General features: G+C 40.7%; 2 protein-coding genes across 2 annotated transcripts; one reads left to right on the top strand and one right to left on the bottom strand.

The window, feature by feature from the left end:
- Positions 1 to 16204: 16204 nt before the first annotated feature.
- On the bottom strand, positions 16205 to 34252 carry LOC110694031 (histone-lysine N-methyltransferase ATXR3-like). The gene is made up of 20 exons (XM_021871194.1): positions 34041 to 34252; positions 31547 to 33849; positions 30324 to 30380; positions 28452 to 29642; positions 26746 to 27143; positions 26096 to 26647; positions 25887 to 25987; positions 24170 to 25193; positions 23999 to 24070; positions 22566 to 22676; positions 22360 to 22460; positions 21169 to 21268; positions 20957 to 21052; positions 19399 to 19566; positions 19181 to 19306; positions 18897 to 18950; positions 18212 to 18462; positions 18031 to 18139; positions 17630 to 17929; positions 16205 to 16908 (listed from the first exon to the last, which is right to left on the bottom strand). The coding sequence occupies exons 2-20, from the start codon at positions 33729 to 33731 to the stop codon at positions 16732 to 16734; spliced, it is 7173 nt and encodes a 2390-aa protein (XP_021726886.1). The 5' UTR covers positions 33732 to 33849; positions 34041 to 34252; the 3' UTR covers positions 16205 to 16731.
- Positions 34253 to 35536: 1284 nt separating this feature from the next.
- LOC110693516 (uncharacterized protein At4g04775-like) lies at positions 35537 to 35962 on the top strand. The gene has a single exon (XM_021870637.1). It carries the CDS (start codon positions 35537 to 35539, stop codon positions 35960 to 35962), a length of 426 nt encoding a protein of 141 aa, XP_021726329.1.
- The last annotated feature ends 36127 nt before the right edge of the window (positions 35963 to 72089 follow it).

Here is a 72089-nt window from a genome sequence, read left to right as displayed (position 1 = left end):
ACAGTTGTTTGAGTCAGCTTCTACAGCAAGCTTTCCAGACAGCTTTAAGAATACATCTGCAGGGAATGTGCAATCCTTGCATGAGAGCCATACAGGCGGTAATATTGTCCATTCTAGCCCTCAGATGATTGGGAATGCACCGTTTGTACCACCTTTTGTCTACGGTCCGTATTCTCCTCATTACATGCAGCCGACCCTCTTCGGAGATCAGGTGGCATTCAGCAATGTCTAGCCACTGGACTGGCAGCTTCGTTTGCTCCGCCTTGGTGAACAACCTTCTGCGCTCACCCGGGAAATAACCGAGGCGGCACAGCCGGCGAAGGTTAAAAATGTGTTGGTAGGTACTTATGACGGTACCTCCAACCCGGAAGATTACCTCATGGCTTATGATTAGGGGATTTTGCTCCCACCAATCGGAATGCGCCACGTGGACCAATCAGGAACTGTCAGGGCTTCCCACGTGGCACGCGCTTATTCGTCCACCTTGGACCTGTTATGTCACGACATGTGGCATACTCCATGCCTAATGGAGAAACCGGCCACCCAGGCCCAATTTCCGAGGGAAGCCCAATCGGCCCTAGGTTTACCTAAACCTAGGATGGGCACGTTTCCCAAGGTTATAAATACCTCCCTTAATCCTCATTAAGGGGGATTACAAGAAGATTATAGAAACATTACGGGAAAAACACATTAATTACACACAGTAATAACCGGCTGATCTCGCTAACAAAGCAGATTACCTACGTTAATCACTCTCACCTAGAGAGACCTAATCACTTTAATTTCCGTATTAATTACTCCTTAATCAGTTACTAACTTGATCGTTGGAGGCGGAGCTCACAGGAGTCTCCGTTATTTTGCAGGTACAGGCGTCCGGTTCCAGTCTCGGAATTGTAACTCTCCCGCAGGACATCAGAAAACCCCGAAACATTTGGCGCCGTCTGTGGGGAGAGTACTTCAGAGATGGCATCCAAGTCTGTACCGACTCTTGAAGAGAGGCATCCCCTAGACGACCCTCAAGTTCAGTCGGACCATGATACCGAAAGTGAATTTGAAGTTGAAGCTCATACAGCTTCAGACGGGACCCTAAGGGCCTGACGTACCCGTCATACCGAAAGGAGGGAACGGGAGCATCTTCAAACAGGAAGCGAGCAAGCAGGCGCACCGCCTGTTCGGCAACAGCCGACTGATGGGTCTGCTCCCATCACAAGGAACGAACTCATGACCTTCATGAGGGACTTCAAGGGAGAGATTCAAGAGTTGATCAACAAGAAGTCGACTGCTCCAGTCAAGGAGCAGTCGGCCAAGAAACCCTCCACTTCACTGAAGAGGAAGCCAGTTCAAGGGCGAGAGGCGACTCCTCATCCTAAATCTAGGAAGCGGGAGCCACCTGCCCTTGATTTCACAAAATTCCGTTATCCTACAGGAAATAGGAAACCGGTTCGTCATATTCAGGCGGACGGGTCGAAGCAAACATTCACAAATGCTCGGCTACTGCTAGAGCAGAAGAAGAGTGACCGATTGTCAGAGTCGGCCTCTACTTCAAACTTTCAAGATAGTTTGCGAAATGCCTCGATGAGGCATACTCAGTCGTACCATGAGAGTCAGTCAGGCGGCACCTCCCGTCAGTCCGGCTTTCATAGTGCCCAGGCGGTACCAAACTTACCATTTGTGCCGCAATAACAGTATTTTTTGCAGCCACCTCCATTTGGTGGACCTGCAGCAAAAAACGTCCAACCTATGGACTGGCAGCTACGGTTGCTTAGACTTGGTGAACAGCCGTCGGCCTTCTCCAAGGAAATTACTGAAGCCGCTCAGCCGGCCAAGGTGAAAAATGTACTAGTAGGCGCCTATGACGGCACTACTAACCCAGAAGACCATCTGATGGCATTCACCAACCTGATGTACCTTCAAGGGTTGGATGATCCCACTTGGTGCAAGTGTTTCCCAGCGACTCTCAAAGGAATCGCACAGCAATGGTTCGGCAACCTGCCGACTGGTTGTGTAAATAGCTTCAGGACGCTTGCTTACTTATTTGCTTCCAACTTCGCCATGAACATCCCTGCGAAGAAAACGACCCTTGATTTGGGAACAATTCAGCAGGGCGAGAAGGAGGGGCTTCTTTCTTACATCAGGCGGTTTAACCTGATGAGAATACAGATTCAAGGGTTACCGGATGAGGTAGCTTATACTGACTTTTTCAGAGGTCTCAAAGACGGGTCTACCTTCAAATTTGATTTGGTTCGAAAAAGGGTGGCGACTCTTCAAGAGGCCTTGATTGAAGCAGAAGCCTATATACAGGTGACTGATCTCTGTACGATAAAACAGTCGGACGGGAAAAGGTTCGACAAAAGAGAAGGACGACAGAAGCAGTCGTCTAACAAAGATGAGAAAAGAAAAGAGGTCTGGGCGGCTGATTTCTCTAAACAGCCGGCCCAGAAAAAGAAAAAAGAATTCAAACCATACTCCCCAAAGTATGCGTTTAACAAGGATAACCAGTTTATCCTAAATGAAATCAAGGGACGGATCTCAATTGAGAAGCCGGTCCCCATGAAGGGTTCTGCAAACAACCGGAACCAAGATAAAATCTGTGCTTATCATGATGACGTTGGTCATCACACCAATGACTGCATCAGTCTTATGCGGTACCTAGACCGCCTGGCTGAACAAGGTGATCAAGGCCGACAGCTCTGATACAGATGATGCAGTCGTCTACACCATTGCAGGCGGCTTCTCAGGAGGCGGCCCCACTATTAGGGGCAACAAAGATAATATAAGGCGGTTAGATGTAAATTCCGTTCACCAAGAACGGCCGTCCAAATATACATTTCCTGAGATTGTCATCACTGAAGAAGATCTAGGAGGGGTAAGGGGGCCTGACGACCCTCTCGTTATTGAATGTAAAGTGGCCAACCAGAGAGTTGGCCGAATCCTCATAGATACCGGAAGCTCCTCAGATCTCATCAGTAGCAAATGTCTGTCGAAACTGAAATATCAGACTGATTGCATACATCCGGCCACCCACCCTTTAATAGGGTTTGGAGGAGGAGTCGTCCACCCACTGGGACGAGTAGATTTACCCATTCGCCTGGGCGAAAAAGGGGAAGGACGACACATGGTAGTCCGGTTCCTGGTAGTAGAGGAACTCTCGGCCTACAACATGATTCTGGGTCGACCTACCCTGAATAATTCCAAGGCTGTTATAATCCCGTCTCTTATGTTGCTCAAGTTTGAGAGGGATAATGGAACAGTCGGCTTCCTAAGGGGAGATCAGAGGATGGCCCGAGAGTGCTATCTCTCGGATGTCAAGCCCACTGTTATGGCCACTGGGTCAAGCGGTGAAAAAACAGACCTTGACAATGTCAAGGAGAGTGCGCCTGTTCAAGAAGCAGGCGACAAAAAGAGAAAGGCATCCCAGACAGGGGCCGCAAGAAAAGAAAGAAAATAGCAATCATTGGCAGAGGAGCGGCCGGATGAGTTCCGCCCTCAGCCGGCTGGTGAGCATGCGGACCTGATCTTAGACGACTCACGTCCTGAGCGAACAATCAAAGTTGGGACGACTGCTCTGAGAAACCTTGGTGACGACTTTCACAACCTATTGAAAGAATACAAGGACATCTTTGCATTCGAAGTCCATGAAATGCCAGGCATTAGTCCTGATCTGGCGGTACATAAACTGGCCGTGGATCCGAAAAAGAAGCCGGTACGGCAAAAGAAGCGGAACAATGGCGAAGAAAGAAGTCAGGCGGCAGCCGCCGAAGTTAAAAAATTACTTGATGCAGGGTTCATTCGGCAATGTTACTTCCCAGACTGAGTTGCAAATGTGGTGCTTGTTAAAAAGCCGAATGGCACCTGGCGAATGTGTGTAGACTACACAGACTTAAACAAGGCGTGCCCCAAAGACAGTTACCCTCTGCCTAAAATCGATAACCTGGTCGACTCAACAGCCGGCCATGCCTTGATGAGTTTTATGGACGCCTATTCTGGTTTCCATCAAATTCCTTTATGGAAGAAAGATCAGGAGAAGACGGCCTTCGTCACTGATCAGGGATTATACTGTTACACGGTCATGCCGTTTGGTCTTAAGAATGCCCCGGCTACCTTCCAACGAATGATAAACACCGTGTTCTTTGATCAGATTGGGAGAAACGTCGAGGCATACATTGATGATATGATTGTCAAGACTAAACTTCAGAAAGATCATTTGTCGGACCTCCGAGAAACTTTCGCCACACTCAGGCGGCACCATGTCATGCTCAATCCCAAGAAATGTGTATTTGGAGTTGAGTCTGGGAAATTTCTCGGATTCCTTATCAATCAGAGAGGAATAGAGGAGAACCCTGAGAAGGTGCAGGCGGTCATTGACATGCAGTCGCCTCGTACCATCCGAGAGGTTCAGAAGTTAACAGGTTGTCTGGCGGCCTTGGGAAGATTTCTAAGCCGATCAGGCGACAAATGCCTATACTTTTTCCAGGCAATTAAGAAAAAGGCAAGGTTTGAATGGGGGCCGGATGCTGAGGCCGCCTTCCAGAAATTAAAACTTCACTTGCATTCCTTGCCGAGGCTTGTCAGCCCTTTGCCCAAAGAGGTTCTCTACATGTACCTGGCCGTCTCTGATCATGCGTTAAGCGTTATTCTCCTTGCTGAAAGAGACGGCTGTCAGCTCCCGGTCTACTTAGTCAGTCACGTACTGAAAAATGCCGAGTTGAGGTATCCCCTAGCGGAGAAATTTGGTCTTGCACTCTTCATGGCTGTTAAAAAATTGAAGCCCTACTTTTTGGCACATGCAGTCGTCGTGTATACAGACCAACCTATCAAGCGGCCACTTACCATCATGGAGTCGTCAGGCCGAATAATCAGATGGGCCATAGAAATACAGAGCCTCGAAGTTACTTTCGAGCCTAGAAAAGCAATGAAGGGGCAAGCCTTTGCTGACTTTATTGTAGAGATGACTCGTCCTCCTGACTCTCAAGTTCCAGACCAAGTATGGAAGGTATATGTGGACGGAAGCTCTACTTCAAATGGTTGTGGAGCAGGCGTCATATGTCAGTCGCCAGAGGGCGACAGGTACAAGTATGCTCTACGCTTCAGTTTTCAGGCTTCAAACAATGAGGCAGAATATGAAGCTTTACTAGCCGGGATCCGCATGTGCAAGGCGGCAGGGGCAAGAAAAATAGACGCCTGTTCCGATTCACAATTGATAGTGAGTCAGTACAATGGCGAATACGAAGCAACCCATCCGGCCATGATCAAGTATTTACAGGCGGTCCGACAAGCAGTCGGCTCCCTTGAGGATTTCCATCTGATCCAAGTGCCGAGATCAGAAAACAACCAGGCGGATGCACTGTCAAAATTAGCATCATCCGCCTCCTCTGATACTCCTCGAACTGTTTTTTGGGAAGTAATGGAGAAGAGAAGTATCGAGGAAAACCCTATTGGAATCCTAGACAGAAGCTCAACCTGGATGGATTCAATCAGGGCATATCTGACAAACGGTACACTGCCGGATGATCCTCAACAGGCGGCAGCACTGAAAAAACGAGCCACCTGTTTTGAAATGATAAAGGGAGAACTTCACAAAAGGGGGTACCTTCAACCCTTCTTAAAGTGTGTTACTCCAGAAAAGGGACGAGAGATACTAGACGATCTTCACTCTAGTTACTGTGCTTCTCATATAGGCGGTAGGACGCTTGCTCAAAGGGCAAGGCGGCAGGGCTACTTTTGGCCTACTTTGGAAGCAGATGCAATGGAGATGGTGAAAAAATGTGACAAGTGCCAAAGGTTTGGCAAACTAATTCACCGTCCGGCTACTGACCTCACTACCATTCATAGCCCACTACCGTTTGCTAAGTGGGGCATGGACATTCTGGGTCCATATACGCCTGCTACAGGCGGAAGGAGGTACATACTTGTTGCCGTTGACTACTTCACTAAATGGGTAGAGGCGGAGGCTGTAAAGGGAATCAAGACGAAAGATGTAATTTCATTCATTTGGAAAAATGTCATCACTCGGTTCGGGGTTCCCATGTCTATGGTTTTTGATAATGGTCCCCAATTTGAGACGCCTCTTCTCAAAAGATGGTTGGGTGACCAAGGAATTGCAAACTACTTTGCATCTGTCGGTCGTCCACAAGCAAACGGCCAGGTAGAAGCCTTTAATAAAATCATCTCGGACGGTCTCAAGAAAAAGATTGAACGAGCAGGCGGCCTATGGGCGGATGAACTACCACATGTTCTCTGGGCCATTAGGACGACTGAAAAAGGGGCGACTGGAGAAACCCCATTCCTCCTAACTTACGGTGCGGAAGCTGTTCTTCCAATAGAACACTACGAGCCGACTCTTTGAGTAATGCTAATGACGAAGAGGCAAACTGGGAAGCCATGCGCCTGGCATTAGGCTCACTTCCTGAAAAGAGGGGCAATGATGTCTTGCGCCATGAAATCTATCGCCTGAGAATGACTAGATCATACAACAAAAAAGTACACAGGCGTCCACTCAAAGTAGGGGACTTTGTACTTAGAAAAATGGAAGCAGTTGGTAGGGCTAATGAGTCTGGCAAACTAACTCCCAACTGGGAAGGACCCTACCGAATCTGTGAGGAAGTCAGGGACGGTACCTACCGTCTGGAAACACCAGACGGACAACCGTTGCCTCGAACTTGGAATGTAGATAATCTTAAGAAATATTTCTTTTGAATGATGTAAATAGTCAAGAGCTACTTAATAAAAGTTTGCATACTTACTATTCAATTTTGTACTAAGAGGGGCACGCCTACTAACAAATAGTCGGCTACTCTCCATGTTTAATTTTTATTCTTACTTAAGAGGGGCATGCCGTCTGTACCTTTACAGTCGGCTACTCTCCATTGAGTATTTTACTCTATTTTCAGAGGGGCATGTCGTCTGTACCTTTACAGTCGGCTACTCTCCATTGAGTATTTTTACTCTCTTCGGAGGGGCATGCCGTCTGTACCTTTACAGTCGGCTACTCTCCATTGAGTTTTTCACTCTATCTTCAGAGGGGCATGCCGTCTGTACCTTTACAAACGGCTACTCTCCATTTTCTCACCATATGGGCATGCCGTCTGGACATATAGTCGGCTACTCTCCATAGAAGAGGGCCGACTGGTTCCAAACACACGGTCACCCCCCTTATACTTAGCTAAAAAAGATTAGGGCCTGGCCGACCCTGTTCCTAACAGGCGGCTACCCTCCTCTTACTTAGCACCTACGTTCACCAAGAACTAACCAAGGCCACAGGCCGAATGATCAGACCAGGCGCCAAGCCAACTGATCAAATCTTCAAGACTAATACGACCTGTCCCAACATCATAGCAGGCGTCCGGCGGCATCCCTCCGGATGAAATTCGTCGCAGAGAGCAGCTCCCTTTTGGGTGGAACATTTCTCTATAAACTAATTACACGGCACCTATACGACTGTCCCCAAGGGCAACCACGTAGCCGTTTTTGAGACAAGGATAACTCTATCACTAACCAAACCAGTGGTAGCAGTTCACATCTGAGTCAGATGACCGCCTGTATTACTTGGGATAAATGCAGGGGGTACCTCTTGATTTAATAGCCAACAAACATTGGCGAATCAAGGGGTCTAGCCGGCCTCTGCCGCCTGGTACCTCTACTTCTCAAGCAAGAGTGACGGCGACTGAGTAACTCCAACGTTAACTCATAGTCACTCCCTCAAATTTGGTATGGAACCTAAAAGGTTTGACTAGACCGCCTGTTTTTTGGCAAACAGGGGCACTCAAACCCCTATTCCTACTAGGTAACCTATTGAGTTAATAGCCAACAAACATTGGCGAATCAAGGGGATCAGCCGGCCTCCGCCGCCTAGTACCTCTACTACTCAATCTAGAGTGTGACGGAGACTAAGTAACTTCTATGTTAACTTATAGTCACTCCCTCAAACTTAGTATGGAGCCTAAAAGGTATGAGTCGTCCGCCTGTTTTTAGCAAACAGGGGCTCTCAACCACTACTCCTCAGTTCCTTGGCGAATAAAGGGAAACAACCGGTACCCGCCGCTTGTTATCTCTACTACTCAGTTCCTTGGCGACTAGGTAACACTCATGTTTACTTGGTCAGACCACTTTCCTACTTGGTTAAATTTACAAATGACAGGACCGCCTGCCTAAAAAGGATCCAGACCTTAAAATAGTTCGAATACCGATTGGATAAATGGCCGACTGATCGTCTATCCTGGAAACAGACAACCAGTCGTCCAGGGGCATAGGCGGCGTGACTAACTATCCGTACCTGTCTGCAATTATCGGCCATGTAAAACAGTTGGTCTAGTGAACAATTGGATATTAGAATATGGAATACTTAGACAAATTTGAGGCAAAACAAAAATTCATTAAAAAGAAGCCGGTCATTAAAGAACGGCAAAATATTCAAAGCCCCGGCCCCCTGGCCGGGTAAATACAAAACAAACGGCACGCAGGCCGTGGAAAGAATACATAAAGCTTAAGAAGGGGGCAGATCTTCAATATTAGCAGCTGCCGCCTGGTCAGCACTCTTCTTGCTGGACTCGGCTTCAGCTGCATCCTTTTTTGATGCATTACCCCCAAGCGGCACAAGCGCCACTACCGGCTCCTCCTCCTCCAACGCTTCCTCCAACGCCTCTTCCTCAGCAGCCGCCAGGATCTCTTGATTATATGTATCAGAACACTGGCGGTACGTTTTTTCCCATGAGGCAAAGTCGGCATTAGGGAAGAGGCGGCCCCAAGTCATGCGCTTGATTTGAGCGGAGTCTTCCATCATCTCCCGGACCAGCTCTTTCTTCTCTTGCTCGGCCTTTTCCGAGAGCTCCTGGGTAAGACTCTTCTCTTGGGTCACCAGGCGTTCCTTTACGTTGGCCAAGGATTTCTCCAAGGCTTCGTATGAGTACATCTTTAGGCGAAGAGGTTTCAGCTCGGCCTTGAGATTGGTGATGGTCGCCTCCAGCTCGTCATTCCTCTTCTGGGCTGCCTCTAACTGAGCCCAAACAGCGGCGGTAGCCTGCGCTTGATAATAAAGAATATCAATGGTCAGAACTTCATTTTGGGCAATTTGAAACATTGTCTTATCACAGTTGGAGGCGGCCATAGCTTTTGCTGCCTTTACCTCTTTGTTCTTCCGGTCAAGCGGCTTGCGAAGGCCGTTCACTCGGAGCAGGGCCTAAGTAAAAAGAAACAGGCGTCAGTTTCCAAACAAAAAAGAAAACAGGCGTCCAGAAATTCAAATACTCAAAAATATGCTAAGTATACCTCAGCAAGGACCCCTGCAATCCCGTCTAGGTCAAGGGTGCCGACACCCCTGACCGCCTCCCTTTCAGCTGGAGGAACTGCCCTGATCATACACTTGGCCATCTCTACCAAGTCAGGTTCCTGAGGGTCGGCTGCATCAAGCATAAACAAACGGATTAGACCTAGTAAAAAAGGGAGCGAGTCTAAAATTTACAAGGACAACTTCATACTTCTAGGCGGCCCAGTTGGAGTTTTAGAAGAAGTGGCCGGCTGTTTCTCAGCCGCCACATGTTTCCTGGCAGAGCCAGGAGAGCTCGCAACAGTCGTCCTCCGGGCCTTGGGGTCCGGCTGTTGGGAAGATGAAGCTCTTGGAGCACCCGTCTAAAAAAGAAAAAAAAAAAAAAAGTCAGTATATGCATAAACACAACTCCAAAAAGAGGGTGAAAGGTTCGGAGCTCACCAAGGGTGCCCCCTTCTTGGGGGAGTCGGTTGAAGCTTGTTGCATGATGGAGGCCTGCAACATGGCCGCCGCAGTCTTGGAGGCGGTGATTTTGCTCATGGCGTCAGCTGCAAAAACAAACAGCAAAGTTAATAAAAGTCATAACAAGAAATGTATGGAACAACAGAGTATTCGACAGGCCGACTACCTCTTGAGCACCGACTGCTGAGGCCACAGGCGGCCAAAAAGTACTCGTCGTAGAGCCATTTGAAGCTCGGGACGCAGTGCAGGGGTACTTGCTCTCGTACCCCTGAAGTAGAGTCGACCCTCGACTCTACTTTAAAGAGTCCTTTATCAAGGATCTCTTTCTTAGCCTTGGGGGGAACAGGCGGCATGCTACGGCCGCCTGCAAGAAGGGGCGGATTCCTGTTCCACCTATTGAAGCGCTTGTTCAGCTCAGTGTCTGAACTCTCAATGATGAGGAAGGTGCTCCGCCAGTCCTTCCACTAGTTTGCTTTACCTCTCGTCATGAGGTAGCCCCTGTGGCTTGTCAATTGATACCAGCCTGTACCGCCTGCCTTAGGGGTCCGGCTGAGATAGTTCATATGGGCGAAAGCCTCGAAGCTTAGCTCCACCCCGTGCAGTTCGCACCCGGCCACATAGCCGAGTACGTTGACCCAGGAGTTTGGGGCTAATTGCCGTAACCCCAACTCATACCCATCCAAGATCCGCTGAACAGCCGGATGTAATGGGAAGCGCAGCCCTGCCTTGATGGCCGCCTCGTAGCAGCCAAAGCAGGCGCTATCATAACTGGTACCAGCCGGCCAGACGACTGTGTCTTCTGGATCCGGCACAAACACTAGAAAGTCGAGGCCCATGGTGTGGTTTGCAATAAATCTCTCCACTTTCTCTTGCATGGCTGTGATCCGGCCCCGAGGTACCGTGCAGTAGTAGGGGGTATTTTGCTCTCGGTAAGAGGCGGATGGCTCCGCCCAATTGTCCCCCTTCTCAACTGCGTGAGAAAGTCTCGCCTCTTGCAGGCGGCTGTTTTTCTCTTCTGTGTCCAAAGAAGCATGGCCAGAAGAGCTTGACTCGGAATCGTCCTCTGACGAGTCCGAAGAGGACGACTCCTCCCCTCTCCCGGAGGGGCCCGCCTCCTCTCTTTGAAAAGGAGCAGAATTGTTAACTGTTAAATGGGAAGGGGTCACGATGACTCCTCCCTCAGAATTGCCGGCTTTCAGGCCGCCTTGTTTCACTTCTACATCTGGCGCCTGGTCAGATGTTTCACTAAGCGGCACCCTGTGGGAGGAGCCGTCTGAATTTGAGATCCTAGCAGTCTTTTTCGTTCTGGCCATCCTGCTCTGAATAGACACAGATACAGTCGGACTTTGTATAAAGGGAAAAGATGGGTCCGGAAAAGGGCAGGCGGCACTCCTAGTCCTAGATTCAGCCGTCCCCGGTGACCGGCTGATCACTAACCTAGGTCGTGTCGTGTGCTTCCGTGGTGCCATTTCAAAAAATAAAAAGAAAATTAAGAGTAAGAGAACCGACAGTTACCTGAACGAGTGACGATTGATGAAGTGCTGAAAATCCTGTGCAGTCGGCTTGTCAGAACAGGCGGTAGGCAGAAAAGGTCCAAAATGTCAGAGCAAGTTCAGGGGTCCGAATGTTCTCTCTCAAAGTTCTCAAGTGTGAAAATGACTCAAGACAATCCTCCCTTATATAGGCGAAGTGAGAAGGCGAAGGGTCACTTTCAGAATTCAAAATTTGGGCGGGAAAATCTCTCGGCCTTTCGCCGACTGACACCTGTAGAAGGTCGTCGCCTGTTACAGTGCGACACCTGTCACATGTAACACGTGACCAGTCACGTGCCACCTGTGAGGGGCAAATGATTAGGGAATTTTGCTTCCACCAATCGGAATGCGCCACGTGGGCCAATCAGGTCCTGCCAAGTGTCCCCCAGTTGGAACTGTCAGGTCTTGCCACGTGGCACGCGCTTATTCGTCCACCTTGGACCTATTATGTCATGACATGTTGCATACTCCATGCCTAATGGAGAAAACGGCCACCCAGGCCCAACTTCCGAGGGAAGCCCAATCAGCCCTAGGTTAACCTAAACCTAGGATGGGCACGTTTCCCAAGGTTATAAATACCTCTTTTAATCCTCATTAAGGGGGAGGACGAAAAAACACATTAATTACACACAGTAATAACCGGCTGATCTCGCTAACAAAGCAGATTACCTACATTAAACACTCTCACCTAGAGAGACCCAATCACTTTAATTTCCGCATTAATTACTCCTTAATCAAGTACTAACTTGACCGTTGGAGGCGGAGCTCCCACCACCAGGAGTCTCCGTTATTTTGCAGGTACAGGCGTCCGGTTCCAGTCTCGGAATTGTAACTCTCCCGCAGGACATCAGAAAACCCCGAAACAGTATGTATAGCCTTGTAAATATGATATTACTCTTCCAAAGCTTTGTCATAAATAAATATGAAAAATAACAAATGGGAAGAGTATGCTACTTGAGAATGAATAACTAGGCGCTTGGCTTATTTCATTAAGCTGCCGCCTCTATTTATCAAGCAACCAAGCAGCCGGCTTTGAGGTTGAACAAGGCAACCATGGCAGCCGGTTTGATCAGAGCAGCCACATATTTGGTGAATATAACAGCCATTTGCCACCCCTTTGAAGATGAACCAAGCAACCCTTACGACTGGTAGGTGCGGCTGCTCTCCCACGGTGAGCTACCTCACTAAAGACATGGTCATCCGGGCACCGTTGCTGGCTGACATTATTGATGATGGTGACCGGCTGCCACCATTGATGAAGCTAATACATTTGATGATTGTTATCGGCTGCCGTTTGATTGATCGGTGCAAAGGCCGGTAATGAATGAGCGGCTCTCGCTCTTTCCCACAAATTCCATATGCCTGCGGCTCTTCATATATCAATATGAATTTTGTTGCAAATGGAAGAGGAATAATAAAAAATAATACTTGCACATGCGGCTTTCCCATCATTCATGGAGAGTGGATGCTTAAGTTTGGCCGCATGTCCCCCACTAATTCCAAGAGTTTATTCTTGAAAAAACAATTTGTATAATACAATTATTAACATATATATATATATATATATGATATTGATAGTATCAAATTATCAATCACAATGATTGGCCGCATGCCGCCTACTTTATTGCATACGGATGCCGCATGTCCTATCTTCAAGCAAATAGCTTGGATAGGCTTGAATTAATTTTGCTAGATGTCTTGGTCTCATGGTGGAGTACGAATGTTGCATCTAGCTGGCTCAGTAAATGAGCAATGATTAAAATAGCATGCAGCTACCGCTTGTATGCATCTGGCTGGATGAGGAGGCCTGAGCATGCGGCCGACTCATAAAATGAGTCAGATTAAAATAGTGGAGTTGGCCAATTTAGCCGCCTTACCCCTAATGTACCATCCTCCAACTTAGATCAAATGGCATTGCCTTTTAACCATCCATTAAGAGAATAAAAAATGCATGATTTAGTCTGACAAGCCTTCTTAACCGTCTGACTCTTGGCATTCGGCCTCATGACACCAGATGTACTCAGCATCCGGCCTTAGGACGCCTGCCGCCTCCTAAAGGAGGCTCCCCCTATTGAGTCGGTGATCCACCGTTGTGCCATTACAGATGTGCCTCCCCACAAACGGCGCCAAATGTTTTGGGGTTTTTTGTACGTACCCGAATGGAGGGTGTGTACGTCCCTCGGGAGACAGATCTGCGATGCAACACTCGAACGGCCCGATCACCTGAAAAACAACGGACCCCGGGGGGCCCGGAGGTCCGCCTTCGACGATCAAGTCAGTGACCGAAATTATGTATTTTAGAGAGAGAAAGTAGAGAGAAGGGAGAGTAAATGTGGGGGGCATTGCCCTTTCAAAGAGAATTGGATCCCCTGAAACTGATGTAATGATCAGTATTTATAGAGCATTGGGATATGTGCCTTTTAGGTCATTTAACCTAAAAGGCTCTAGGTTTATGGGCTTAGAGCCCATTATCACTCCTCTATCATTGAGTGACACGTGTCATGCTCTAATTGGCTCATAGAGAGCTGAGCTTGCGGACACGTGTCGCGGTGGCATTGGTCCACATATAGAGGGTAATTTTACCCCAAACACTACGTACTAAAAAAAACACACACACACATAAAGTGAAATGTTAGTAGTACGTAGTCCCATAAAAAAACAAAAAGAAAAACAAAAAAGAAATAGTGAATGGGTAGTTATTGATTTTTTTTAAAAAAAAATATAAAAATTAAAAATAAAATAGTGGGATTGGTAGTTATTTTTTCCTTAAAAATAATTATAATAATAAACTTAAATGCATGAGAGTTGAGCATTGGGGTTTTGGAGGGCTCTCGTTAAAACGACTCTACAATTATAATATAGACTAGGTTAGTCCCAGTTTTAGCAATAAAATATTTGATCATATATATTACTCCATAGAAGACATGACGTTATATATTCTAATTAAATTCATAATTAAAATAAAATTTAAAAAATGATAGCAATAGTGTTAAGTGGTTAATATATGAGGAAAGAAGGAAAAATGAAAGAGTTACCACCAATTACGTAGTATATATTTTTTTTTCAATAAGAAAATTGTGTTGCTAGTCAATTTAGTTAAAAAAAAATAAGTTTTTATGAAAATGTGTAATTAATTCAAACATTATCTTTAAAAAAAATTAAAAAGGATGATGTCACTTATAGTTTTGGCGGGAATTTTTTTAATAAAAAGTTGACACATAGGCAGCGGTGATATCAGCGGTTTCTACTTTGGTTATATCTATAGATTTATAGATTGTTACATACCCCTTTTAATTGCAAATCAAACTAAAATTGTCACCATCAGGTAAATTTACAAATAAATGGCCAAAAAAAAAAAATTCAAACAAGAAGAAAATTTGTATTATAAATATGAGACTTTCCTTCATTTTTCCAATCACTAATACGAGTTCGTAACAGATACAAAACTTGTAAGACTTTAAAGTATACTAAATCATGGAGTAAAGACTAAATACGGTCCCTAAACTATCGTATTTGTGCTGTTTTAGTCCCTCTAAACTTTTTTGTGCCCTTTTAGTCCCTCAACCACCTTCTCTGGTGTTTGTCAGCCAAAAGTTGAGGATTTTGATGACTAAGCAAGAGTTTAGGAACTATGAATTTTTTTTTTCTTAAGAATTTATTAAAAAAATAATCTTTTAATTATTTTTTTAAAACCCAACCTCTTGTTCTCATTCTCTCTCCTCTTTATCTCCTCAGTTTCTTTCTCTCTGATCTCCGCCTCCCTCCTCCCTTCGGTCTCTCTCATCTCCGCCTCCTTCCTCCCTCCTCCCTCTTTCTCTCTCATCTCCGCCTCCCTCCTCCCTTCTCATTCTCTCTCCTTGGTTTTTGAAGTCCAGCGCCACCCACCCCCAGGGCTTTTGATCGGATTCGACCACTATCAATTAATGGTTTTTTAGGTCGAATTCGACCATGAAAACTCCAAATCTGGGGTTTTTATGGTCGAATTTAACCATATAAACCAAACGTTGAAGATTTCATAAGGTACGTTGAGGAATTTTTTTTTTAAGTTTTTGGGTAGTGATGGTGCTAATGGTGCGTGTGGTGGGTGTGGTTGTGCGTGTGTGATGGTGCTGGTGGTGGTGCGTGTGATGCTAGTGGTGGTGCGTGGCTTAGGCTGGGTTTGTGGTGGCTTTAGAGTGTAGGCTTAGGCGGGTTTAGGGTTAGGGTGGGGATTTGATTTTAATTATTTGGGTAGTGTTGCTGGTGGTATGATTTTGGCGAAAAATGATTTTTTAATTATGATTTGTGGTGGCTTGCAGAATTGGCGAAAAATGGTATGATTTTGCCCAATTTGTTGAATAGTTTGGGTTGAATTCATGATTTTGTGATAAATTAGGGGTTTTGATTTGTATGATCGATTGATTAGTAGAGTTTGTTGAATTTATATTGTGCTGGTGGTGCGTGTGGTGGGTGTGGCTGGTAGGTGGGGGGAAAGGGAGTAGGTATGGTCGCCATCGCCGACTTCCGACAGGAGAAGGGAAGGTGGCTGGGCTTTTTTAAGGGTGGTTGGTTTTTTATTATTAATTTTTAAACAAATAATTAAAAGATTCATTTTTTAATAAATTCAAAAAAAAAATTAAAAAAAAAAAAGTCATGGTCCCTCAACTTTTGCTGACTAGGCTAGGTCCCTAAATTTTTGGCTGACAAACACCAAAGAAGGTGGTTGAGGGACTAAAAGGGCACAAAATAGTTTAGAGGGACTAAAACGGCGCAAATACAATAGTTTAGGGACCGTATTTAGTCTTTACTCCTAAATCATGCGTCTTTACATGTACAGTTATCAGTGTATTTATCTTAATTTTCTAATATGCGAATCCGCAATTTTTTTTGGCTCATCCACTTTTTTTATCATCAAATTTTTGCTTTCTACATTCGAAATTTCACGTTCACAAGATTTGCCAGGCTCAAATGAATAATCGTTGCGCACCTCCAGTGTTTTTCTTTTTCCTGAATCAACAAAAAGAATATATATGTACATCCTATAAAATTACATAACACTTACAAAAATGATTACACCTTCCAAACCTTGAGCATGTGGAAAGAAATTTATATAGAAAAATCAACGCTTAACATAATCAACGCGATGCTACTACCACACTAGACCACTAGTATTACTAATAAAAAGGAAAGAACTACAACATGAGCTGCTATAGAAAAATTGGCTTACTAATTTCATTTTCTATTAACTAAAATTAATCGTTTGAATTTAACTAAGCTTAGAACATTAAGAACAAGAGGGGAAAATTTTTCTATGACCTAATGTAACTTACAAATTACACAAGCAAAATGGAGGAAAAAGACTCTGTACACAAGAATGAAGATGATGAGGCAGGTAGCTACCATTGCCCACTTGAGGGAGAGGAATCCCCGAACTAATAATTGGACCCCTTTCAAGCAAATAAGTGTGTTAAATTAGTACCGTCAACTAATCGAAGGTCATCGATCCCACATGGCTTGGAATATGGCAGGTCTATTCTTCAACCAAATCACCATTTCCCGCTCCAGTGGAGAATTATTCAATACGGCATCTAACATAGGACTACCAAAAAATTTCGAGGAACTCTCAAATGACCATATTCTATCCAAAGGCCATGGCTTCTGAGGCTGTTTTTCCTGATTAACAAAGATATAAGATGAGTTAAGACAGGTCACAAGACAAAAACCTTTCCCACAAAAAGATATAATCCAAGAACGTCTTTCAGGAATACAGCAGCAAAATCACAAGACACTAGGCCTCACTATACAAAGGATGCAGCAACTAGCAGGCTTCTGCAGACATTTAATCAGCTCAGACAATAAATGCATAAAATTAGTGAGTTGCCAGAGAGCACAAAACAAGTATGATAAAAATGGAGAACATACGCAAACTATACTTGACCCACACAAACCAAAACAAGTATGATAAGTATGACATCCAATTCTATCTCAATATTTACCAAGCTAAGCTTGGTAGCTTTGTATCTTCCAACCTTGAGGTTGGGGGTTCAATCCCCATTAGGGGCACTTTGAGGCTGGGGATCCCTTACCCTTCCCCCCTCACTCTCAAAGTGTCTTGACCCGCAAAAACTGGACCAAAAAAACCCGTGATGATTGAGGTTCAGTCAAGATCCTCCTAACCTTAAAAATAAAAATATAAAAAAAAAAAGTCTCACTATTCATTTAATGATAAAAATGGATAACATACGCAAACTACACTTGACCCACACACAAACCAAAACACCATCACCACTCAAATACTTGAACAAGGAAATTTAAATACCATTTTGAGTATTTGAAAACATTTATTTGCATGGACACCAACGAATTTTGTAGTTTAAAGAACAAACATACTCACCATTCGACGAAGCATAAATCTTACAGTCCTTGGACCATAAATACGCTGCCTTGATGGCTTTTGAGCCTTGGCATAAAAAGAACCAATATCAGGCAATGACAAGCAGCCCCTGCTTGCTCGTACTAACGCACGATCTGGGTCAGTGTTAGCCTGATTGTGCCAATAAATCAACTGTCCTAAACAGTAGTTTTCACCGTAAGTCTTGCAATATTCAACTACCCCAGACAGTTTTGTAGCACACTTAGGTCCAAGATCAAGAGGGCTGATGGAAACAGGAGGTGAAGTTACAGACTTGTATTCCTGCAGGAGTAATATGATAATGAATTAAAGAGGAAAATTCAAGAAATTGATGCTCCTGAAGGTTTGAAACAGCTTTTGTAGTAGGAAAAAAGTAAACTCACCCTAATTTTGTAGAAACATTTTGTGTAAGCATATATGTGGATCAAATCAGCAGCTGCATCATGTCGACTTTTATATGTACAAGGAAGATTGCGAACCTCATCCCTCAACCTTAGGAAGGATATAATTATGAGCAAACATAATAGAATAAAATTCAGAAGCATATATAGTTGTGATTCTTACCATAATAAAGATTTCCTTAGGTCTTTTTCAAGATTCCCAGAGCTTGATGGATTATGAGCACGGATATTTGATTTAAGGTCCTGTAGTATGCGATCATCAATTATATGTGGAGCGATGCACTCAAGAAGTTGATTAACAAGTGAACCTTCTCCAATCCATAAGGCAGACACCATCTCTTCAGGACTAAGCTTCTGCAAAGGAGGAGGAGCTTCCTTTGGGTTTCCAAATACACACCTTAGGACATACCTAACCTGGAAGAATATAAGCTAGCAGATTAGTATATACACAACAAAATACAAAGAAATCCAACCCTAAACAAATTATAATGTGCTTCAGACACCTTCTTAAAACTTTTAGACTAGGATGACTATGAGTCAAGTGTCTTGTTGTACAAGACACTTAAAGTAACCCCATACTCCAAGGCAATCAACTATTATACTATAAATAATCATCACCATTAAAATGTATCAACTAAAGCCTAAATTGTCTTGAACTATAAGCACAAAACTAATGGTGCGTAATTAGGGTTTTATGACTTTTGTAATAAAATAACAGGTAACTTTACTGGCTATAAAGTAAGCCATAATCACCTACCCTCTAATCCGACTGATTGCCACAACATATGAAATAATGAAAGAAATTTTTATTATGACAAAAACACAATTGAGAAGACTATGGTGCATACCTTATCCAATGTCAGAGCCAAATTTTGAAGTCTCTGGTTGTAAACTCCTTCTGCCTATCCATTCAAATATAAAAATAAAAAAGCAACCAAGATTAATCTGTAGCTGCAAACAATTAATTTCTTTGATGCTATCACGTAATTTAGACACATGAATTTCAAACAGGCTAATCATTGACTAGGAAGCGAAAAAAGAAAGGCCGATGCTTGGAGGAACTGTTAAATCTTCTTCCTTTAAAAAAAATAATCAGTTAAATCTTCAGTGTATTGTGCAAAAAAGGGCTAACCTGGACTTCAGCATCACTCTTCTCCATCTCTAGAGATATTTCTTGACAATATTTCTTCTTTTCTTCCAAATTATGCCTCAAGATCTCTGCAGGTAGCTTGGTTCTTTCAAAATTTATGAAACGTACCTACAACCAAACCAGATCATTAGAGGATTGTGGACACAGACAGCCAATAAACATCTGGCAACAAAAAAAATAACGAATAAGAAAATACATACCAGCCGAGCTGAATAAGCAATCAGCCAATCAGGCAAACCGCCCAACAAACAACTTCCGAGACCAGCCCTTCCTAAGTCAATATAATCCTCCTCAGATACCCAATTTAATTCGCATGCCTCCAGGAGCAAACGGTGCTTATCCAATAGTCCATGCCACTCCTTCAGCACCTGATGAACATCATAAAAAAAATAAAAAAAAATATTAAAAAAAAAAATCGACAACAGGTCCTGGAATGAGGTCGTGCGATAAGGTAAGAGCTACTCGTGCTTGACCTCGTTGACTTTTGATGTCAGATTTTGGAATACTGACTATTAAACAACAAAAGGATTATTGATTTCTAATTATTATTACTAAAAGCTAAAAAACAAAACATAAAAGTTATGTCATTAAATTTCCTAATCACGTAAGGCTGTTTTTAGGGAACAATATTTGGTTTTGTTATTATCATTTATTTAATTTGCCAACTAAAATTGCATGTAACGTACGTATTTAAATGCTGGCCAACCCAGAACTTAGACCATTAAAATATTTAATCATTAAAGCAAAACTATAAAAAGTTGACATTTGAAAAATAAGGCATTGAGATGATTCTAACCATATCCCATCTAACTATGTTTTTTCTTATTTATAATCAGTTAATCACTAAACTTAATGAAGTAAAGTCAGGGAACAGTGCAAAAGGTCAAAATTTGGTAAGATAAAAAACAAAAACGTAGGGAGTATATATAATGGTATAAGTTAAAATATGTTCAGTTAGAATTGACACTAATTTTTTTTTATTTAAAATGACTCATTTCAGTTTATTTAAAAAGTTGAAAAGTACATGCGTAGCACGGGATCAAAAACTAGTAATCTTTTTGCTCCAAATTAGTGTGTTCACTTATCATGGTGCATAGTTTTAGTAAAATAGTTGGTGTTTAAAAATAAATAGGTGGATGTGAATATGTGATAGGGGATAGTGAATATATATTTTAAATTGAATTAGAGATGGTGAGACACTAGCTTCTGTTAGAGGGAAAGAGAGGTAATTAAAAAAAAAAAGTCAGTCATTCCAATTCAAGAAACGGGAAAACTAGATTGGAAAGGATGGAAAATGAAATTAAGCAAACAAAACAAGGGGGTATACTTAATTGGAATAAGTATATGACACATGAATTTTAAAGCCTTAATCAACTTGAGCTGATTAGATTGTAAAAAAATTACAAATCTAAAATGTGAACTCTAAAAATATAGTTGGACTAGAAGTGCTATACTTGACATATTAGTATGTTGTAGTCCATACTTGACATCAATGACAATAATTTGTCATCAATAGTTAATACTACGGAGTGCTTGGTGTTAAACACAAATTTTTTTTTTTTCTGACAGTATTTACTAATTACTAACCCGATTTTTGTTTTATACACAGCAATCTCAAAGCCTGCATATAATCCTCTTGGAAAATTTATGACAGTCTACCAAAACATATATGATACATTTAAACATTGCAAAAGGCGCATGATGGTGATAAAAAATCTGTACAAATATTTTCATGATGAATGATTCAAATCGATATACCTTCTGATAAGCCCCTTCGCCTGTTAAATTCAAATAGCTTCCACGGCAGACTTGATTACCACACAAACAAACAGAGGCTTCATATTCTTCCTTGCTCTACAAAAAATATCAAGGCCATCAATAAGTAAGCAATTGACGTTGAAGTCTTAGTAAAAATTCAAGAAATAAAAAAGGGAGTGATGGCGGTAAATGAAAAAGATAAATGTACATACCTCAGTAACTGAATTATAGTCAAAGGTAATTTCCTCCCCAAATCCGATTGGGCGAACAGAGTAGACTCCAATTTGATACTGACCACTTACAGCCGTAACTCTGCATTTACATAATCAGATAGTTAACAGCATGGTCATTGGTCAAGCACTATATGATTGTTCATACCAATACCAAAAAAAACGGTACAGAAAAAGAAAAATCCATATTATAGGGTGGTAAATAATAATATAATAGAAAATAGCTTCACACAAAAACAAAGGACTTTTTGCGATCTCTATAAATTTTGAAAAAGGCAGTGTGAAGAAACTCCTGATTTCATGTAGAAGCTTCTTCTGTCTTAATGCAACGACCTTTCTTTTATGATTACAAGCTGCGAGGCTCTTTGACCTATTTCATGAACATATATATTATCATTCTTTACCCCTTTTAACAGTTATCTCTATTAATATGAGGTTCACAAATAATTAAATTGTCCATGTGAAACGCTACAAATACACTTTTCAACCACTACAGGCCACAAATTATTCTTAAACAATTTTCGACTCAACAGCACCTACTACCATACAGATACCAATGCAATGCTTCCAAAGTTCCAATCACTACAAGCCTCCCTTCCACAAAACTAGCAAACTCTATCACATCCTTCCCAAATACCAAAACTTCTTCCCTTTTCCAAGGTTAACATATTGTCAAAATAGAACAGCTCAAAACTCTCCACATCAGCCAATCACTAGCCTTTCAATTTTGGTCATATGCTCCTACAGGAACACCACATATTACAGTCACTAAAAACCTCATTTGCGAGGTAATGTCACAAGAGCTACAAGCACCATCAACAGAGAGCATAATGATTTCCATAAAGTGATACATGTCCTTCGTGGAAAAAACATAAAGGTTCAATCTTCTCAAGACAGCAAGATTGCAAGTTCAAATAATGGTTATTCATACGAGGCACAAGTTAACTTGGAAACATTTAACAAATATATTAGACACAAGTGAGTAGAAAAAGAATACCTAGTCAAGCACCAAGTTGGAAATAAACTAACAAATATATTCAATACATGTGAGTTGAAAAGGAATGTCTAGGCAAGCAAGGGCATTTTTCCTTCTTTTTTAAAAAATAAAAAAGAAAAAAGAAAAAAAAGACTCTTAAGGGACTAAATGCACGAAAAAAAATAGAAAGTACTCACTTTGCCTCACAATTAGGTCGACACGAATGACAAATTCGACTTGCATAATTTGCCTTATGCATAGCATCAACAACAAGTATATCATAGCCATCAGCATCACCCTGCCAAAAAGAATTTACAGTTAGCAATTTAATGACCCTGTTAAAATCACAAAACAAAAGGGTGGAAAAGGGTTTTCAATTAAATAATCCAAACTAAGGAAAAACCTTGGGCCTCTCGAGATATATGTTGTAGAATTCAGGTGCAGGTTCTTTACTATTCTTCTGCAGAGAACGGATTCCATCCTGTTTCTCAAACCACTTCCAAGCAGGGTAAACCTACAAGTGTTCCAAATCACACAATTCAGAGTGGAAATCTAAACATATAAATCTATAATCTAGAATGAATACGCTGAATTATACACATACGAAGTACTACATATATGAAAGCCAAAACATGATAAAGACCACCAAGCCCATATCAAGTAAAAGTAAAATAAAAATCAGATAATCTATAGTCTATCATCAGTCCAATTTACAGGTTGCCCAACATAAGAGATGAAAGACCAAAAGTAAAAAGAAGAGTATTCTTTTCATGAAATATCCTTATCCATATCCAATACTAGAACCCAGATTGGTGTCGAGTTATATCCATCCGGGAAAGGTGGGCAAAATGATGTGTCCACGTAACATTGTTAATTTTCAAAATACATGGGTAGAACTGCAGCAAATTTTAAGAGGAGATGGTCGGTTCAGTTGTTAGTTGTTAGTTCTACTCCTATTTGCAAAAGTCTAAAGAAACTTCTCCCTTCCCTTTAGCCTTCTTTATTTCGAAAAATATGGCACTGAAGATAAGTCAAGCCCACGCCACCAATGATAAAAGATTTAAAGGCCTAATAGTTATATATATTCTGGGTTTTTTTAAGCAATGCAGTGAACCATCATCTATCATTTGCACTATGAAATGGGTATATACATCAATGGATCAAATTTGAGATACACAGGTTGTCATAATAATAGGAGAAAGGTTCTTTGATAATCTACAGATCAACATGCATAGCTACTCTCAAATTTAATGCCTAAAACAAATAACATGTTTTTTCCCAAGTACTCATAATATATAAGGTGAAATGGGTATAATTTTCTTAAAGTAAATGTACAAAGTTAACAGGGTGCTTGTGTCAATTGTGTGCATGTTTCCTCTCCTTTACCCAGAGCTAAAAGATGAATTCATAATGGAAAAATACAGGAGCAAGATGCTATATTCTGTTTGTCTCTGATGGTAAACAAATGAACACCCTTAACCTTTCAGAATTTAATGCGTGCTTCACTTCAACCTATCAAATTAAAAAAAAAACCCTAGTCTTAAAAATTAAAGCTTAAACGCAAGAGGGAGAGAAAGTTAATAAAAAATATTAGATTTAGCCATCAAAGATACAGTTTTTTGAAAAATAACGTTAGAAGCCACACTACAGCAGAACGCAGTGCATAACTGCATATATGATTAATGTGTGACATTGATAGTTCTTCTAACAGTCAGTTTATCCATTTCTAGTTTACTGGGGTGATTGCACAAAGAGCACAAGAAGACTCAATGAATGTATTCAAACGATCATGGTTTCTCAAGCAAAAATTGGAATTGGCGAAAGTGAAAGACATACCTCTCCCAAAAATTCAACAACAAAATCGTCTTTAGTGAAACCACCTTGTTTGTCACAGACTACACCAAGCCCCTGAACAAAGATTACAGAACAAGAACATTGTTTCCACATATAAGGAGCCAGTAACGAAAGGAAATTTATGTTGAAGCAAATAGAAACTCTAGAAAGTACCTTTCTATAAGCAACGTAATTGTCGTCAGGCCGGCTATCAATGGCTTGTAAAAGAGCCTCACAAAGTTTCAGAGTGCTCATATTATTATCTTGCTTAGCTGTTCCAAGAATTTCCACTATGACAGGTCTCAAAGGATAAGTCATGGGTGTATTTCCACTGCCTGTGTATTGTCTAACTTGTTTATTCAATACCCTAAGGATCACATCTTCAATAAAAACATGCTTTTCTGTAAGAGACCAATCCACATTTTCAGACATTGAATCAAGAAGAAGATTGTGTGTATAAGGATCAATTCCATACACCTCCTGTTCTATAACCTCCTGTCCAAGCTCTTTCCGTGGTTTATATTGTTTAACTTCAGGAATTTCCATATCCACCAATTCAGAACCATTTTTCTGAGCTTTCACTTTATCCTCATAATTTTCAGGCAATGCTACCTTCATCTTTCGTTGCACTTCAGCCTCATCAGCTACAATAACATATTGTTCAATAACTTCATATTTCCGTGTCACTGGAGGCACAAGACTGGCCTTGGTCATACGAGCACCCCATTCACGATCCTCAGGGGTTAAATCAAAAGCATCATCTTCATTGAAGTATTCCTCTTTCGCCTCAAAAGTAACACCTGAACGTACATCTGAATCACTCTCTGTATCCGAGGCACTTCCAGTGTTACTTCCATCATCTGAAGATGACACAAACTCATCAGATGATTCACCATCCAAGTCTGCTTTCTTATACGTTCTTGAAAGATTCTTTCTAATCTCCCGGTCAGAAGAACACTCCAAATAATCAAAATCCCCATTAACTGATGATGAGCCATTGGCCCTGCTCGTATATTTTCTCTCTGTGGGTGTTTTTGACTTTCTGTGACAAGAGGGACCACTGGTTTCATCCCTCAGTTTTTTCTTCATCTCATCTCTATTAATAGCTGATTTAAAGCTTTCATCAAGACGTGTTCCAAGTTTAATAAACAGATGAATAACACTCTCCATATCACCTGCTTCACCTCGTTTTTGTAATCTGTATATGCATAGCTTGTTATAGTACTGATACATCACATGATAATTTAGGCCAAATGATAAAGAAACACAAATATAAGATAAAATTTTTAAAAAATCCAGACAAACAAACAAAACAAAGCAACAGTGTATCATTGTATATTTAAAAAAAAATTCCGTTGTAAATAATGCAACTATGATATTCATCAAACTTCATGAAAGACATAAATATAGGGCCTTATGAGGCAGATCATATACTCAAAGTATGAGGCTGAAAGAGGGAGGTAACATATGACACAAAAGCTCAAAACTGACATTGAGAAACGGTGGCAATGCAAAAAAGTAACCCATGACAAATTTTTTAAAACCAGTCCTAGATTTACAAACTCTGCACAGAAAAGAAAGAAATAAACATAGATGATTGAGCAGAAAAGCTAATGTTAAACTTCTTGGCTCTACACATGGTTCTTCTGGCACAGGAGAGCATCCATCACAATTATTGAGCAGAAAATATAATGTTAAACTCCTGTGGCTCTACACATGGATCTCCTGGCACAGGACATCATCCATCACAATTTTACTAACTTTATCCAGCTAAATTGAGTCATGGTTGATTGTTTAATGGTTACACTTGAGGTTAACAAATATGGAAATCTAACATAAGAATCTGGGTGGAAGAATATAAGAGAGAGAGAGAGAGAGAGAGAGAGAGTACTTTATTGCATCTTTGCACATTTTAGTGATATCTTGTTTAGCAGCGCTCAAGCCGCGATTAGTATAATATCCATCCTGAATTTTGTTCTGAATTTCTGCAACCTATAAAAAAATAACCAAAATAAAAAGACAAATGAGTTACTAAAAATAACACCAGATTGAAGGAGGGGAAAAAAGGACTTCAATATCTAGAAACAGCTGATAAATAACCTTCTCCGCAAAATAGTCAGATGTGTTCCCCTTCATAATATCCTTTAAGCTAAGCACAAGGAATTCCTCCATTTTTCTGTACCCATTTCCAGCCTTCTTCATAGCCAAATGCCTCATTCGGGCATCACGGGCTAGGACAGATGCAGATTTCCGAGCATCAAGCAGTTTTGTACGCTTATATAGATTCTGCCTGAATGCCTGATTAGCTGCACCTCTTTTTTCCACCATATCAAAGTAATCTTTTAGCCCACTGGACTCATCCATATAACTCCCATGACCCAATTTAGAAACCGATGAAGATTGCTCGGGCATCTGTTTTAAACTCCTTATCTTTGAATTTGACTCTTCAAAACCAATGCCTTGTGAACTTCGCTCTCTGACCCAGTTTACATGGGGGTATTTGAATATTAACTCCTCAAACTGGCTGCAACCTCTTATATCAACCGAGGATATACAAGAAAATGACTGAAGAATCTCCTCAAGCACAGCTGAAGTAACATTGGTACAACTATCTAAAACTAACACCTTTATCATTTGCTTATTATATCCACTCTGCATGGGGATTAACAATAAAACACATAATTAAGATTATAAAGAGGTCCCACGATAATAAAAAAAATAATAATAATAATAATATACCCAAAACTCACCATGACACTCCCAATAATGGAGTCACTGCAGTTGGAGCCCATAGTTGACAAATCAACCCTTACACTCACATTTTTGTAGAAACCAACAGCAGCCCTCCAGTGCTTGCAAGTTGTGCCAGCAAACATTAGGGATTTGATATCAGTTCTAAGAAAATGAAAAATGCGTGCCAAAATATGACCATCCAGTAGACCCCAGCTTCCCACCTCATTCTTAGCACACACACCCTCTTCTTTGCAAAAAGTAACACTGCCACATAAGTCCTCAAATGAGGGCTCCCTATAAGAGAAACGTGATAAGCCTTTGGCCACTTCGTAATTTTCATCATCTCCATCAATAAGTGTCCGACATCTTTTTTTACCATGCATGTCTTCCTCAAAAAGCATAGATACTTCATTCTCTGCATAAAAGCAAGACCAAAAACCAAAGAAACAATAGTCATATAGAGACATGTTGAACTACTTAAAATGGAAGAATTTAGGGCTTGATATAATATACAAACTTCTTTGACACACTATTAATACAGAAAGAAAACTATTTAAAACATATTCTCTGATGCCTTCTGCAATTTGAATGTTTCCACCAAAAATATAAAAGGAGATAACTGGAAGTGGAAGAAGCCCCGAAAAAAAAAAAGTCCACAAGAATTAAGGATATGATACAGTTCTAATCAAAATTTACTCCCTGTCCGAAACAATAGACACAATGGACCAATCCACACACTCCCCATTGCTCAACCTTAGTAAGGGAATGGGTAGGCCAATCACAAACTATTACTATTTTTTTAAAGGTAGCAGTTTGTCTAGATATCCCAAAGCAGAATATGCAACAAGGTGACTATAATTTCCCTACAGAAGAAGTGTATCATACTAAAAGTTCTTTAGATACTTGTACATGAGTTTTAAAATTATTTTGAAAATATTTAGTAAAAGAGAAAAGATAGTGAATTGAAACAAATAAGCAAACATAAACATATTATTTTATTTAAATATGTTAAATATAAAATACAATTGCTAGCAGACAAGCTCTAGTTCTCTTAGTCTCTTTCATCCAACCCCTACTCCTTCCGAATCAATGGGTTGGCCTACCTAACAACAGTTTCTAAGATAGCCGGGAATAGATATGGATGGGTTTTAGATTGTACTAAGGGTCAAACAATGTTTTAGTATGGAGAATTTTTTTCTTAGTTCTTCTGGGTTAAAGGTAATGTTAAGACTTAAGAGTGAAGGTACTAAGTTTCAAGCAACTTATTGAATTTCCAGGTACCATAAGCTAAGAAGCACAATGAAAGCCGTCTGAAGGCAAACTACAGAGTAAATACATTAGTGGACATATATGGATTTACTTCTCTGAACTGCCATTAAAATCAAATAAACTCTTAATCATAAAGTTATCTTAAATTAATGAAATTTAATGTTCTCCGTGCATCCTATTAATGGGACTTAATCAACAAGCTTAGAAAGGCCATTCATTAAGCCAATATTTAGCACTCGACACCAATATTCCTTAGTTCACCTTTTCTCGAAAAATTTACACATATGTAATACTGGCCAACATGACTTATAAGTATGTCAACCCAAAAGATGAAACATAGACCAAGTAGCAATACTTTAAACTCTCGCCTGACAATGCAACAAAAACAGAGTACCACGTTAATGCAAGCAATATCAGATAAGACCAACTAGAAATTAAGTATAGGAAAACATACCCATGGGAGATTTTTGAAGATAAAGAGAACTTCTATGCTTCTCTGTTTCCTTCCTTGGCTGTCTAATATTAATCCATGGATCTAAGACCTCATTGATAGCAGCAGCAAACTCACGACTCTTATAAGATTTCATGACTAATTCATGAAGCTTCCCTAGTGTATAACCAATAAAGTGGGGATGCAAGCTATGGAATGAATTAGAAAGTGAACAGCTATCACCATGCACAGCAGGTGCTACAGAAGATACACCAACAGGAGCAATACTATCTCCAACGAGTTGGTTCATATTTTCTGAGGCCTTGATTACAGAAATAACTGAAACCCAAACTTTGTCAAGTTTACGAAACACACTGCTTTGTTTCTTCAAAAAACCTTCATTCACCAACTTAAGCAGTACTGAGCACGAAAACGGTCCATGTTCATGTCCGGTGCCATCAAGGTAATACCAGTCACCTAAGTGCAACTGTAAATCATTTGCAGTGCAAACTCGGTCTTTTGGTTTATCTACGATACTAGATTCCCATGATCCTCCAGAGCTTTGCTCCTTAGAGCTTTTGAAATGAAAAGCTTCTTCTTCAGATGATCGCTTAACATCAGTGGATAAAGAGTAATGCTTAATTCCCTTCGAAGAGTACTTGTCCTTCCCCCTTGGTTTCAACCGAGAGTCAGAAACAAATGAACCATGATCTTTAACAACATATGCATTGATTCTAATCACTGGCATCATACTTCCTTTTACCCCTCTTACAGCAGCAGCTTTTGCTTGGACTGGCTTGTTGATTGCACTAGAATCACTCCTCTCATCAGGCCAGGAAAATGCCCAGGAGGGAAGATCAAGCTTCCTGCTTTGACAAGGGTAGTACAAGTCATCTTTTCTCTGCCATCGTGGGTCCTCATAACCAGATTTTGGCATCTGACAAAGAGGGAAACCATCATTCAACACAACCTTTTTCCTAAAATATTTGTCTTGAATGGCATCTTCACTTCTTTGCCAGTCCCCACCTTTACATGACCATCGACCAGAGAACCATTCAGTAAATTCACTCAAGAGGTAAGAGCATTCCTTATCAAGACTAGCAGTAGAGGTGGATTCAGCAGTGTCCTTTGATGTAGAGTCCGGATGTCGTGATATATCCTCTTCCTGATTCTGCTCCAAAGGGTCTTGACTGCATGAATTATCCTGCATAAAGCCTGTATGGTGGATAGAACATATGATGTCAACAAATCGGTCACTTCAAATTTTAAAAGTTGCAAGCAAAACTATTTCTTAATCCATTATCTTAATAAGAATTTATGCATTTTCAAGCAACATCACATACAGAGTTGTGTTTAAAAGCATAAAGCATGAGTAAACATCCCAAGACACTTAGAAAGCTAATCAGCTATCTTAACATAAATGCATATGAATGAGATTGCTCAAGAGTGACAAACGGAATAGACTTACAAAAAAAAGGTTACTATTCCAGATTTCCTAAATGCAAATGATATCAGAGAATAAAGAGAGCAAATAAGTCCAGGTCAAGGAAGAGATAATTACCAGCATTGAAAAAGTTTTTCTATATTAGGGAGGATCAATTTATGAAGATACATTACTGGCATTACTTACAGTATAAGCATCACACATTCACTTGATTTGTTAAGATAAAATTGAACTATTTGCTTTAGAAATAACAGCTCTCCAAGAGGGAGGGAGAAGACAGATTGCAATAATCAGAATTTATCCTTTAATAGTGAACAAAATTATCTGCAACAACCCCGCTCTAAATAAGTAATGCACAATACAAATGAACTTCATGAAATATGTCAAAGATTCACTGCTAATTAAGAACAATAATGACGAAGACTGACAAATAACTTTGGAAATACACATACCTTCCAAGATACCAAATCTTTTCCACTCTGAATGATCAAATGTCATCTGTAGTACTTCTGCACAAACATTTAGCAGCACTATATCAGGTATGTAGACGAAAAATTTAAGAACAGCAATGATAACAATGATGTTGATAGGCTACATTGCTAAGGAACCACACTCCTAAATGTTTAAAATTAAAAATAAACCACATTTGTTGGGTCAATATGCACATAAAAAGCCATCTCAGCCAACTGTCTCTTAAGGTGCCACAGTCTGTAACTAATCTTCCTGCTTGTGGTGATATGCAAATTAAAACCCCTTTATTAATTATTAACTCACTTCCTTATTTATAAAAAAAAAAAAAAAAAAAAAAAAAAAAAAAATTATTCATTGTAAGGTCGGTATGGTGTGCAACATGGGCCAAAAGTGGTTCTCATAGACATCTTAAGTGGCAGGACATGAATTGCACAACAAAGATAGAGTATTGTCAAAAATTACTATAAAAAATTCTAGCTTGAAGAAAGCATATCTCTTTACAAGGAACTAACAGTTTATACATAAATACAATACGTGCAAACACTCTATTAAGTGAGAACACATCTCATCTAGTGGAAATATATATATACTTCGTATAATGATTACTACTCAACCCATATGAATATTGGACAAACACTTTAAAATAAAATAATAAAAATTATTTTAAAAGCCAACGATCAGCACAATTCAAACTATAGTATAACATATATTTTATGATCTATATATAAAACTAAATAGTGATCAGTATTATGACAAGAATAAGGAAGGTCTTTCTTTTGTATGAGTGCTTATCATTGTTATCAATCAATATGGTTAAATTTATTGATATAAAAGTTAAATTCAGCAAGTCACCTATAATTTGGATTAAATGGGACTAATGTATGGCGCAGATTGTGAAGCAGCAATTGTGGCCAGGTATCAGATGAACAGCAGGCCAAATCTCTTGAATTTTAGTTGCAGAAGCAAGAAAAAGTAAGGGAGGTCAGGGAAAATGCAGAGGATGGTGCGCGACTTTGGAAAAACAGATTTCAAGTTTAATGGAATAAGAAAACTATGACCTTAGATATATATTTTCATTAGTTCAGATTTAACCTCACATATAGAGGAGGTTTTCTCACCTGTGATCAAGGTCAAACTGTACAAAAATAGCTAACCTCCAAAAAGTTCAAACAAGTGATCAAGGTTATACAGTACAGGAGCTTACCTCCAACTATCTCGAGTTCCTTTCCAGGTAAAACAGTAACGCCATCTAAAAGAGCCCCAACTCTTTCATCGATGCCAAGATCATCAGGAAGAAGATGGTCAGATTGACCAGTCACACAATGAACAGAAGAATCTAAACTCTCCATACCAACCTGATCCACAGAATGCTCAGCATCTCCAACATCGGCCAGCACATTTCCAGGAGCCTCGGGAGGGCTCACCAACTGTGTGACCGTCTCTGAAAAAATTGTCGTAAAATTAGGAGTTAGGACCGGAGAAGCTGCATTTTCAACAGTCACCCACCTGTCACTGTCAGAGTGCTTAACCAGGTGATCTGACATAAGTATTCCTCCTTCTATAAGTGCTTTTAAGTCGCATAATCTAGAAGGACCGCGCTCCTCTCCATAGTGATCAAGGTAATACCATTTCCCTGGGTTCACACTAGCCACACAAGGGACATGTGGAGGTGTGTCACATATATCCATATCTTCTTCCATTGATGGCAATTCTTCAATATTCCCATTGACCAATGAAGGTTGTTCCTTGACATCCAAACAAGGGCCTTGATTTTCATCTTTCACATGAGACTCATAGGAAATGCCTTGGTCAACTGTTCCATTCGGCTTATCATTCACATTTAAAGGATCTTTAACCGAGGTAGTTGAATCTTTATCATTACGAATTTTCTCAGTAGGCTTTTCGCTCTGTATCCTATCACTCTGCTTAGTCTCACTCACTTCACTCCTACTCGTTTGGCGGTGGTTAAACGGCCTACTGCGTTCAGGTGGGGATCCAGAGTAACTTGAAGACCTTTCCTGGCGATCATGTACCCTAACACGGTCATTGGGAGACTTTTCAATATAACTGGGGCTTCGATTCCTATTGTCATGGCGATGACCACGATAACATGGGGATCTTTCATGACGTGCAGGAGTCCTGTCCCTATGATCATGATGTCGGCCTCTCTCATATGGAGACCTCTCAGAATAACTAGGGCTACGCCTCTGCCTGTCATAAGCCGCTCTTGTAGGTGCAGCATCATAATGGCGCAATGAAAGCCTATCAGAAACAGGCCTTGATGAATTTGAATGTCTAAATGACTTATCAGCAGACTGACGAGAGTAATGCTCTGGATTTGATAACCTTCTGCTTTTCATACTGACATAATCACCATGATCATCATAGGGCTTGCGGTCACTGCTTTCCGAGTCAGTGACATGCCTCTTCAATCGACCACCTGATGAGTGTTCTCTTCCATGGCCTCTCCCATGACTGTACTCATTCTTGTAAGCCACATCATCCATCATTTTTGAGCTCATTTTCGGGTAGCTCCTTTCTTGGCTAACTTCCCACCTTGGATTTCTCTTGACATGGCGATGATTCCCACTTCTACTAAAATCCCTGCTGGGAGAGACATCCTCACCTGAATATCGAACAGAAGACGGTGTCCATTCATGTTCATATCTTCGTTCTCGCTCTCTACTTGAATCATGCCTGCGCCCTTTCAAGTAGCCATAATCGTCCCGGAAAACATCTCCTTTATGCCACCTCTCAGGAATAAATTCTCCCTTCTCGACTTCATCTTTGGACCCTCTCCACAAACTGAATTCCCCCTTCTCGTATTCTCCTTTCCTATACTTCTCCGGAGTTCGATCCCTTCTCTGAAGGGCGTCATTCCGGAATCTCCCTGAGCCGAAATCATACCTCTCCGCATCCCCTTTTCGCCACCTGGGTGGAGAAAACTCCCCTTTCTCATATTCATCCCTCCTCCACTTGTCAGTAACAATCTCACCTTTTCCAGTCTCAGTCTTGTGCAATATATCAGGCATAAATTCGCCATTCTCCCCGTCTCTCCGGGGAGATTTCAATGTCCCCAATTCTCCTTCTTCAATCTCGTCTTTCTGCACTTTATCACCCCCAATTTCCCCATTCTCAACTTCCCCACTGCTCTTCACTTTCTCCGGAACTGGCTCGGTCTTTCCCGGCTCTTCCTTCTTGAAAAACGCATCTCTCTTCAACTTCATCCTCTTAGTAGTAGTCCTCTTAACTGGTTTAGTCTCCAATTTGCCATTACTATTGTTGTTGCTACCGCCACTACCGCTGCCGCCACCGCAAAATGTTTCGGAACCCGGAAACTTCTCCATAATTGGCTGCGAAGGCACGCATGCAACACCTCCATCGCCCATGGAACTCCAAAGCTTTCCGCTTGTGTTCTCACCAACCCTAATTCTTCTCTTTTCCAGGACTATTGATGCTCATACTGCAATATCGTCCGTTTTCGATAATCTTCCTCGGCCAAAAACCCTAATTTCCAACCATCAACAACAAAAATTACAAACTGTAAGTCAACAAAATCAACAAAAACAATCCCAATGTAGGATTTCAAAACCCCCAATCAAAAACAATCAGCTCCAAATCAAAAAGTGAAGTCAAGAAAATCAAAACCCTAAAATCCCCAAATCTGGGAATCTGAATTGAAAAACCACAAAACTTACAGATGATTACAGATCAAATTGTGCGAAGAAACAAGAAATTGTTGAATGCGTAGATCGAGAAACGTTTCGTAGGTGAGATTTCGAAAGTCGAAACCCTATTTTTCGCCTGAGAAATCTATTTTCTCTCTCCTCCTCTTCTTCTTCTCTTCGCGCTCTGTTTATGTTTCTGTCTTCTCTCTCTTCTTAGTTTTTAGTACTTTTTCCGGTCTGGAAAAAAATATAACAAGAAAAATAAAAATAAATAAAAACTCCTTGTAGGAAAAATAAAAATATGTCTTTTTATTATTAGGTTTTCAAAAAAAAAAAAAAAAAAATGTCTGTTTATTACTCCGTATTAAAAATTACGTATACAAGTAGGGTTGTACCGTATGAATATCGTATATTAGCGGGAGGTGATTAAATTGGCGGTATTTCGTTTATATTCTTCCTGATGGGTGCAAATGACTATTTTGTCCTTGCAGTATATCTACTAGTACAACATCCGGGCAATGCACGATTAACAAATTTTAAATACTTAGGCCCTATTTAGTTCTGAATTTATTTGATCTGGTATGGTCTGATCTTATCTGATATAGTTTGATCTGATCTGATCTGAATGTTAGATTTGACCAAACTTTGACCTTACATATACGATAGTATATACGGAAAAAATATATTAAGTGGGGTCTTTTTAGTTTCGTAATAATGTGTATTTTATTAATATGTGATTTTCAGAATTTTTTATTACAAAATTAACGATATTTAGCGATAAAAAATTGCACATAAAATGATGATATGATCTGACCTTATTTTTTATGATCTGATCAGATCCGAACTTATTTTTTCTGAAATAAGTGAAAATAAGGTGAATTAAACAAGGTCTTATTCTCATTTCACAAATTTTTAAGATAAAGTGATTTAATGATTAGTACTCCCTCCATTTTTTTTAAGTATTACACTTACCAAATCCGATAGTGTTTTAATAAGTGTTACACTTTCTTTTTTGGCAAAAAGCTATATTAAAATAGAGAATTTTGCCAAAAACCACCTTTTAAAAACCACTTTTTGCAAAAAACCACCTTTTAAAAAAAATGTGGTGAAGTACCACCTTTTAAAATTTTTTTGTTGCAAAACACCACCTATTGCCGGAATCTGACCGTTGACCCAAATTTTCCGGCGTTGACCGTCACGTGCTTCGCACGTGACTTTTAATTCCAATTTTTTTTTTTTTCCTCTTTTTTTTTTACCTGTCGATTTTTTTACTGTTTAATTTCCAATTCCTTTCTCTCTCTACCTCCTCCTTCTCCTTCTTCCTTCTGCGTTTCTCCTTCCTCCATTGTTGTGGGTAAGGTTTAATTGTTCATTTTTTTTTATCTTTCTCTCCTCATCTGTATCTCTTTGTGTTTATCGACATCTTGATTGGTAATTTTGAAATTTTTGGAAAGAATTGGAATTGGGGATTGGGCGAAATGCGAAAATTAGGGTTTGCTAAACTTTGATTTTTTTTGTACCACAGGATGTCTCAATCTTCAGGGAAGAATTATAAGTGTTGGTGTGGCATCCCAATTGCTCGGCTCAAGTCTTGGACTCATGAGAATCCTGCACGAAGATTTGAGGCCTGTAAATTTTACAACCCAGAAACGAATCAAAGGGGTTGCAAATTTTTTCGTTGGGTTGATGAAGATATGACCAACTGGCAACGCGACGCCATTAATCAACTGATAACTGAGAAGCAACTTATGAAAGCAGAAGTCAATGTATTGCAAACAAGATTATGTTGCTCAGAGACTGAGAATAAGAGGTTGAAGGAGGAGTATGACAAACTGAAATTGAAGTTGAAGAAGTCAAAGATGGGGCACAATGAAAGCTTTGGAATTATGATGTTGATGTGTGTAGTTGTATCTGTAATTTTTAGTTTCATCATGGTGAAATTGTTAGGTTGAATGAACCTGTATAATGTGTTAGTAGGCAGTAGTTTAAGTAGTATGAAGTATTATTAAGTAGTATGCAGTAGTTTGAATTAGTATGATGTAGTTTCAATTGAATGAATTAATCAAATGATTGTATCAATACTGGTTCACAAGATTCAGTTCCCAGAGTTTTATCCAGAACTTTGCAGCAACAATCAATATTTTCGATTAACTTATTGCAGGAAGGTTGATGCTGCTACCAGATGTGTTCAGAAGAAAACAAAATTTACTCAGCTGAAAGGAAAAATAAAAAATGCCGCAAACAATAAAAGATGAGAATGGGAAATTGGCATATACAGTATGATCCACTGCATACAGGTCTCTGTGCCTTAAAGTTGGGATAATCATACAGAGAATAAATAACTCATTAGTTCCTTGCAGATTTAAATCATTAGAAAAATTAATAATAAATACATTAGTTAATTAGAGATGATGATAAAAAAGTATGGGAGCACTGAGCACTCAACAGTTACAGAGCACTCAACCCCTGCCTACCAACCTCCAACTGTTACAGAGCACTCAACCCCTGCCTACCAACCTCCAACTGTTACAGAGCACTGAATTAACATAGTTAAACACTGGAATTTATAACAACCAACAGTTAAACAAGTACATAGAATTAAACATCAAGCTTCAATTACACCATAGTTGCAAATGTATGTCATAGAATCTAAAACTTAAATATGTTCAATACATAATCCACAAAACAAAGATATTACAGGCAGCATTAGGTTGTTGGCTTGCATTCAGTACATAGAATAAACTCATGAAGTGGATGCTTGAGAGCTGATGACACTGGCAGCATTAGGTTGTTGCTTCTTTGAGGCAGATAGGCCTTTAGAAGATGCTGGTACATTTGAAGCTGAACCCTTAGAAGCTGCCGACCCTTTTGAAGCATTTGTTGGTGGTCTTCCCCTCTTTTTACCAGACATAGCAGCAACTTGTGTGGGTGTGTTTGTGGTTGTCATAGGTGTTGCTGTTGTTGTATGTGATTCTGGTGGTGTTGGAGGTACTTGGAGTGGTGGATTCTTGCAAGTTTTCTGATAATGCCCAAGCCTACCACACTTCTTGCATGTATTTTGCTTCTTAGGTCTCTGTACATAAGCATCCTCTCCTTCCCCTGGTTCCTTGATTCTCTTTTTCCCCTTAGGCCTGCCTGGTTGTTTTTTGAATGGAGGTGGCAAAGGTCCTGGTAAACCACTACTTGGCCACTGATTTTTCCCTGGCATAGGGTGGAAAGATGGGGCATATGTCTTAGCATAGGTTGCAACATGGTATGCTGGATGGACATAATCCTCCCACTTGTACCTTTGCATTGCTATGCAAGCCAAGGCATGGTAACAAGGAATCCCCATTAACTCCCACCTGAAGCATCCACATTTCTTTGTTTGCAAATTCACCACATATGTCTCACCAGTTGTTACATGATCTACCTCAAACTCATGCACATCTGCTCGAGTCACATCACACTTCTTTACTTCTTCACTTGCCCTTTCTATCATCCTCACCACTGATGGAATTATCTGACCATCAAACTTTTCCAATCCGTCCCTTTTCACACAACATCTCTTCATTACCCACCTCCTTATCCATTCCATCATTCCCAAGATAGGCAAGGACCTAGCTTCTCTAATGACATTATTGAAGCTTTCTACCACATTATTGACTAACATGCCAGATTTGCAACTACTGCTGAATGCATGCCTTGACCAATGGCATGCTGGAATCTTGTTCAGATAATCAAAAGCATCTTGTGATATTAATTTAATTGCCTCCATCTGTTGGTGAAAATGAAACTAAAAAAAAAAAAACAAAGAACAACATAAACAAATGGAAGCCAGCTTATTACCCTTTTTCAGTACTTTAAAACAATTACAAGGTGATAAAGGTCATACCTTAGTGGTTGCTCTTGCTGCCCTGTAGAAGTATTGCTTGAAAAGCGTCCCTGAAAATTTGAGTTTGAAATTTGCCCAAATATGTCTGCAGCAGAATCTAATTTCAGCTCCAGGTACAACTTTCTTGAAAGCTTCCAACAAGCCCTGCAAAATTAGGAAACAACCATTAGGAGTTACAATTACCATAATTAGGCATTTAAATATGAAAGTGTGTAATAAAAAACTGACCTTCTGCCTGTCAGACATATATGTCACACCTGTATCTCCCACCCAACTACAATGCTCAGCAACACTAGCTAAGTCTGCAACTAGTAACTCCAAAAACCATTCCCATGTTTCAGCATTCTCCACTTCAACAATAGCCCATGCAACAGGGAACAAGTTGTTGTTCCCATCCTTAGCTACTGCAGCCAAACATATTCCAGGTACTGGTCCCCTCAAATGACAACCATCAAGTCCTAATATAGGTCTACAACCTGCCACAAAACCCTCCTTGCAAGGTTGCAGACACACATACATCCTCTGAAATAGTGGGGGAGGATGCTCAATTCCAATGCACTTGACTATTGCTGTACTACCTAGATTAAATGCCCTAATAGCTTCACAATAGTCCCATACTCTTTTATACTGCTCTGAAAAGTCACCATGGATCATTTGCATTGCTATTTGCCTAGCTCTATAGCATTTGTAATACCCAAGTTGCACACCAAGCACTCTCCTAGCTCTGACCATGAAATCCCTTAATTTCCAAGATGGAGTATCTCTCCATTCATCAATGAACCTCTCTGCCAAATATCTAGCTGAGACTTTGTTGTTCACATGTTGCCTCCCACAAATGTGCTCCATTCTCAGTGACTTGATTTGTAGTGTGGCTTCACCTTTCACCTTCTTACAATGCACCTTAAACAAGCATTTCCTCCTTTCCTGACATGTGCATGAAACAATTCTACCATGCTTCCAATTACACCCACACTTATTCACACAGTACACAGTTACTCTCTTGCTATCATTGTGAAGAAAATAGTAATTATAACCATGATCTACAGCATGATATCTTAATGCTTTTCTGAACACATACACAGATGGAAATTTCAGACCTAGGCACAACTTCACTTTGTCTTTGAAATCTACATCTGGGTTGAAAACAGGGTAGTGGATCCCCCTATCATCATCTGAATCAGGTAAGCTCTCAACATCTGAGTCAGATTTACCTAAATCAACATCATCATCTAAGTTAATTATACCTGTTTCCCCCCTTTCATCTGCTCCCTCATACTCAATCTGAGCTACTGGCAACCTTTCACCCCCACCTAAACTCCTACTAACACTCTCAGTTATATGTTCATCCAAGTTTTCAACAAACAAATCCTCATCCTCTCCATCACTTACCTCAAAATCACTTCCTTCAGAATCTGTCAAACTAACATCTTCATCTACCTGTTGCTGCTCAGTTTGCTCAATAGCAGCAACCCATTTTTTGGATCTAGGTTTTTGGTTGGCTTGTTTTCTGGCAGAGAATGAAGTAGAGACTTTTTGTTGTGAGGAGGAACAAGGCTGGTTATGTGTGTGGTGTGAGGAGGAATAAGGCTGGTTATGTGTTGAAAGGGTACTTTGTAACTTTGTATTTTCAGATCTAGGGTTTTCTTTATTTTGGGGTGGGACCATTTCACATGACTCACCTACCACTTTTCTGTTTTCAGCACTTTGAATCAACTCTTCCACATTAAAACAACTTGCCACATCCTCAACATTCTCACTACCATCATTCCCCACATCATCAACTTCTTCAGTTACACCCTCATCATGAACAACATATAAATTATACCAGCCATCAGATTCAGGAGATTCCAACAACTCAGGAATCTCTCTATCACTCTTTAGTTCTTTCCTACCAGTAAACAGAGTACACCCCCTCCTCCTAAACCAAATTTGACCCACAGATTCAAACTTTAACTCATGCTTAATCCAATATGAAAACTCAAAATAACATGCTTCCTCTACATTAGGGTGTAAACTAAGTCCATGGTAAGTACTAGCCAGTGGTTCATAAGTTGTAACACGTTTTTTCTTATCTGTGACAAATACACCCCCATAATAAAGTCTAAAATTCATTTCCAGTTTTTAATCTATACCAAGGTAAATACTCAGTATCTCTGCCATTGAATCTGTACACATGCAAAGTCAACAACACAAACAAAATGCAATTGCGATTAAAAAATACCCATACAAAGACAAAATTGCAATTAAAATACCCCATAAAAGACAATAACATATTAAATTAATTACTTAATTAGGTTTAAAATACTCAATTAATTTATTCCCCCAATTAAACAGTATAATAAAAAAATAACCTAACCTTGGAATGTGTATGATTTCCCATCTGGTCCCCCTCTCCAAATTACTGCGTTTGCCTGCTTTTTTCACCATTGATGACAACACAAAATCAATTAAAACCCAGTGATAGCGACATTTGCGAAAAAGAAAGTGAAATTCGACAGAATTGAAAATGACGAGAGAAAGAGAAAAAAAAAATACCCAGATGAATTTATGAATTGATTAATTCAAATACCCAACAAAGTAAAGATTGCATTGATGTCTTCTGAAATTGCTCTGCAAAAGGTCGATTCAAATCAATGTGTCCAACAACCCAGATGGAAGACACAATAATGCGAACAAGGAGAAGGAGGAGGTAGAGAGAGAAAGGAATTGGAAATTAAACAGTAAAAAAATCGACAGGTAAAAAAAAAAGAGGAAAAAAAAAAATTGGAATTAAAAGTCACGTGCGAAGCACGTGACGGTCAACGCCGGAAAATTTGGGTCAACGGTCAGATTCCGGCAATAGGTGGTGTTTTGCAACAAAATTTTTTTAAAAGGTGGTACTTCACCACATTTTTTTTTAAAAGGTGGTTTTTTGCAAAAAGTGGTTTTTAAAAGGTGGTTTTTTGCAAAATTCTCATTAAAATATTATATCTTTCTTTTCTCATGGTCCCCACCCAAACCCACCAATACTTTTTTTTATTATATATCTCCTCTCACATTCATTATTTTACAATAAACTATTAATCTCGCTATCTTTTTTTTACAATTTTTTAATACTCCAACTACCCCACTTACCTCTTATTTTATTTAAGTCAATTAAATTTTATGTGCCGGTCAAACTATGACACTTAAAAAAATACGAAGGGAGTTTTGAATTTATTTACATAGTCGTTTTAATCACACATTTTTAACTTCTAAAATAATTATACTCCATGCTGGAGGTATTAATTATGTTTTGACATTTTGTTAGTGGAAAAATAAAGTACGAGTATGATAGTTGGGAGGAGAGAGAATCTTAAAATATGTTACTTGGGTCCACTTATAAGAGAGAAGAAATTAGTAAAAAATTGTGAAAGTTTCCCAAAAAAAAATGAATGGGGCAAATAATTAAATATGGTTGTTAAAGGAAAGTGAAGCAAGTAACAAAATACAGAGAGAGTATTACTTTAAAAATAAATGTCAAATGTTTGTAAATATAATTCAACTCAATGAACTGATAATCAATGCCCACATTAAGTCATTTTTTTCTCGTTTCTACATGAGTTACTGCCCTTACTGACCAACTCATTTTAAAAATGATTAAACTCTGTCCACTAACTCAATACAACGTGTTTTTTGTGTTTCCGACTAAAACACACCAAAACACGAGTAACCTCTGACTAACCTAGTAACCTCGACCAAGCACCCTTGACCGAGTAACCCCTGATTGACTAAATGACCCTTGATCAATCGAGTGATCCTTATCCGATGAGTAACCGTTATCGATCGAGTAACCATGGACCAAATAACCCCTAACCAACCGAACGAGTAACCCCTGACCAAGAAACCCTTGACGGAGTAACCCCTGACCAAGAAACCCTTGACGGAGTAACCCCTTGATCAACCGAGTAAGCCCTAGGTGACCCTTGAGCGACTGAGTAATAGCTGACTAATCGAGCAATCATTGACCAAGCAACCCCCGTTGAGTAATCTTTGACCAAGTAATAAATCACCGCCACATGGTATGACCAACCACATATGAAACTTTGTGCACTCATATCAATAACTCTATACTAAAAGACACACCAGCAATGACACGTGTCATCTCCTGGTGTATCCTTAGTATTTTTTTAAAAAAAATAATTGGAAATTTTTTTTAAAGAAATTATTTGTAAAATTTAATTACTACACACGCGCGCACACACACATATATATATTCCATATATATATATGGAAAATATATTATTTTTATAATATTATTAAAAAATACAATCTTCTACTATAAGTTTCTGTGTGGCAAACATAATACTCCGTATTTGTTTTAAGGATACAATTAAGATAGACAAAAGTTAATGACTGAAAACTAGATACTACAATATATGATCACTGATAAGTATATAGATAGAGACTAGTATTATACTAAAAGACACACCAGCAATGACACGTGTCATCTCCTGGTGTGTCCTCATTTTTTTTTTGAAAAAAAAATCTATTTAAGAAACAAATCTCTTATTTATATAAAGTAATAATTATGTACATTAAAAAGATTTGATGTATCTGTAGGGAATAATTTCAAGCCTTAAAATCCCACTAGCTTGAACCCCACTGTGATCATACACTAAAGTACGGTGGCGTCCAAAAGGGAAGAAGATAGAGCAAAAGAGTTGCCAACAAGTTTTTTTAGGAACTTGTAAACCGTTCACGAGGTGAAGGTTACACCCTTTAACGATCCAAGAGATCGTCAACTCCATAAGGTCTAGAACCAAATAAGGGTTCGGGGATGAAGGTACAAATCCAACCTAAAAGAGATTGAACTTTCCCTAATAATAGGCCTCTACTTTATTCTGATCGTATTCATGTGCGCTTTCTAATTAACATGCAATCAATAAGATTAACCCTAAACCTGTTTAATCTATGTTGGTTGAATATAATGCACAAATAAACTATTATTGGCGATCACTTGAATTATAATCACAGTTAACCTAACAAGATTATTAATTATCTTATTAAGCATGATTACAAGTACAAATTCCCTTTAAACATGCATAAAAGGTGTGATCAAGTGATAAAGAAGAAATCAAGCAACATAATAATAATCAATATCATGACAATAATTATAATCATCATAATAAAATAATAATCATCAAAATAATACTAATCATAAATTATAACAATTATAATCATAATCATGTTCATGTTAATATTAAAGCATAATAAAAATAGCAAGATCCTAGGCATGATACTAACAAGATTAATAACAAACCCTAACATGTCACTAAGCAATAAAAATCAAATCTTTAACCCTAACATGATACTAACAATCATAAATATTAGGAAGAACATAGGAAGCATCGTAACAATCATATTTAATATTAAAGTTACCCTAGACATGATACTAGGAATATCATAATAACAATGTAAACATGATTTCTACAACATAATATCAATAAATCAATTAAAGTACTTACTTTGATGCCTCGTACCTCTTTCTAATAACAAAATACACACGTTAGTAACTTCAAGGAAAATAATAAACAAAACAATTAAATTAAATAATTGAAATAGAGATTTGGGACCAAACCCTCAGAAATTAAACATTTCATGTCTACGGCGAAGACAACTTCTAATATGTCTAGGTGTTTCTAGATCTTGTGAATGCGGAATTTTGTATGAGAAAACCAAGTTTAGGAGGAGATGAATGAGAGAATTAAAAGAATGCTAATGAATGTTGATGAAAATAGGTGAATGATTAAGAGAGAATTAGAGAATTAATGATTGCGAATGAAAACTGATTGTAGGTGAATGAAAACGGAGTTTTTAATACGATATTTATAGAGAAAATCAGCCAAAAAGATAAATTAAACAAAACAGAGTCTGACGCTCAGGAAACAAAGCTGGCGCCAACCCTGGCTAGCTGGCGCCAGGCACCAACACTAGCGCTAGGCGCCAGCACTAGCGTCAGGCGCCAATAGCTAGCGCCAGGCGCCAGGCCTGGGGTTGGACGCCAAGCTTGATTTTAACGCATTTTCGAAAATCCGATAAGTTTACCGTACTGGAGGATGAAATAATATAATTTCTTCGAAAATGCTATTTGATTTTGATTAAAACTCTGAAAAGTCAACAAAGTCAACTTATCAATGCTAATTGAATTAGGAATGATAAAGAACCTTCTAGAAGAATCTAGAAGACTAAAACCATTCCTAATTGCATTAGGAATGATAAATCATATTAGGCCCTCCCCTAGATCATTGGGCCGTACATAAAGCTCAAACCGGGCCCAGTTTGGTAAATTGGCCATAACTTCCTCAATATTCATCGGAATTGGGCTTATAATATATCGTTGGAAAGGTCTTTGCAAGCCCCATCCAACTACACTACTATTGGACCCATATCATAGACCAACCAAACTAGATTGACTGTTTTCTTAAAATAAAGTTTTCAAAAACAGAGAGAAGAGAAAAGAAATAAAACTTTCCGCAACACTAGACCTTTCCACACTTTCGTTTCATTCGATTATGATTCGACGTGAAAAGTACTCATCACTGGGTTTGGTTTTGGGGAGACACAAATGGGTGTCTACAGTATCTAATTTCAAAAAAAAAAAAGATTTGATGTATCTTTTAAAAAAATCTTATTAACAATTATAAACTTACATAGAAAAATAAAAAAATAATGTTCTTAACATAATTTGTGACATGGACTATTTTTTTTAATAGAAAATACATACTTTATTATGTACTATGTATTACAGCAAGATTATACACTTTTTTTATTGTGTAATAGAAGTTCCATGCTTAAACAATGAAATGCAAATATCAAATCAACATATGATAATTTTGTTATTTCTTTGAATAATTTATGATTAGAATTATTGAAAATTACCGTGCATGGCACGGCACGTAACCTAGTGTTTGGAAAAGTTTACTATTATAAAAAGAACGTGATTAATGTATATATATAATATTTCCTCTGTTTTTATTAGTTGATACATTTCATTTAGGCATGTTGCCAATGCATACTTTTAAATGTAAATATTTTTAGTTACATATTAGCAAAAATCATGGAATTTTGATATTTGGAAAATAGACATTTGAGATGAATCTAATAATATTCCACATGACTATGTATTTAACTAACACTAAATCACAAAATGAAGTCAAAATAAGTTATGTGACTAGTGCACATAGTCAAAATGTGTCAAAAATTTTAAAAATAAAATAAAATAAAAGAGGTAGAAATGTACTTTTTTTTTAATAGAGGTAGAAATGTACTTTGTGTATCACAAATAATGTCATATCTTTTTTCTCCACTATGGTCTCTAAAAACACTTGAAATTTAACATGAAACTTCTAAAAATAGGAAATTTTTTTTTGTATTTCCATGTAGCATGAATAAAGTTACATCTTTTTATAAACATTTGATATTTTTATTATGTACATAAATATTAATTCTCATATTTTTCTTTCACTTGTGGAGGATAAAAAGATGAAATTATCTTGCCCCATCACCTATTATACTTTATTACATGATGAATCAAATCACCATAAACATGTTGCACCTTCCACAACAAAAATTATACTTGTCTAAAAATCTGCAAAGTCAATGACGTTAATGCTCATATAGCTTTTATACAAAAATTGTAACTTCTAGCTATATATGACCTTAAAAGGTTGATTAGGCTGACCCTCAATTGTTTCATCATCATCATCATCATCATCATCATCATCATCATCATCATCATTATTATTATTATTATTATTATATCTCAAAAACAAAAGTCATACAACCTAAAATAAATTAGTAAGAAGTCGAGATACAATATGGGCCCCCACTCCTCTAGCTATAGCAAAGCCTACTCTAGTGAAGATATGAGCTGCAACACGAGCCCCAATGTCTTGCGTCGTCGAGAACTGCTGAATCCGTTTCAACAACGCAATAGCTTCCTTCTCTAATTCCTCAAGCGAAGAAAAGGAGAAGGGAATGAAACCATAGCCAACCGCCCGACAACGAGCTTCATACTTAACCTGCTTCTGATGAGCCGCATCAGCCATAACCCGTCTAGGAAAAAAGTCAGATAGCCCTGTCTGTATCAAAGGAGAAGACCCAGTGAAGGCGACACATACATCACGACCACGTTCCCATGAATAAAGTAACACATTGACATGTCTGAGGGCCCCGTCATTCCCTCTAGACAACCCTATGTCAACCTCCTTTCTGGATGAAATCCCACATCTTTAGCAAATATCAACAATTGTATCTCGAACAACATTATGTCGATGTTTAATACCTACAATACCAGCACACTACACCGCGTGGTCGCCGAAAATATCCCTAGTAAAAACCCGAGAGCAAGCAGAGCATAGCGTCGAGATAGAGAACAATGGAATACCCAGCCGGTAGCACATCACACATCGGTATGTCTTTGCGTTCATCGTCTGACCCAACACAAAAATAGGGACTGCCCAAAGCCAAGCAGAGGTGTGGTCTCCCTGCTGCGACTTCCACAATGCCGACAGACGAGGAGACAAAGAAAAGGTGGATTCTGCACATAATTTGATAATTTATTGCACATATATTATTATTATTATTATTATTATATGTAATCATTTGATAATTTATTGCACATATATAATAGTAAAAATTAAATAACTCATGTAGGGAATATTTCAAGCATCCCACACTTGAGCCCCACTGTGATCATACATTTAAGCATAGTGGCGTCCAAAGGGAAGGAAGCTAGAGTAAGAGAGTCGCCAACAAGTTTTAGGAACTTGTAAACTGTAATACATCGTATTTTTTATACGTATTTTTCCTTTTCCTCCCGCCAAAGCTTTAATGAAAAACTCAATGCTCCTAAGCCGCGGGCAAAACGGACCATTGATGAGTATACACCAATAGGAATGACTTATAGCGAAGCTTTCAACTACCTCCAGGGCCAAGGTCTCATTCACCCTATTGGTCCAATTCCAGATCCAGTACCTGAGAAACGACCTTCCAATTGGGACCCAAAATCCTATTGCCAATATCATAGAAGCCATGGTCACACCACCGAAGAAAGTTTCGCCCTTAAAGATCGCGTTCAAGAACTCATTGATTCAGATCTCCTTCATGTTCCTCCGAGCAACAAGAAGGTCAAGATTAGTAGCAATAACAACAGAGGCTGGAAAGGAAAGAGGAATGATTATCCTTCCTCTTCCGAAAACACCTACTATAATGAAATCTTAGCCATAGATAATCAAGGACCTAGAAAGAAACTAAAAAAGAATTTTGCTCCTATTGGGATTAGCTATGATATTGCTTTCGATCGACTCCATACCAAGGGACTCATTACTCCCATTGGACCTATTCATGATCCCCCATTTGAGAAGAGACTGCCTAGTTGGGACCCAAACGTACACTGCAAATACTATCAAGGTAGGGGCCATAATACTAAGAGCTGTTGGAAGCTAAAAGAGGTCATCCAATATCTAATTGATTATAACAAGCTTCACACATCTTTAAATGGCAAGAAGACTGGGTTATGATAAAACAAAGACACGAGGTGAGCTTCAACAACAAGATTTCGTGACCTCCTTTTCTATTTCTTTTATTCATCCTTTCCCCAATAAGTCTAGCATAGACACTTTTCATTTTCCTTAGATTTACTTTGTAGGTTTTTTCCTTTTTATGAAAGGAATGGTGTCCTTCGAACAAGTGTACTATTCCGTTAGTGGGTTCAGAATTATTAGAAAGCTAATATATTCAGTAAGGTCAAGTGATCGAAATGCCTGGGTGGAGGCCGCCTCCGATCAGTAATATTAATGCATAATTAATATTACAGCTTAATCTTGACTGAACCCTTCGGGTCACACCCAAGCAACTAACAAACCGAAGCGACAAATTAATTAGGAATTAATTAATAATTCGACTGAGTAATTAATATTTAGACGTCGAAAATTCGAGCTTGGAGTGTCGAAACCGAGCGTCGAAAGTCGAGTCGAAAATAGTAAAAGACGAGACGTGAAAAATAATAATAAATCAATAATGACCGAAATACCCCTAGCATCGGTAAAACCGAGTGCTAGTAGGGGCGCGGCAAAAAGCTAGCAACCCGCACCAAATGTGTGAGGCAATGCTAGCATGTGGCAACTAGTAGCCCGCACACTTGGTGCGTGGCTTGCTAGGCCGTGGCAGCTAGCAGCCCACGCTTTTGGGCGCAAGTGAGGTGGGCCGAAGCCTCACAACCACCCCATGGCAGCCCACAAGGCAACCATGGGTGCCCAATTGAGCTTCCATGTGGCGGAACTCAAATGGAGGAGAAGAAAGGGAGGTGGCTGGCTATGGGAGCATGAGTGGGGGGCAAGTTTGGTCCCCCCCCCCCTCCTCCAAGTGGTCCTCACCTACTCTTCCTTGTATGCTTGCCACTTGTTGATTTATTACTAGTTTGATTATTAATTTTATTTTAGATTTAAAATAAATGGGAAAATCAAATTCTCCCACATTGATGGGAGAGCTTTTCACACTCATGCATTTCCCTATAAATACCCAAGTTGGGGCATTGGGAAAAGCACTTGAGTAAGAGTTGAAAAAGGCATCACCATTGTGAAAACCTTTGAACTCATTAATTACTCGGGTTTTGGTTGGGCCTTGCTAACCCCAAGGCATTGGACCGTTTTCGGTGGTCGAGTTGTGGGTGGACTATCGTTGGAGGCCGTCGTAATTTCGAGGCTTGATTTCGAAGTAAGAGCCCCTTCCGGTCAGGCAAAGCACGCTCCAAAGGTAATCGTTTTATCTTAATCTTGTGATTAATTTAATTATGTTTATGGTTTTATTTATTGCGAGTGCGGTCTTGTTTTTGGGTTTGTTTCCGTGGTGAGTCGGACTAACCAAACCTAACATTTTACCTTTTAATAAAATGAGCATTTCTTTTCTCGCATATGATCATTTAATTACATTACATTAAAAAAAAATCCATGTCAAACTAAGAACAAGGTATACCAATGATTTGAGGCACCCCTTGTAGCCACATCATATCACCTTTCACCCTTCAAATATACAATCCTTTTTTGGTAAACCACTTTGAGCCACGTCTAACGACAAACCTTTCTTTCTTCAACCCACATCTACCTAACCTTGGGATGGGATGTTGTGCAATCTATGCAATTTCTAAAGAACAAAAGCTTGAGTGATTAAAAATAGCAAAAAATAGAAATAATAAAAGTGTAGAAAAGGGTGAGTGTTCCAATGTCTTTGATATGAATATATCTTTGATATGAATACGTCTCTGTAGACACCCATTTGTGTCTCCCCAAAATCAAACTCGGTGATGAATATCTTTCACGTCAAATCATAATCGAATGAAGTGAAGGTGTGAAAAGTCTAGTGTTGCGGTTGGTTTTTTTTTCTTTTATTTCTCTCTGTTTTTGAAAACCTATTTTGTGAAAATATCCAATCCAGTTTAGTTTGGTCTATGGCAAGGGTCCAATAATAGTGTAGTTGGATTGGGCTCGAAAAGAGCTTTCCAACGATATATTATAAGCCCAATTCCGATAAATATTGAGGAAGTTATGGTCAAATAACTAAGTTGGGCCCGATTTATTTTTATATACGGCTCAATGATCTAGAAGAGGGCCTATTATGATTTATCATTCCTAATGAAATTAGGATTGATTATAGTCTTCTAGAATCTTCTAGAAGGTTCTTTTGAATCCTAATGTGATTAGCATTGATAATTGAGTTTTATTTAGAATAAAAGAAGTGTTTTAAAGGAAATTACAATTTTACCCCTTGTACGTTTAAATTTTATCAAAATATGAAAACACGTGAAAAAACTGTCTACAGCGCTGCACTATAGGCTGTCGCCTGGCGACAGGCCTGGCGCAGCGGCAACAAGTTTGTCGTTTGGCAACAGGCTCTGTCGTTTGGCGACAGAGGTGTGTGTGGCTACAACGTCGTGTTTTATTCTTTTCGAAACTCTGATTCTTTTTTATCATAATCCAGTTGATTTTCATAATAAACATCCTCCTTAAACCTTCGTTTTTAATCACCAACTCTCATCAAGAAAATCTTGATACTCTCTCTCTCTTTTCTAAACCGACTTTTTACAAACAAAATTCTGCATTCACAAGATGTAGACACACCTAGCCCAATTCGAAGTTGCCTTCGCCCTAGACGTGAAAGGTTTGGTATTTATGAGGGTTTGGTCCCAAATCTCTACTTCAATTATTTAATTTAATTGTTTTATGTTATTATTTTCCTTGAAGTTACTAACGTGTGTATTTAGTTATTAGAAAGAGATAAGAGGCACCCAAGTAAGTACTTTAATTGCTTAATTGATATTTTGATGTAGAAATCATGTTTAGGTTATTATTTTGATTCCTAGTATCATGTTAGGATACTTTTCTTAGTATGATGTTGATATGTGTATTTTATATAGTATTTTACCCCGTCCCTTGATCATAATTAGTAGTGTTTTTGGCTCTTTAGAGCCACTTTTATTACTAATTGGTGTTTTCTAGTGTTTTTGTAGATTTGGTTGACTTTTGTAGGGATTTGCACTTTTAGAGCATTTTCCCGAGATATTATGGAGCAATTACGAGCATTGGAGAAGCACAACCAGATTTTATAGCCTAGGGCCAGTTAGAGTCATCGAATCGGTGATTAAGGGCTCGGTATATGTGATACCGGGGCATTTGGACCAAGTATTCAAGACTCGAAGAGGAAACCCAGATTGGCTCGAAGAATTGGAGCCCAATCGAAGTCCAAATAGTGTCTCAAGAGTGTCGTCCGACCAAAGAGGCTAGCGCCCGAAGGCGCGCCCGGCCGGGCGAGGGAAGCAAGGCTGGTGCCCGAACTCGCGCCCGACCGGGTGCGAGAAATGTATCTGAAGGGAAAAGGCGCGCCTAATCGGGCGGTGCCTCGCCCGATTGGGAGAGTGTTATTATTAGGAGTTAATTATCGAAGATTAAGTTTGTTTTAGTTTAGGATTCTCGCTTAGCATAAATACTTTTCCGTTAAGCGAGTTTAGCATCTTGTTTTTACTCTTTCTTAATTCTTTCTTAGATTTTCTCTCTCTACTTAGCTTTTAGATTAGTTTCTCTCTCATATACTTTGTTCTTAACTCTATTCTTAATTCCAGATTTCTTTGGTAACGATTTCTCTTCTCTTAATCTTAGTTAATTATTTTATTCCTTTGATCATGCCTTGTTTTATTGCTTTGATTAGTTTAGTTTTAATTATGTGTGAGTAGTTCTATTTCTAGGGTTTGTGGGGATCCATAAACAATATGAAGGGGTAATTTATTGTTGTTAATTGTCAATGCTAGATTAATTTCCTATTAATTGATTTAATGCTCTGTGACTAGATTTGCCCAGATCTTTTATGCATGAGTTTGACAATATTGATTCGAGATTTGACATATGAGAATTGATGTTTAGGTCTAGTTTCAATGGCAGGTTAATTTATAAATGGTTAAGTCGAGATTCGAGAGATGAGATTTAATACCGGTAAATTAATTGTGTGATTGTAATATGTAGCGAAAGCCCTTTATGATCTGATTAATTTATGCATTGATGATTGATTATTATGTTTTACCCTGGAATATTATTTATTGGTGAACCTATGCCCTATACCTTTTATTCATTGTTTTCTCCTTATTCTTAATCTCCATAGTTTAGTTTTATATCTAAATTTACATATTGGTTACTTTATAATTTAGATTACTTTAATTAATTAGGAATAGAAAGACTCGTTTCTCTGTGGATTCGACCCTACTTCCCTATCTACATTAGTTAGAGGATTTAGGAATTAATTTTTATTAGGGGATACGACTTTACCCTGTCAAAATTTGGCGCCGTTGCCGGGGTAACGGTTTTATTTTTATTTCTGATTATTTTTGTAGTCTAGGTTATTTCTTTTTGTCTCAGAGAACGGTAGTTCTTTGAGGCAAGTCTCATATTTGCTTTTAGTTTTTTTGTTTATGCCCAGGTGTTCCGGATCAGGGTACATCCCATTCGATCCCGAGATCGAACGATCCTTCCATAGACAGAAGAATTATTACAAGCAAATTTTGGTGGATTCTGGTGATAATAATAATCACCGAAATCCTCTAACTGATTCTAGCGATTCAGAGGTATCATCAGATCCAGAATCAGAGATGACGGATCTAAAGAAGCTTAGTGATTACTCACAACCAAAGATTACAGATTTTCCACACCTTACTCCCACTCCGACTCTTGATGGGGTACAGTTTGAGATTAAACCCCAATTTATAACGATGATAGAAAGGAAGAGATTTAGTGGAGCTAAGGGTGAAGACCCATATCTTCATATTCCAAACTATTGTCAGTACTGTAATACCATCAGGCAAGCTGGGGTCACACAAGACCAAATTAAGGAGATTCTCTTTCCTTTCTCTTTAACTGGAAAAGCCAAACTATGGTTTAATGGTTTAAATAGAACTGCACTTGGTATAACTGACTGGGAAACTCTTGTTTTGAATTTTTATAACAAATATTATCCTGCAGAGAGAACAGTCGTACTATAGAGTGCAATTCAAAACTTTGCCCAAGAAGCCGATGAAACTCTATATGAGGCTTGGGAAAGGTTCAAGGACCTACAAAGAGAATGCCCCAGCACAATGGCAGTTAATCCAAGCCTTTTACAATGGCATTGGAAATTCATCTAGAATAATCTTAGATTCTGCAGCTAGTGGGAGGTTTATGAACCTTAATGTTGATGATGCAGGTCAGATTATTGAAGATATGACGATACATAATTCCCAATATGGGAATCCTAGAGGCTTTGCTAACAAGGGGAAGCATAGTGTTAACTCTATATCCTTTTTGCAAGCTCAATTAACCTCTATCTGCCAGAAATTAGACAATCTTAGCACTGCTAATATAGCTAATGTTTCTGCAATTAATAATAATGCTAATGAGGCTTTCTGTGAAAATTGTGGAATTTTAGGTTATTGGGAACAAGATTGTAGGAGTTCCGTGGAGCAAGTTAATGCCTTTCAAGCTTATAGGCAAAATAACCCATACTCCAACACCTACAATCCTGGGTACCGGAATCATCCGTACCTTTCCTACCGGAGTACTAATGTTCAAAATCCACCACCACAAGAACCACAGGCGCCACAACAACAGCAGCAGAAATATTACCACCCTAATGCTGGCCAGAAGAACCAACCACAACAACCCTCCTCATCTTTCGACCCTTCTTTGGTAGAAATTAGAGCGATGCTGGTTAACATGCAGAAGCACATGGAGAGTAGAGATGCCCAAATTGATTCAATTCTAGCACACAATAAAATTGTAGATAATCAAATTGCGCAACTTTCCGCTACTCTACAAGCCCGTCAACCGGGAGCCCTGCCAGCACAACCAACCAGGCCTACGGATCAAGCGTATGCAATTATTCTAAGGAGTGGTTCAAACTATGAAGGGCCCCCTATGCCCAGAGTTGATGAACCTGTTTTAATAAATAATGCTAATCTTGATTCCGTTAAACCAGACGATGTAGCTAATAGCCCTGAAGGGCTAAAGCATAGTATTAATATATCTAATTCTACATTGCAGGGTACGACTCCAGGGAAAGTGGCCACTCCAGATAAGAGCAATAATTCTCCAAAGCCAGTTATCAAACTTCCATTCCCCAATCGTCACTTGAAGACAAACTTGGACAAGCAGTTTGGTAAGTTTCTGGAGATGGTAAAAGATTTGAAGGTAACAATTCCCTTCACTGAACTAATCACACAAATTCCTGCATATGCTAAATTTATGAAGGAAATATTGACAAGAAAAAGGTCTATTAGTGAGGTAGAGACAGTAGCTTTCACTACAGAGTGTAGTGCCGTACTTCAAAATAAATCTCCACCTAAATTAAAAGATCCGGGTAGTTTTTCTATCCCTTGTCATATTGGCAATCTAATGATTGATAATGCATTGTGTGATTTGGGTGCTAGCGTTAGTGTTATGCCATTATCTGTGTGTTCCAAGTTAAATATGGGTAAACTAAAAGCTACTAATATTACTCTACAAATGGCCGACCGTTCTTTCAAATACCCCTTAGGTTTTTTAGAGGATGTTCCCGTTAGAGTAGGTAAATTTTATATACATGTTGATTTTGTTGTTCTTGATATGGATGAGGATATGCAAACCCCAATTATTTTGGGTAGACCATTCCTCAACACTACAGGAGCAATTATAGATGTGAGAAGTGGCAAATTAACACTATTAGTAGGGGACGATAAAATTATTTTTAATCTTAATAATACCCCTAAAAGCCCATGACAGAGGAGAAGTGCTTTAGTGTTAATGTGGTTCAAAGTTATTTTAACAAGCCCCAAGCTATTGTAAAATATCCCTTGGAGACGGTATCTTGTGTTGCATCCCTTTCAGATGAGATAGACAAATGGTAGAAGGAAATTGATGTGATAGAAAGATCCCTCTACACTGTCGGTCTTGGTTTTGAGGACGAAAAGGTGAAATCAATCAAGCAAGTGCTAAATGCAATGACAATTTGAAGCAACCTCGATCAAAGAGGGATCTTTAGAGCATAGCATTGAAGAGCCCCCAATCCAAGTCAAGGAGGATCCACCAGATAAAGTGAATTGGCGTCCCACAGGGTATGTCAAGAAGCCGCGTCTTAGCCTAAACAACGCTCGACCGGGTGAGGAACCACCTGACCAAGCATTAGGCTAAGGGTCCTAGTTCTTGTACTTGGTAAGAAGGTCGTGCGGGACCTAGATAAACCAGCGCTTTGCGGGAGGCAACCCGTATTTTTAATGTTTTTTTAAACTAGTTTTTTCTTTCTTTTTCATTTGAGAGGAGAGAGGAGGGAGTTTTGATGAGTTTTATAAGTTTTTTACAGATTTGAAGGATAAGAGTTATCCAAAAATTGAAGAAAAAAAGAAAATAAAAAAAATCGTCAATTAGCCTCGGGCCCGACCGGGCGAAGCTCGCCCGATCGGGCGCGAGAGCGGGGTTAAAATTGGGTGTTTTCGCCCGATCGGGCGACTGCCGCTCGACCGGGCGCGAAACTCGTCGTATACGGACATCTTCGATCGCCCGATCGGGAGAATCTCGCCTGACCGGGCGCGAGAAGAGACAAAAATTTAAGCACCAGATCGCCCGATCGGGCGCGAGAGTAGAAGAAAATCGGGCATTTAGATCGCCCGATCGGGCGAGTTCCGCCCGACCGGGTGCGAGAGTATAGCAAAAAAATAATTCGGATCGCCCGATCGGGCGAACACTCGCCCGACCGGGCGCGACAGCCATTCGGGCTTAATTCTTCTTCTTCTTCTTTCTTCTTTCTTTTCTCATTCTTATTCTCTTTCCTCCATAACTTTCTCTCTCTAAAACCTTAAAACCTCTAACTTCACTCTAAGATTTTCTTCTTCATTTCTCACCCAAATCCAAATATTTTTACATATTCTTAATCCTCTCTTCATCCTCTACAATCTTATATATAAATCACTACAACAAAATAAAGCAAAGGTAACAATGCAAAACCATTGCCTAATATAAAAAAAGTGTTGCCTTGTAGCTAAGACAACACATATGGGGCGTAATTTATGCCCCCATTGTCTATTCATAAGGCAACAAATTTTTATTCAAAGGCAACAATTTTGAAAGCTTAGGTAAAATGATACATAAGGCAACACTTTAACAAAGACAACAAATGAAAAATGTTGCCATCTAAGAAGATAATTCAAAAATGTTGTCACTCCCAAGCATTTAGTAGTTAGTAGTGCTCGAACTTGTGACCTCAGAGTCATAAGGTGAGTTCCCCACCAACTCTACCAAACTTTCTCATATATATATATATATATATGTATGTATATATATATATGTATGTATATATATATATATGTATATATATATATATGTATGTATATATATATGTATGTATATATATATATGTATGTATGTATATATATATGTATGTATGTATGTGTTTCGGGGTTTTCTGATGTCCTGCGGGAGAGTTACAATTCCGAGACTGGAACCGGACGCCTATACCTGCAAAATAACGGAGACTCCTGTGAGCTCCGCCTCCAACGGTCAAGTTAGTACCTGATTAAGGAGTAATTAATGCGGAAATTAAAGTGATTAGGTCTCTCTAGGTGAGAGTGATTAACGTAGGTAATCTGCTTTGTTAGCGAGATCAGCCGGTTATTACTGTGTGTAATTAATGTGTTTTTTCCGTAATGTTTTTGTGTCTTTCTTAATGAGGATTAAGGGAGGTATTTATAACCTTGGAAAACGTGCCCATCTTAGGTTTAGGTTAACCTAGGGCCGATTGGGCTTCCCTCGGAAGTTGGGCCTGGGTGGCCGGTTTCTCCATTAGGCATGGAGTATGCCACATGTCGTGACATAACAGGTCCAAGGTGGACGAATAAGCGCGTGCCACGTGGCAAGCCCTGACAGTTCCAACTAGGAGACACTTGGCAGGACCTGATTGGTCCACGTGGCGCATTCCGATTGGTGGGAGCAAAGTCCCCTAATCATTTGCCCCTCACAGGTGGCACGTGATTGGTCACGTGTTACCTGTGACAGGTGTCGCACTGTAACGGGCGACGACCTGCTACAGGTGTCAGTCGGCGAAAGGACGAGATATTTTCCCGCCCAAATTTTGAATTCTGAAAGTGACCCTTCGCCTTCTCACTTCGCCTATATAAGGGAGAGTTGCCTTGAGTCATTTTCACACTTTGAGAACTATTTGAGAACATTCGGACCCCTGAACTTGCTCTGACATTTTGGACCTTTTCTGCCTACCGCCTGTTCTGACAAGCCGACTGCACCGGATTTCCATAACTTCATCAACCGTCACTCGTTCAGGTAACTCAGTTCTCTTACTCTTAATTTTCTTTTTATTTTCTGAAATGGCACCACGGAAGCACACGACACGACCTAGGTTAGTGATCAGCCGGTCACCGGGGACGGCTGAATCTAGGACTAGGAGTGCCGCCTGCCCTTTTCCGGACCCATCTTTTCCCTTTATACAAAGTCCGACTGTATCTGTGTCTATGCAGAGCAGGATGGCCAGAGCGAAAAAGACAGCTAGGATCTCAAATTCAGACGGCTCCTCCCACAGGGTGCCGCTTAGTGAAACATCTGACCATGCGCCAGATGTGGAAGTGAAACAAGGCGGCCTGGATGCCGGCAATTCTGTGGGGGGAGTCATAGTGACCCCTTCCCATTTAACAGTTAACAAATCTGCTCCTTTTCAAAGAGAGGAGGCGGGCCCCTCCGGGAGAGAGGAGGAGTCGTCCTCTTCAGACTCGTCGGAGGACGATTCCGAGTCAAGCTCTTCTGGCCATGCTTCTTTGGGTACAGAAGAGAAAAACAGCCGCCTGCAAGAGGCGAGACTTTCTCACGCAGTTGAGAAGGGGGACAATTGGGCGGAACCATCCGCCTCTTACCGAGAGCTAAATACCCCCTACTACTGCACGGTGCCTCGGGGCCGAATCACAGCCATGCAAGAGAAGGTCGGAGAGCTTTATTGCAAACCACACCATGGGCCCCGACTTTCTAGTGTTTGTGCCGGATCCAGAAGACACAGTCGTCTGGCCGGCTGGTTCCAGTTATGAAAGCTCCTGCTTTGGCTGCTACGAGGCGGCCATCAAGGCAGGGCTTCGCTTCCCATTACATCCGGCTGTTCAACGGATTTTGGATGGGTATGAGTTGGGGTTATGGCAGTTAGCCCCAAACTCCTGGGTCAACGTACTCGGCTATGTGGCCGGGTGCGAACTGCACAGGGTGGAGCCGAGCTTCGAGGCTTTCGCCCATATGAACTATCTCAGCCGGACCCCTAAGACAGGCGGTACCGGCTGGTATCAATTGACAAGCCACAGGGTCTACCTCATGACAAGAGGTAAAGCAAACAAGTGGAAGGACTGGCGGAGCACCTTCCTCATCATTGAGAGTTCTGACATTGAGCAGAACAAGCGCTTCAATAGGTGGAACAGGAATCCGCCCCTTCTTGCAGGCGGCCGTAGCATGCCGCCTGTTCCCCCCAAGGCTAAGAAAGATATCCTTGATAAAGGACTCTTTAAAGTAGAGTCGAGGGTCGACTCTACTTCAGGGGTACGAGAGCAAGTACCCCTACACTGCGTCCCGAGCTTCAAGTGGCTCTATGACGAGTACTTTTTGGCCGCCTGCGGCCTCAGCAGTCGGTGCTCAAGAGGTAGTCGGCCTGTCGAATACTCTGTTGTTCCAAACATTTGTTGTTTATCTTTTATTAACTTTGCTGTTTGTTTTTGCAGCTGACGCCATGAGCAAAATCACCGCCTCCAAGACTGCGGCGGCCATGTTGCGGGCCTCTATTATGCAACAGGCTTCAACCGACTCCCCCAAGAAGGGGGCACCCTTGGTGAGCTCCGAACCTTTCACCCTCTTTTTGGAGTGTTTATGCATATACTGACTTTTTTCTTCTTTTTTAGACGGGTGCTCCAAGAGCTTCATCTTCTCAACAGCCGGACCCCAAGGCCCGGAAGACGACTGTTGGGAGCTCTCCTGGTTCTGCCAGGAAACAGGTGGCGGCTGAGAAACAGCCGGCCACTTCCTCTAAAACTCCAACTGGGCCGCCTAGAGGTATGAAGTTGTCCTTGTAAATTTTAGACTTGCTCCCTTTGTTAGTAAGTCTAATCCGTTTGTTTATGCTTGATGCAGCCGGCCCCCAGGAGCCTGACTTGGTAGAGATGGCCAAGTCTATGATCAGGGAAGTTCCTCCAGCTCAAAGGGAGGCGGTCAGGGGTGTCGGCACCCTTGACCTTGACGGGATTGCAGGGGTCCTTGCTGAGGTATACTTAGCATATTTTTAGTATTTGAATTTCTGGACGCCTGTTTTCTTTTTTGTTTGGAAACTGACGCCTGTTTTTTTGTACTTAGGCCCTGCTCCGAGTTAACGGCCTTCGCAAGCCGCTTGATCGGAAGAACAAAGAGGTAAAGGCTGCAAAAGCTATGGCCGCCTCTGACTGTGATAAAGCAATGTTTCAAATTGCCCAAAATGAAGTACTGACCATTGATATTTTTTATTATCAGGCGCAGGCTACCGCCGCTGTTCGGGCTCAGTTAGAGGCGGCCCAGAAGAAGAATGACGAGCTGGAGGCGACCATCACAAATCTCAAGGCCGAGCTGAAAGCTCTTCGCCTGAAAATGTACTCTTACAAAGCCATGGAGAAATCCTTGGCCAGCGTAAAGGAACGCCTGGTGACCCAGGAGAAGAGTCTTACCCAAGAGCTCTCGGAAAAGGCCGAGCAAGAGAAGAAAGAGCTGGTCCGGGAGATGATGGAAGACTCCGCTCAAATCCAGCGCATGACCTGGGGCCGCCTCTTCCCCAGTGCCGACTTTGCCTCTTGGGAAAGAACGTACCGCCAGTGTTCGGAAACATATAATCAAGAGATCCTGGCGGCTGCTGAAGAAGAGGCGTTGGGGGAAGCGTTGGAGGAGGAGGAGGAGCCGGTAGTGGCGCTTGTGCCGCTTGGGGGTAAGGCATCAAAAAAGGATGCAGCTGAAGCCGAGTCCAGCAAGAAGAGTGCTGACCAGGCGACAGCTGCTAATACTGAACTGGCCCCTTCTTAAGCTTTATGTATTCTTTCCACGGCCTGCGTGCCGTTTGCTTTGTATTTACCCGGCCAGGGGGCCGGGGCTTTGAATATTTTGCTAGTCTTTAATGACCGGCTTATTTTTAATGAATTTTCGTTTTGCTTCAAATTTGTCTAAGTATCCCATTTCTAATATCCAATTGTTCACTAGACCGGCTGTTTTACATGGCCGAACGTTGCAGACAGGTACGGAGAGTTAGTACGCCGTCTATGCCCCTGGACGACTGGTTGTCTGTTTCCAGGGTAGACGATCAGCCGGCCATTTATCCAATCAGTATTCGAACTATTTTGTCTGGATCCTTTTTAGGCAGGCGGTCCTGTAATTTGTAAATTTAACCAAGTAGGAAAGTGGTCTGACCAAGTAAATAGAGTATTACCTAGTCGCCAAGGAACTGAGTAGTAGAGATAACAAGCGGCGGGTACCGGTTGTTAAAAACAGGCGGACGACTCATACCTTTTAGGCCTTAACTAAGTTGAGTGACTATTAAGTTAATCATAGGAGTTACTTAGTCTTCGTCACCATCTAGATTGAGTAGTAGAGGTACCAGGCGTCGGATGCCGGCTGATCCCCTTGATTTGCCAATGTTTGTGGGCTATTAACTCAATAGGTTACCTAGTAGGAATAGTGGTTTGAGTGCCCCTGTTTGCCAAAAAACAGGCGGTTTACTCAAACCTTTTAGGTTCCATACCAAATTTGAGGGAGTGATTGAGTTAACATTGGAGTTACTCAGTTGCCGTCACTCTTGATTGAGTAGTAGAGGTACCAGGCGGCGGAGGCCGGCTAGACCCCTTGATTCGCCAATGTCTGTTGGCTATTAACTCAAGAGGTACCCCCTGCATTTATCCCAAGTAATATAGGCGGTCATCTGACTCAGATGTCAACTGCTACCACTGGTTTGGTTAGTGATAGAGTTATCCTTGTCTCAAAAACGGCTACGTGGTTGCCCTTGGGGACAGTCGTATAGGTGCCGTGTAATTAGTTTATAGAACAATGTTCCACCCAAAAGGGAGCTGCTCTCTGCGACGAATTTCATCCGGAGGGATGCCGTCGGACGCCTACTATGATGTTGGGACAGGTCGTATTAGTTTTGTAGATTTGATCAGTTGGCTTGGCGCCTGGTCTGATCATTCGGCCTGTGGCCTTGGTTAGTTCTTGGTGAACGTAGGTGCTAAGTAAAAGGAGGGTATCCGCCTGTTAGGCACAGGGTCGGCCAGGCCCTAATCTTTTTAGCTAAGTAAGGGGGGTGGCTATGTGTTTGGAACCAGTCGGCCATCTTCTTATGGAGAGTAGCCGACTATATGCCCAGACGACATGCCCCTATTGTGAGTGAAATACTCAATGGAGAGTAGCCGACTGTAAAGGTACAGACGGCATGCCCCTCTGAAGATAGAGTGAAAAACTCAAAGGAGAGTAGCCGACTGTAAAGGTACAGACGGCATGCCCCTCGTAGTACAAAATTGAATAGTAAGTGCAAACTTTTATAAAGTAGCTCTTTACTTTACATCATTCAAAAGAAATATTTCTTAAGATTATCTACATTCCAAGTTCGAGGCAACGGTTGTCCGTCTGGTGTTTCCAGACGGTAGGTACCGTCCCTGACTTCCTCATAGATTCGGTAGGGTCCTTCCCAGTTGGGAGTTAGTTTGCCAGACTCATTAGCCCTACCAACTGCTTTCATTTTTCTAAGTACAAAGTCCCCTACTTTGAGTGGATGCCTGTGTACTTTTTTGTTGTATGATCTAGTCATTCTCAGGCGATAGATCTCATGGCGCAAGACAGCATTGCCCCTCTTTTCAGGAAGTGAGTCTAATGCCAGGCGCATGGCTTCCCAGTTTGCCTCTTCGTCATATAGCATTACTCGAAGAGTCGGCTCGTAGTGTTCTATTGGAAGAACAGCTTCCGCACCGTAAGTTAGGAGGAATGGAGTTTCTCCAGTCGCCCCTTTTTCAGTCGTCCTAATGGCCCAGAGAACATGTGGTAGTTCATCCGCCCATAGGCCGCCTGCTCGTTCAATCTTTTTCTTGAGACCGTCTGAGATGATTTTATTAAAGGCTTCTACCTGGCCGTTTGCTTGTGGACGGCCGACAGATGCAAAGCAGTTTGCAATTCCTTGGTCACCCAACCAGCTTTTGAGAACAGGCGTCTCAAATTGGGGACCATTATCAAAAACCATAGACATGGGAACCCCGAACCGAGTGATGACATTTCTCCAAATGAATGAAATTACATCTTTCGTCTTGATTCCCTTTATAGCCTCCGCCTCTACCCATTTAGTGAAGTAGTCGACGACAACAAGTATGTACCTTCTTCCGCCTGTAGCAGGCGTATATGGACCCAGAATGTCCATGCCCCACTTAGCAAACGGTAGTGGGCCGTGAATGGTAGTGAGGTCAGTAGCCGGACGGTGAATTAGTTTGCCAAACCTTTGGCACTTGTCACATTTTTTCACCATCTCCATTGCATCGGCTTCCAAAGTAGGCCAAAAGTAGCCCTGCCGCCTTGCCCTTTGAGCAAGCATCCTACCACCTATATGAGAAGCACAGTAACCAGAGTGAAGATCATCTAGTATCTCTCGTCCCTTTTCTGGAGTAACACACTTTAAGAAGGGTTGAAGGTACCCCCTCTTGTGAAGTTCTCCCTTTATCATTTCAAAACAGGTGGCTCGTTTTTTCAGTGCTGCCGCTTGTTGAGGATCATCCGGCAGTGTACCGTTTGTCAGATATGCCCTGATTGAATCCATCCAGGTTGAGCTTCTGTCTAGGATTCCAATAGGATTTTCCTCGATGCTTCTCTTCTCCATTACTTCCCAAAAAACAGTTCGAGGAGTATCAGAGGAGGCGGATGATGCTAATTTTGACAGTGCATCCGCCTGGTTGTTTTCTGATCTCGGCACTTGGATTAGATGGAAATCCTCAAGGGAGCCGACTGCTTGTCGGACCGCCTGTAAATACTTGATCATGGCCGGATGGGTTGCTTCGTATTCGCCATTGTACTGACTCACTATCAATTGTGAATCGGAACAGGCGTCTATTTTTCTTGCCCCTGCCGCCTTGCACATGCGGATCCCGGCAAGTAAAGCTTCATATTCTGCCTCATTGTTTGAAGCCTGAAAACTGAAGCGTAGAGCATACTCGTACCTGTCGCCCTCTGGCGACTGACATATAACGCCTGCTCCACAACCATTTGAAGTAGAGCTTCCGTCCACATATACCTTCCATACTTGGTCTGGAACTTGAGAGTCAGGAGGACGAGTCATCTCTACAATAAAGTCAGCAAAGGCTTGCCCCTTCACTGCTTTTCTAGGCTCGAAAGTAACTTCGAGGCTCTGTATTTCTATGGCCCATTTGATCATTCGGCCTGACGACTCCATGATGGTCAGTGGCCGCTTGATAGGTTGGTCTGTATACACGACGACTGCATGTGCCAAAAAGTAGGGCTTCAATTTTTTAACAGCCATGAAGAGTGCAAGACCAAATTTCTCCACTAGGGGATACCTCAACTCGGCATTTTTCAGTACGTGACTGACAAAGTAGACCGGGAGCTGACAGCCGTCTCTTTCAGCAAGGAGAACAGCGCTTAACGCATGATCAGAGACGACCAGGTACATGTAGAGTACTTCTTTGGGCAAAGAGCTGACCAGCCTCGGCAAGGAATGCAAGTGAACTTTTAATTTCCGGAAGGCGGCCTCAGCATCCGGCCCCCATTCAAACCTTGCCTTTTTCTTAATTGCCTGGAAAAAGTATAGGCATTTGTCGCCTGATCGGCTTAGAAATCTTCCCAAGGCCGCCAGACAACCTGTTAACTTCTGAACCTCTCGGATGGTACGAGGCGACTGCATGTCAATGACCGCCTGCACCTTCTCAGGGTTCGCCTCTATTCCTCTCTGATTGATAAGGAACCCGAGAAATTTCCCAGACTCAACTCCAAATACACATTTCTTGGGATTGAGCATGACATGGTGCCGCCTGAGTGTGGCGAAAGTTTCTCGGAGGTCCGACAGATGATCTTTCTGAAGTTTAGTCTTGACAATCATATCATCAATGTATGCCTCGACGTTTCTCCCAATCTGATCAAAGGACACAGTGTTTATCATTCGTTGGAAGGTAGCCGGGGCATTCTTAAGACCAAACGGCATGACCGTGTAACAGTATAACCCCTGATCAGTGACGAAGGCCGTCTTCTCCTGATCTTTCTTCCATAAAGGAATTTGATGGAAACCAGAATAGGCGTCCATAAAACTCATCAAGGCATGGCCGACTGTTGAGTCGACCAGGTTATCAATTTTAGGCAGAGGGTAACTGTCTTTGGGGCACGCCTTGTTTAAGTCTGTGTAGTCTACACACATTCGCCAGGTGCCATTCGGCTTTTTAACAAGCACCACATTTGCAACCCAGTCTGGGAAGTAACATTGCCGAATGAACCCTGCATCAAGTAATTTTTTAACTTCGGCGGCTGCCGCCTGACTTCTTTCTTCGCCATGGTTCCGTTTCTTCTGCCGTACCGGCTTCTTTTTTGGATCCACAGCCAGTTTATGTACCGCCAGATCAGGACTAATGCCTGGCATTTCATGGACTTCGAATGCAAAGATGTCCTTGTATTCTTTCAAGAGGTTGTGAAAGTCGTCACCAAGGTTTTCTCAGAGCAGTCGTCCCAACTTTGACTGTTCGGTCAGGACGTGAGTCGTCTAAGATCAGGTCCGCATGCTCACCAGCCGGCTGAGGGCGGAACTCATCCGACCGCTCCTCTGCCACTGATTGCTATTTTCTTTCTTTTCTTGCGGCCCCTGTCTGGGATGCCTTTCTCTTCTTGCCGCCTGCTTCTTGAACAGGCGCACTCTCCTTGACATTGTCAAGGTCTGTTTTTTCACCACTTGACCCAGTGGCCATAATAGTGGGCTTGACATCCGAGAGATAGCACTCTCGGGCCATCCTCTGATCTCCCCTTAGGGAGCCGACTGTTCCATTATCCCTCTCAAACTTGAGCAACATAAGAGATGGGATTATAACAGCCTTGGAATTATTCAGGGTAGGTCGACCCAGAATCATGTTGTAGGCCGAGAGTTCCTCTACTACCAGGAACCGGACTACCATGTGTCGTCCTTCCCCTTTTTCACCCAGGCGGATGGGTAAATCTACTCGTCCCAGTGGGTGGACGACTCCTCCTCCAAACCCTATTAAAGGGTGGGAGGCCGGATGTATGCAATCAGTCTGATATTTTAGTTTCGACAGACATTTGCTACTGATGAGATCTGAGGAGCTTCCGGTATCTATGAGGATTCGGCCAACTCTCTGGTTGGCCACTTTACATTCAATAACGATAGGGTCGTCATGCGGCCCTCTTACCCCTCCTAGATCTTCTTCAGTGATGACAATCTCAGGAAATGAATATTTGGACGGCCGTTCTTGGTGAACGGAATTTACATCTAACCGCCTGATATTGTCTTTGTTGCCCCTAATAGTGGGGCCGCCTCATGAGAAGCCGCCTGCAATGGTGTAGACGACTGCATCATCTGTATCGGAGCTGTCGGCCTGTTGATTCTTTTTGGCCGACTGCTTTTTTGAGGAAGTGTTCCCCGTAGATTTCTTGACATAAGTGTCAAGATCACCTTGCTCAGCCAGGCGGTCTAGATACCGCATGAGACTGATGCAGTCATTGGTGTGATGACCAACATCATCATGATAAGCACATAATTTATCTTGGTTCCGGTTGTTTGCAGAACCCTTCATGGGGACCGGCTTCTCAATTGAGATCCGTCCCTTGATTTCTTTTAGGATAAACTGGTTATCCTTGTTAAACGCATACTTTGGGGAGTATGGTTTGAATTCTTTTTTCTTTTTCTGGGCCGGCTGTTTAGAGGAATCAGCCGCCCAGACCTCTTTTCTTTTCTCATCTTTGTTTGACGACTGTTTCTGTCGTCCTCTTTTGTCGAACCTTTTCCCGTCCGACTGTTTTATCGTACAAAGATCAGTCGCCTGTATATAGGCTTCTGCTTCAATCAAGGCCTCTTGAAGAGTCGCCACCCTTTTTCAAACCAAATCAAATTTGAAGGTAGACCCGTCTTTGAGACCTCTGAAAAAGTCAGTATAAGCTACCTCATCCGGTAACCCTTGAATCTGTATTCTCATCAGGTTAAACCGCCTGATGTAAGAACGAAGCCCCTCCTTCTCGCCCTGCTGAATTGTTCCCAAATCAAGGGTCGTTTTCTTCGCAGGGATGTTCATGGCGAAGTTGGAGGCAAATAAGTAAGCAAGCGTCCTGAAGCTATTTACACAACCAGTCGGCAGGTTGCCGAACCATTGCTGTGCGATTCCTTTGAGAGTCGCTGGGAAACACTTGCACCAAGTGGGATCATCCAACCCTTGAAGGTACATCAGGTTGGTGAATGCCATCAGATGGTCTTCTGGGTTAGTAGTGCCGTCATAGGCGCCTACTAGTACATTTTTCACTTTGGCCGGCTGAGCGGCTTCAGTAATTTCCTTGGAGAAGGCCGACGGCTGTTCACCAAGTCTAAGCAACCGTAGCTGCCAGTCCATTGGTTGGACGTTTTTTGCTGCAGGTCCACCAAACGGAGGTGGCTGCAAAAAATACTGTTGTTGCGGCACAAATGGTAAGTTTGGTACCGCCTGGTCGCTATGAAAGCCGGACTGACGGGAGGTGCCGCCTGACTGACTCTCATGATACGACTGAGTATGCCTCATCGAGGCATTCCGCAAACTGTCTTGAAAGTTTGAAGTAGAGGCCGACTCTGACAATCGGTCACTCTTCTTCTGCTCTAGCAGTAGCCGAGCATCTGTGAATGTTTGCTTCGACCCGTCCGCCTGAATATGACAAACAGGTTTCCTATTTCCTGTAGGATAACGGAATTTTGTGAAATCAAGGGCAGGTGGCTCCCGCTTCCTAGATTTAGGATGAGGAGTCGCCTCTCGCCCTTGAATTGGCTTCCTCTTCAGTGAAGTGGAGGGTTTCTTGGCCGACTGCTCCTTGACTGGAGCAGGCGGCTTCTTGTTGATCAACTCTTGAATCTCTCCCTTGAAGTCCCTCATGAAGGTCATGAGTTCGTTCCTTGTGATGGGAGCAGACCCATCAGTCGGCTGTTGCCGAACAGGCGGTGCGCCTGCTGGCTCACTTCCTGTTTGAAGATGCTCCCGTTCCCTCCTTTCGGTATGACGGGTACGTCGGGCCCTTAGGGTCCCGTCTGAAGCTGTATGAGCTTCAACTTCAAATTCACTTTCGGTATCATGGTCCGACTGAACTTGAGGGTCGTCTAGGGGACGCCTCTCTTCAGGAGTCGGTACAGACTTGGATGCCATCTCAGAAGTACTCTCCCCACAGACGGCGCCAAATGTTTCGGGGTTTTCTGATGTCCTGCGGGAGAGTTACAATTCCGAGACTAGAACCGGACGCCTGTACCTGCAAAATAACGGAGACTCCTGTGAGCTCCGCCTCCAACGGTCAAGTTAGTACCTGATTAAGGAGTAATTAATGCGGAAATTAAAGTGATTAGGTCTCTCTAGGTGAGAGTGATTAACGTAGGTAATCTGCTTTGTTAGCGAGATCAGCCGGTTATTACTGTGTGTAATTAATGTGTTTTTTCCGTAATGTTTTTGTGTCTTTCTTAATGAGGATTAAGGGAGGTATTTATAACCTTGGAAAACGTGCCCATCTTAGGTTTAGGTTAACCTAGGGCCGATTGGGCTTCCCTCGGAAGTTGGGCCTGGGTGGCCGGTTTCTCCATTAGGCATGGAGTATGCCACATGTCGTGACATAACAGGTCCAAGGTGGACGAATAAGCGCGTGCCACGTGGCAAGCCCTGACAGTTCCAACTAGGAGACACTTGGCAGGACCTGATTGGTCCACGTGGCGCATTCCGATTGGTGGGAGCAAAATCCCCTAATCAGTATGTATGTATGTATATATATATATGTATGTATGTATATATATATATATATATATATATATATATATATATGTATATATATATATGTATGTATATATATATGTGTATGTATATATATATATATGTATATATATATATATATGTATGTATATATATATATGTATGTATATATATATGTATATGTATGTATGTATATATATATGTATGTATATATATAAATATATGTATGTAATATATATATATATATATATATATATATATATATATATATATATATATATATATATATATATGTATGTATATATATATATGTATGTATATATATATGTAGTCATTTTAATATAAATGTTGCTATAGATGGCAACAAGATATTAATGTTACTTTTTTCAAACAACAGTTTTGTTATTGTTATCTTTTCATGCAACAATTATTATATTTGTTGTCTTAGACAAGAAAAAGGTAACACTTTAAGAAACTGTTGCCTTATATAGTCTAGAGCAACACTTTTTTTTTCTGTTACTTTAGTTCAAGGTAACAAATAAGTATTGTTGCGTTAGATTATTAAGAGTAACATTTCTGTAAGTGTTGCAATCTTAAGTGTTGCCTATTCTCATTTTTTTTGTAGTGAATTTTCGAATTCCATTTAAATTATTTTTCATACCCATTTCACATTATGGCTTCAAAGAGGGCTCGATCGATTTTCGGAAGGAGTTCTAGCTCGAGGGAGGAGTACGACCCGGATTTACAACTCCCTTACTGGCCAACGATCCGTATGGCTAGCCAGGAGCAAAAGGAGCGGCTAGAACACCTAGTCGGGCGCGAGGTAATTCCTTCACGGTGGTTACACCGCCCTACTTTAGAAACTTATGGTTTGTATGATTTTGTTAAACGATTTTTGAATGACATAGGAATGAGAAAATTTGTTGATATGCATTATCCTACATACCGTGAATTAACTTGTGAATTCTTGTCTTCTTTGAAAGTTGTAAATAGTAGAAATGGGCCGAATTTATATTTTAGGTTGAACGATAGAAATATTAGTTTAACATATATATGTGGAATTTTGTAAATTGTTTGTATTGAATTCTGAATTATCATTCAATTGGCATGATGATTACAAAATGGGTGACATTTATCATGCTCTTACTGGTTTGCCTACCCCCGACCCCCAACATGCTAGCACAAAACCTATCCATCACCCTATTCTAAAAATCTGGCAAAGATTTGCGGGTTTGTGTTTTCTGGGTAGGAATGAGCCCCATAACGCCCAAACCAATGAACAAGCTGTTATAGGACACTATGTGTATGGGTTTGGGAAACTGAACATAGGTAGGTACATCATCCATCGTCTGAGCAGACATGCCACAGCCAGTACCCAGTCTTGCACCCTCATTCGTATAGGAGGCCTTATCATTAGAATAGCAGTGAAAAAGGCCAGTTTTGTTGAGAGTGGACCCCACCAACTGACCAACTATGGACCGGATACCTATATGACTGCTAGGTATTTTGAGGAGTTGGGGTGGGTACGACTGGACAGTGAGCAAGCGTCCTACATGTACGACCTTTTAGTTGCCAACGCTAGGGGGAAAGCACCACCCGTACCACCACCAGTTCCACCACCCCAGCCTGAGCTCGAGGTAGCATTTTCTCCACCTCGCATGTTGACTCTTACCCAGTTTGGGACCTTCAAAGTATAGGTCAGGCTTTAGGACGTATCGAGCATTCCCACACTGACCTTAGGAGGATGGTAGGCTCCATTGACTAGAGGTTAGGGTACCTGGAGAGGAACCAGGGTAGAGCTCTCTACCATATGTACGATGATTATGCTCTTTACCCTATGTACGATGATTATGGTAGGCTCCATTGTTATTTATTGATCATACCTTTTATGCATGTTTAATGGGAATTTGTACTTGTAATCACGCTTAATAAGATAATTAATAATCTTGTTTAGGTTAATATAATTATAATTCAAGTGGTCGCCAATGATGGATTTGTTAGTGCATTAATATTCAACCAACATAGATTAAACAGGTTTAGGGTTAACCTATTGATTTTATGTTTGTCAGAAAGCGCACATGAATATGAGAAGAATAAAGTAGAGGCCTATTATTAGGGCAGGTTCAATCTCTTTTAGGCTGGATTTGTACCTTGATCCCCGAACTCTTCCAATCATGGTTCGTGACCTATTGGAGTTAACGATCTCCTAGATCGTTAAGGGGTGTAACCTTCACCCTGTGAACGGTTTACAAATTCCTAAAACGCATTGGCGACTCTTTTACTCTAGCTTCCTTCCCTTTAGACGCCACCATGCTTTAATGTATGATCATAGTGTGGCTCAAGTATGGGATGACTTGAAATATTCCCTACAGTGATCCATTAGGATAACTTTTTTCTGGGAACGATCATTTTTCTGTGTGTTGAACTATTCTCGGGCTCACTTATAGTCTTCCAGACTCGGTTCGAAACCAAGTCCAAAAGTATCTGACTTAGGGATACCAGGCAGTCCCATTGGCTTCGATATTCCTTTGTTCTTTCCTAAAGTCATTCCGGGAAAGTTTCCTTGTTGTCTAAGGATAGCGTTGACTATCATGTTTGAATGGAGGTCGTAGCAAAGAGGGGTCTTTTCATCTTCCTTAATAAAAGAAAACTCTTCGGCATTAAAGCCCCATAAGTCTTCATCGTTTTCATCATGATCCACATTTATGATTGGCTTATAAATTGCTTTGAATCTCATAGGGGAAGCATTGATGGTGATTGGAATTCCTTTAACTATAGCCTTAACTTGTTGGTGGAGGGATGAAAGGACGACCTTAAGGTCATGAAGCCAAGGGCGTCCACTACTTGAAAAGTATTAGTATGCTCAATGGCTCCCGTTGTGACATTCATGGTAATGGTCCCAAGAGCTTGACGATGAGTATTATCGTAAGATCTTGTGCGTTGTGTTGATGGAGACAAATCTTCATATTTTATCCCTAACATTCTTGCAGTTCGGAGTGGGAAAACATTAATAGTTGATCCATTATCTACAAGAGTCATTGGAACGTTCATCCTTTTGCAAACAACCGTGAGGTTCAAGGATTTATTGTGCTTATCACCTTCAAGAGGTAAATCCTTATCGGATAAGGTGATCAAGGTGATGGGACTGGGAAGATCACTAGTGAGGAAGTTAGCTAAACCTTCAGGTGAGGTTTCTGAATCTATCCCTAATTTGGCCAAGGCATCCATTACTGCGAGCCTATGCTCGTGGGATATGGCTAGTAGTTTCCACACGTTCATCTCAACCTTAGTCTTTTTCAATTGTTTGACAACATCATTGTCTTCTATAATTGGTATTGGACTTGTCGAGTGGTAGGAATGAGTTAATTCATGATGGGAGGCTAGGTTGTATTCTTCCCGATCTTGTGAGGATGTCGATAGAGGAATCTTCTTCATCCCAAATGTCATCAACCGGATAGATCATGGATATTGGGCTTTCTTCTACATCTTTGAGATAGACGTCCTCATCATCGCTTTCCCAAACTCCATTGATGCTAAAATCCTTGTCTGGCCGAATTTAACTAACTTTTTACTGTCAATCAATCCTTATACTAGGTCCTTGAATTTGAAACAGTGTTCTATGGTATGTCCTCTAGATTGATGGTTTGGACAGTAAAACCTTTTTATCCTTTTCAATGATTCAAATGGTTTTGGTTCTAGAGGTTTGATCTTTCTATTCTGAAAGAGCATTTTGAACAGGTTTGCATAGGAAATCCCAATAAGTGTATATGCTTTATTATTCCTTTTGGGTAGTTCAACTACTTTGAGAGGAAACGCTTTTATTTCAGTAGCTTTAGTGGGCATCATCTTTTTAGCTATAGACACCCAAATGTGTCTCCCCAAAAACCAAACCCAGTGATGAATACTTTTCACGTCGCTTGATTGTCAAATGAAGGGAATGTGTGAAAGGTCTTGTGATGCGGTCATTTTAATAAAATACTTTCTTTCTGTTTTTGAAAATCTTCTCTATTTATGAAAATAGCTAGTCCAATTTAGCTTGGTCCATGACAAGGGTCCAGTAATAGTGTAGTTGGGTCAGGCTCGTAAAGAGCTTTCCAATGACATATTACTAAGCCCAATCCGACGAATAATGAGGAAGTTATTGTCCAAATACTAAATTGGGTTTGAAATAGTTTTATGGCTCAATGAACTAGTGGAGGGCCCATTATTTATTATTGCTAAAATTATTAAGATTAATTCTAATCTTCTAGAATAGTCTAGAAGGTTATTTTGAGTTCTAATAGCGTTAAGATTAATAATTAATATTTTTAGAAAAATATTGAATTTGGTTTTAAATAAAACAAATGTTTTATTTTGATAAAATGTGATTTAAAGTTAATTAAAACGGAGTTTTAATTGCTTAATTATATTAAGAAGAGGATTCCGCACAAAAGCACGTTTTATCTTAAACCAGCACCAAACGACAAGCCTGTCGCCATGCATAATCCTTGTCGTTTCGCGAGGGGATCTGCCGCTGGCGACAGAGGTAAGTTTTATTCTGATTCAAATTCTGATTCTTTTTTTATCAATTCCGGACTATTTTCTTATAAATAGGAGTTGTATTTCCCAGTTTTTATTCATCAACAATCATCTATTCTCTTCTCTAAAAGCTAGAAGCTTATTCTATCTATTCTTTTTCTAAACCTTCCTTTATACA

Source organism: Chenopodium quinoa, unplaced genomic scaffold (genome assembly GCF_001683475.1).
Source record: "Chenopodium quinoa cultivar QQ74 unplaced genomic scaffold, ASM168347v1, whole genome shotgun sequence".
Classification (NCBI taxonomy): domain Eukaryota; kingdom Viridiplantae; phylum Streptophyta; class Magnoliopsida; order Caryophyllales; family Amaranthaceae; genus Chenopodium; species Chenopodium quinoa.
Note: the sequence above shows the minus strand (reverse complement) of the source record. Positions and strands in the feature narration are given on the sequence as shown.

Excerpts from the sequence above, each read along its gene's own strand:
- LOC110694031 (XM_021871194.1), bottom strand. The coding sequence starts at position 33,731 with ATGGGCGATGGAGGTGTTGCATGCGTGCCTTCGCAGCCAATTATGGAG. Across the intron at positions 26,648-26,745 it reads CCATTATTGGGAGTGTCATG|AGTGGATATAATAAGCAAAT; the intron begins GTGAGTTTTGGG and ends ATCCCCATGCAG. Across the intron at positions 18,463-18,896 it reads TGGCTCTGACATTGGATAAG|GTTAGGTATGTCCTAAGGTG; the intron begins GTATGCACCATA and ends ATATTCTTCCAG.
- LOC110693516 (XM_021870637.1), top strand. The coding sequence starts at position 35,537 with ATGTCTCAATCTTCAGGGAAGAATTATAAGTGTTGGTGTGGCATCCCA.